The 72,089-nt window shown below is 35.1% G+C and overlaps 1 long non-coding RNA gene across 1 annotated transcript; it reads right to left on the bottom strand.

The window, feature by feature from the left end:
- Positions 1-26,285: 26,285 nt before the first annotated feature.
- Positions 26,286-47,165, bottom strand: LOC122125278. Its single transcript, XR_006150744.1, has 3 exons — positions 47,114-47,165; positions 39,039-39,045; positions 26,286-26,326 (listed from the first exon to the last, which is right to left on the bottom strand). It is a non-coding gene; the product is annotated as an uncharacterized LOC122125278 (long non-coding RNA).
- Positions 47,166-72,089: the final 24,924 nt, after the last annotated feature.

Genomic DNA, 72,089 nt, shown 5'->3' with positions numbered 1-72,089 from the left:
GGGTGCATTTTCCTAACATCACATTATCTAACCTTTTCTGCTTGACTCATACATATACTAGATATTGCAAATAAGGGAAACCATAGGACCTATGTTTCTTTGGCCTTGGCTTACTTCACTTAATATAATTTTTTCCAAGCCTTTCCATTTCCTAACAAATGGGGCAATGTCATTCTTTCTGATGGAGGCATAGAATTCCATTGTGTATATATACCACATTTTCTTGATCCATTCATCTACTGAGGGGCATCTGGGTTGGTTCCATATCTTAGCTATGGTAAATAATGCTGCAATAAACATAGTTGTGCTGGTAGCTTTAGTGTGGTCTTGTTTGTGATCATTTGGGTAAATGCCCAAAAGTGGGATTGCTGGGTCATAGGGGAGCTCTATGTGAAGTCTTTTCAGGAACCTCCATTCTGCTTTCCAAAGTGGTTGAACAAGTTTACACTCCCACCAACAATGAAGTAAGGTTCCCTTCTGTCCACATCCCCTCCAGCATCTGTTGTTGTTAGAGTTCTTGATTATAGCCATTCTAACTGGGGTGAGGTGATATCTCAATGTTGTTTTGATTTGCATTTCTTTTATGGCTAGGGAGGTTGAGCATTTCTTCATGTGTCTACTGGCCATCCTTCTTTCTTCTTCAGAGAAGTTTCTCTTCAAGTCTTTAGCCCACTTATTTATTGGGCAGTTGTTTCTTTGAGGATTTGTTGTTGGGGGATTTAATTTTTTGAGTTCCAAGTATATTTTAGATATGAGACCCTTGTCCGTTGTATGGCTAGTGAAGATCTTCTCCCAATCTGTGGGCTTTCTATTGATCTTGCTAGCTATGTCCTTTGCCATGCAGAAGCTCTGCAACCTTATACAATCCCATTTGTCCAACCTTTCTTTGATTTGTTGTGTTTCCGGGTCTCTATGAAGAAAATTTCGGCCTGACCCAAGGAGACCTAGGGTTTCTCCTATTCCATCCTCTCAGACTTTTTTGACCCAGCTAAGATTTCAGGTTTGAACCTCCAAGCCAGCTAAACTTCTTCAAAAAGCAGTAAAGTTGCATGTATCACATTTACCTTTATTTTTTAATATTAATAAGCTTTTTTATTGTGTAAATATGGTCCAGAGGGGTTACAATTACATGAGCAAGATAATGGGTACATTTCATATCAAGCATTGTTGCCTTCTCCTTTGTTTCCCCTTCCCATCCCTGTCCTCCCATCTCCCCCCGCCCCACCCTCTGCCAAAGTTGTAAAGTTTGTTTTTCAACGTAACATCTTGTACATCTCATTGTTGCAATGGGTCCACCTGTACCCCTATTTAAACAATTTGTTTTTTCCCTTCTCCTCCACAAATTATACCACCATTAAATACAGTGAAAACAGGGGTTACACCATGGGGGAGAACCATACAAAACAACAAACAAATCATCTTTCTTGCAAGAAAAAAAAACCATTTGAGTCCTTATCTTAGAGTTCATTTCACCTAACATCAACTTATCTGACCATTCTTGAATTCTTTCTCACATATTTGATTCATCTTGTTTGCATTCAGATCTTTATTTTTTGGTGGTGAATATTTTTATAGGCACATACAATCTTACAAGATCAATGTCAAATGCTTAGATGAATCATGAAGAACATGATTCAGTCACTACCCAGGCCTAACAAAGCATGAGACTCTAATGAGGATACCCCATCCCTAGATGTGTTCTCTCTCTCTCTCTCTCTCTCTCTCTCTCTCTCTCTCTCTCTCTCTCTCTGTCTCTCTCTGTCCCTCTTTCTCTCCATAGATAGATAGATAGATATCCTCTGCTCCAGATCCCCGAGCTCTACCTTTGTAGAAAGTTGAATGTTCTCTGCTTTAGTACCTGATTATCTTAAATCATTTCTTGGTTCTTCATCTCTTCAGTTAAATTTTGAGAGAAAAAGGATCTTATTGGTTCCACTAGTCCAATATTGAATACTGTTTTATTGGTAGACTCCACATAGGCTGCTTGTCAACTAGGTTGACAAGCACAATTAACATAGGTGTAGAGAGGTGATGAGGTGATATCATATGGAAAACACAGAAAAAATAAACTAGGAGAAATCAATGTAAGGAATCCTTAGGCAGTGAGCTAGCAAATAACAACATAAGTAAAATCTTCTCGAACTAACTACACAGGTCAATGTGGTCTCAATAAGATCTTGATACTTTCCTGAGTACTAAATATTTCCAAAGCTTATCAGGGATGACATTTTCAGGCAAGCACACAGTAAACAAACATGTTGTCAAGAAGACAGTTAAGTGAGAACAGCGAAATGGTCATGGCATAATTAGGAAGTAAAATGAATATTTTACTAGTATTTATATTTTAGAAGATAATAAAAGTTATATAGGCTAGAAAGACATTACTTACTGAAGAAAAGAAATTAGATTCATCTTGAAGTTCCGAGTGGGATTATTAAAGCAATGAAAGAAGAAAGATTGTTGGTGTACAGTATCATCCTATTAGCAAGACAACAAAAGAAGGAATGAACAAATTTAGCTAACTTGTGGAATGCTATAAATAGGTGTTAAGCTGAAGACACATCGAAGTTAAAGGCAGAATAAAAGATAAAGGCCATTCATGTAATTGTTCAGATAATCCACTAAAGAGACTGGATTAAGAAACTGTTTAATACTGGATCCAGATTCATTGAAAACTTTGGGAAGAAAATAATGAGCAAATATGGTTTGAAGATCAGTCTATATTTTGTTGTTTTGCTGCTAGAGTTAATTGAGATATGGATGCTAGCTCAGAAAAATGCAAATTTAAAACTAGAATGGAAAATTTGAAAATTTTGAATTGTGAATATTTTGAATTGTACATATTAGTTTAGAAATGGTGAGTCAAGAAGATGAAGTTGGTCATGTAATTTTGGATGTCTCAGAAAAATATGATGTTATCGTTGGCAGAAAATGCTAAATTCTAAGAAATGGGTATTGGACAAGATGAGACCAACACATATGCATTAAAAAGTCTTATTCCTGATCTCTGAAGGGTAAATCAATGATGAAAACACAGGTTAGCACATGGAACCAAACTGCTTGAGAAACTGACATATGAAACGGACATGAATAAACTGAAGGAAGTTCTCACAGAATTGTGGACTTGGCAGAATGTAGCAGAAAAAGGATGGTAGGGTCGCATGTGATAATGTATTCAGGTGAAAGAGATAAAAACTGCAATTTTAGCCTGATGAATCCTCATAAAACTGTCACTTCTCCTAGACAAATTTGTAGTTTCAATATTCAAGGGGTTAATTATACTAAGTCATTGTTGCTAGCTAAGCAGAAGATGTGGAGATTATTGCGAACTACTTCCTGAAGAACTTAACCTAACATGGAATTGGGCAAAGCAACCTAAAAAATAATAAAGATAATAACAAAAAAACTTACAGAAATACTTAATGTAAACATATGTGTACAGCTATGATAGCTATAAAAGTTTTCTTTTACATTTTGAAAAAGTAATTAAGAAATTGCTTAATCACTAGTTTAAGGCTAACTCTCCTTTCTTGTTGGAATAAGAAAGACTAAGTCACAGTCCTAGTTGCTGAAAAAGATGCTGTTTGATATGAAGAAAAAATATTGGTTATTAAGTCACAATAAACCACACTCATGAAAACTATCAAAGGTACACAGAGATCAGAAGACAATGAGACAGATAAGTTGATGGACAGCTGACTTGGTCCTGGGTAGTCAGAAGTACGTAATCAGAAGTCTGAATATTTTAGTTGAAACACATAGAAACAGGTTGGAATTTTCTGCGTTAAGTTGAAATGCCATGGAAAAAGCATGGCAAGTTTGCTGATGAGCAAATTTTTTATTATTATTCATGGATGGAGTCTGAGAAAGGGAAAGAACAGTTACTTAATGAAGGCCAAGACTGAGAAGGTAATGTGAAGTATTCAGAAAAGTTTGGGTTGTGCTAGGGTAACAAACACTCCAAATTTTAGTAACTTCAAATGTGTTTATATCTTAATCCTACTACTAGGCTATCCCAGGTGGCTTGGAGCTCCATTCCTCAATTTGCTCCCTTAAGGAGTCCAAGAAAATAGTCCCAATGTCTGAATGCTACTGTTCTGGCTCAAGCCATATAACAAAAGTTAATTTTCATATTTTATTGGTCAAATCAGGGTATATTATTAGGGACATCTAATTTCAGAGGGGCAGACAAGTACAATCAAAGCATGTGGACCAAAAGCACAAAATATAGTAAACATCACCACTATTGAGTATTATCTCTGCCTTGTAGAAAATGGTTTATCTCACTGGTAACCAATGCATCTATACATCTGGGAAACAAAAGACTGTGTAAGGAATTACTCAGTCAGCAGAATAGAAATCAACTGAGTCAGTATTCTCATAATGTTCACCAAAAATACCTAAATTTTTGAAATCAAAAACCACTGTAGGTTTCTACAAGTTTCTTGCTTGCTGGCTTTCTTCCCTTCCCTTCCTTCCTTCCTTCCTTCCTTCCTTCCTTCCTTCCTTCCTTCCTTCCTTCCTTCCTTCCTTCCTTCCTTCCTTCCTTCCTTCCTTTGTGCTAGAACTGGGATTTAAATTCATGGCCTGAGCACTGTCACTGAGCTTTTGTGCTCAAGACTAGCATTCTACCACCTGATCCACAGCTCAACTTATGGCTTTTGGTGGCTAATTGAAGATAAGAGTCTCATGGACTTTCCTGCCCAGATTGTATTTGAACTGTGATTCTTAGATCTCAGCATCCTAAGTAGCTAGGATTATAGGAGTGAGCCACTGGTGCTTGGTTCCCAATTTCTTATCCAATAGACCTCACAAAGGCCAGCGACTGTAACAATGGTGTTCCTCTGAGGACAAGCTATTTACCATTGTACTGAAAGAATCGATTCTAGAGTTACTGCAAATGTCACATGGGATTATAATAAGTAGCCTACAGCATCAACAAAGTGGCAGAGAAGAGACAGTACACCCTAAAGTAATTGTTTAGTTTGAGTTGACCTGTCTTCATGACATTGAATTTCAAGAGTGAGGATAACGGCATATGTACTTTGAACAGATAATGGCCCCTTTAACTGGGATGAAGACTAGAGAAGATGAAGCTCATAAAGGTTTGAACAGGGCTGGAGAGAGCAAAGGGCAGAAAAAACTGGTTTATTCAGCTTTCTAAAAGAATATGCATTACATGTAGTGAGTAGGCCATGGAAATGTATCTTTGGGGCACAAAAATGTCCCAAAACAAGGAGATTGAAAATAAAAGCTACCAATGTGATGAAGGTTGAAAGCATTGGACAAAGTGAGAGCAGCCAGAAAAGGGTTCTAATGGAAATGGGAAAAGAATCAAGAGCAGATGTATTTTCCCTGTGCTTCCTACCTGGCTTGTGCAGCAACATGGCTGTACAGTGTAAGCTCAGAGGATTCTAAAGTTATCTCAGATCATCTTCATGCTACCTTTAACCTGCAGACCATTCACACACTTTTTACTACATGACCAGTCCAGGCCTAAACATGCTTCTCCCTTACTCTGATGGAACTATGAGCCACTCTTTCCCACACCATTAAGGCTACCAAATAAAAATTTTAACCCTAAAAATGACAGACACCATAAACAGAGCAAGTTAAATCTCAGTGACTCTGAGTAAGACAAATTATGATACTCACGTGTAGGAAATCTCTATTTTAAATGGAAAAGTATTTTCTCATGGACCTCTGTAAAACAAATCACAAGTTTCGATTATATTGGCCGATATATGAAAAGGGGAAAAGGCAGAAATGATAAGTAAGTGAGAAACCAGACTGTTATCAAATTATTGCAGACTTTTTAACTATTTGTTTTACCAGATATGATGGAGATTTAAGGGAAATAATTTATAAACACATAAAATCAAACACAGGATTTAAGGCTTTATCCATGCATTGCAAGATCCCTTAATTATTTATATATTTTCTTAACACCTACCTGGGAACTCAGGTATAGTCATTGATGTTATTCTTCAACCAAATGATCACTTATATATGATGGACAAATACTTTATGAAAGACATTATACAACTAAGTTTTAGTTCTGTGTCTATGTTATCCTTGCATCACATATTAGAGACTGAATGTGAGCAACACCTGCTCCACAAATAACTCATGATTCATCGGAACAGAAGAAGTTCAGCAGAATCGTCGACTGCTTTCTGATACAGATGGCATCTGTCACTTAAATAAATTAAGTTATTTAAATTGAGTAGTGAAAATATCTGACAATTTTTTTTTTCCTGACAAATACAGCAAAGGAATCTGGAATAACATCTAAGAAATCAAAAGTCGCTTTTCGGGCGTTAAGATTTCTTTTCATTTAGGCAGCACACCATTGTGTCTGCTTTCCCCCTCCCTCTTCCCTCCTCCCTCCTCCCTCTCTTTCTCTGTCTCTGTCTCTGTCTCTGTCTCTCAATCATAAATTCCATCTGCTTCTAAGTGTCATTGCTGGAGCTTGCAAGGAAACACTTTTGATTACCACTCAAAAGGTCTAATGTTTGAGACCTTGAATGCAAAACTTCTGATAAAAATAAACTTCAAGGTCTGAGAATACTCTTATCAGATCAACCGTATGGTCCCAGAGTAGGTTGCTTAAATCTTCTTGGCTGAGCTTGAGAGTGCAAAGCTTAATACCCACAGGCTTGCAATCTTTTTGAATGTGATTATAATTCAGCGCCAGCTTTGCATCCTGGATAAAGGTTCCCCTTGAACACAAAGTATGTTACATGCTTGTGTGCTAGTGATCAAAATACTCTGAGGATTATGGCACTTGCTGTTCTTAAACCTCCAAAATGGTGTTAAAATGCTACATCCAATCAGCTAAGCTGTAAATTAAATTTTTGTAGATTGAAGACATAGTTTTATTTCCTATGCCAGAAACTCATTTCAACCCTAGCATTTCTGTTAGCACATTGCATCTAGCAGCATAACTCAAGAGGTTTAATGAAAGTTTAAAAACAATCTGTTGCAGATTTTGTGCCTAATTTATTTTTAATTGCAAATTGTACAACACATTATTGCCTGTGAAAATAGAAATTTAATTTCCTTCCTGTTATTTTTTCTCTTTTTTCTTTCATTTTTCTTTCCCTTCTTTTTTTAATAACTCTAATAAAGGCTCTTTAATGTGCTGTTTTCTGGATTTTATTTCTTTCTAGTTAGATCCTTGATTGTGCAGTCTTTGGAAAATGTAGCTTATGCCTCTTAGCATTATTCTTCATGCACATTTTCATGCGTAAGAATGTGCTATTCAGAATTCTGTAAAGAGGTTTCATTTAAGCAATTATTCCAAGTGGATAGTATGCACCATTGTTACAGCCCTGATTCATCCCATGTAACATTTCTCATTGCTGTACCTGGCTGTTGATTCCTGCTAACTACCAGTGTTCTTATTCATACTTAGAGTCGTTTTAGATTGTGGAGCTTCCCTTAATGGTAATAGAGGAAAAGCACATGCAAGATAATTTTAATTATAAGAACAGCTGGAGAGTTTATAAAAATTAAATATTCTACTTCATATTTCTATAATAGTAGAACAAAGTACTTTATTAGCATAGAGTTGCTTTTTAATGTGACCTTTAATTTTTTAATTGTTCTTTTCTAAAAATGCATTGAAAGAAAAATCAAACAAAAGTGTTCATTCTGGTCTTTCTGAAAGTTTTGTCACACTCCACTGCATCTGGTAGTTTGACTTAGGATGAGAATCGGAAATGAAGCTTAATGTGAGTGCTATCAACGGATTCGGGGAAAATGTCAAAATACAAGAGAGGGAAACACAGGTCTTTTTGTGCTGCATTTGCATTCCCTTCTGAAATCTTTGGCACTTTACATCAGAGAGTGAGTTGTATTATTTATTTTCCATTTTCTCACTTTTCTGCTTCTCTGTTGTCCTCAGAGAGTAACCATCAGCCCATTCCCTGAAGCCCTCTCCTCTTCTTGCTGGGCATTGTGTCAGCTAAGTCAGCTACCTTCATGGCTAGTGACAAACCAGGGACTGCCTCTTGTTGGAAAGGAATGTGATGAGTGTAATGACCAGGTCTCTCTTTCCTCCTTTGATGGCTTCTTGTTCCTGACTGCTGCTTAGAGCAGGTGCATCACACAATTTTAAGCTTGAAGTTGAATGTATTTCGGCCTTCCCCAGCTAATTTTCAATTATTTGCTAAGGGAGAATAATTTCTTTTCTCTTTGGTTAGGCATAAGTTCAGTGTGAAGTAAGCATACTTTCAAATTATAAGTAAGTGTATGCCCCCATGCTGAACAGTAACGCATCTTTCGCCATTCAATTTTTACGTCATAGTTGTATCTGTACCAGGTCAGATTTAGACATGAATAGAGATGTTCCTCAAGCTATAATTTTACAAGTTTACCTTTGGCTAGAAAGCAGCTTGTAAGTTACACAAATAAATAAGTAAAGGTAAAAATTTATGGTATAGTTAATGCCAAGTGAATGCATTCCAAAATTATTTACTCTGAATAAATAGAGTAATTGCAAATACTAAAAAAAAAAAAAAAAAGCTTTTACACGTAACCATTTGAATATAAAAAGAACTTGTAATGCAGATGTAGCAAATGTTAAGCAGAGATTCTATTCCCACTGTATAAATAGAGTATTGATTTTGGAGTCATTCTTCCTGCATTCAAGTTATAGTGCCAATAAACATGATATGATGGTAGTCAAGGTAACCTAGCTACTTTATGCCTTACTATCTTCACTTATAGAGAAGGGGTAATAATTACTCATAATACCTGTGACATACATTGTTTGGAGAATGAATAATATGTCTGGATCATGGGAAGAGATCAGTGAATTTTAGCTCTGTGTGTGTGTGTATGAGAGAGAGAGAGAGAGAGTGTGTGTGTGCATATACCCATCAGGGGACTTAAACTTAGGCCCTGAGCAATGTCCTTAAGCTTTGTGCCCTAGATAGTGCTCTTACGACTTGATCCACTGCTCCATTTCTAACTTTGTGGTGGTTAATTAAGATGACCCATTGCAACAATGATACCCACAAGGCACTATATTGGAAATGAACTTCACAACGTCAAGGGGGGAGGAGTGAGGGAGGTGGGGGAGGAGAAGGGACAGTGGAAGAACAACAAAGGAAGGGGCAACAATGCTCAACAAGAAATGTGCTCATTGCTTTACTCATGCAACTGTAACCCCCCACCCTGTACAGCATCTTTATAATAAAATAATCTTTTTTAAAAAAAGTCTTACAGATTTTTCCTGCCCAGCCTAACAGGTGTGAGGCACCAGTGCCTGGCTGCAATGATTATGTTTTAGATCTCCACGTACCTTGAAATATTCACATTTGTGAGAGTTAAACAAAGAATTGTAGCCAGAAGAGTTAGAGTAGGAGGGTGCATAGTTCTTGTCCTCGGAGAGGTCGGTCATTGAATGAAGATTCCAGCTAGATTGTAAAAGAGGACTGGAGGTCATCTGAAAGATGTAACCACAATGAAAGCAAAAGGAATACCCGATGGGCTCAGGCAAGACAAGAAAAGCTGTGCAAGATTTAGGAAAGCCAATAATAGAATTTTAGTAGTGAGCAGAAAAGGTGACAAGGCAGTATGTAGACTATATAAATACATGTCGGGACTCATATTTCTCTCTTGAGTTATCTGTCCTGTCTATCTGAAGTAACTCTCTTCCATCAAAATACAGGACATAAAACAGCCACATAACACCTGAGTAGTTCTGTTATTTTAACCCACTGAGACTAGGCCTGAATATCCTTATCATTTGCTGTCATCTCCTTCACTTTTCCTTTACTAAAGCATGTGAATACATCTTTTCTTTACCCATAAAACCTCAGTAGCCAGCCTAGACCAATTACAGTAAAATACCTTTGTGAAAAATGCTATCTCACAGGTTTTTTTTTTCATCTTTAAAATTAGTGCAACAACAAAAATCTAATCTGTAAGGAAATGTGACATGTACAGACATAAAATTTGGACTGCTTAGAGAAAGTGGAAAATAATTTATTTTGGCAAGATCCATGACAAATCTGCCTATTGCAAATAGTGTTAATACTGCCACTGAACACTTGGATAATAGCTTCCTGCTGCACTTGACTTTGTCTAAGACCTTACATTGAAAGAACCCAAATGATGACAATGGATTGACTCATTTCCTTTTTAGATTTTCTAAGCTAGTTAAATATAAGTTGTTGCAGTAATTGCATATTTACTACTTCACTTTTGCATCTTTTCCATTTTTAAATTTTATCCCCCTGTCATGAGTTTGAGATGTTAAACAGTCCTAACTACTGGCAATTCGGTGACCAATGAATGTTAGCAACAAACACTATACTTTGTCTCAGAAGGCTAATTTAGACTGCTGTAAATTAGTAGCATAGAGTCAAGAAACCAATGTGGTTAAAGTAAGATGTGTGAAACTGCCTGCTGTTGGTCTTGCTCTGTGATGTGACACTGTTTGATTAGTGTCTCACAAGATATAAAGCAGATTTTCCTTACTTTCACATCTGTAATTATCATGTAACTATATAAGCTGACCCAAGAGCCATGGTTTTTGAAGAATATTTGAAAACATGGTTTTGTGGTGAGAACTATAAATAGTACTTGTCATAAGAAAACCAGAATGACATACTACTAAATCAAAGATCCATTCTTCCACAAGACATGCATATTCTTTAGTTGATGATTTGTCCTAAAATCTGGTACATATTCTTCAACTATACAATAGATTTTATTTTCTTGTTGGAGGATGTTAGTTGATTTTGTTAGCATCATTTTGAATTTGTTATAGCATATCAATTGTGCAAAATAGAAAGTTTTGTTATGTGCAAATTATTTTATGTTTTAATTTTTGTATTATCTTTCCAAAGGGGCTTCAATTCAATACGTCAGTATTTAAGTTACAATTCATCTTGATCAATGTTACCTCTTTTGACCTTCTATTTTATTGTTGTTTTTGAAACAGGGTCTTACAATGTAACCCAGTCTGGCTCTGAACTCATCATCAGCCTTCTGTCTCAGTTTTCCAAGTATTGGAATTACAAGCATGAGCCCACATGCCAGCTTATATACAACTGATTTTTAAGTGGGAGCTATTGTCAGAGATCGCTGTATACCTAAACATTGTATCCATTAAGAAATCTGTACATGTGGTTTGAACAAATTATTTTCTAAAAGGATTAGGACAGAAAAATCGAGTAACTCTCTAATAAATTATACTCCAATATTCAATTTGTTCTATCTTTTCAAGCAGAATTAGTTTGAGAAGTATTTTAGTTCATTTATTATCGGAAAAGACCTTACTAGATTATTCAAGCACGAAAATTACCCCAAAAGCTTGCAAGATTTATAATACTTGTGAAAAAAAGAAGGCAATTCAAAACCTAATGAGACATTTTAGGCCTCATTTACATCTCTAACCTGACCCATTTTCTGCAAAACGTTTTTGTTGGTAATTTACATACTAAAAGCTAGTTATTTATCCATCCCGAACCAAAAAGTTGATGAGATTACTAATACCATGTGAAGTTAACATTACCCTAAAAGCTAAATGCAACCATTTCTAGAAGGTTGACTGTGGAGTCATTAATTTAGCTATAATCCTCATTACATGCCCGCAAGGCACCCAACTTTGAGTGACATGAAAGTCCAAATATCTCATTGGGAGAATGTGTCATAGGCAAGAGCCTTTCCAACACCTTGGAACTGAACCATATTGGGTTCTCTATGTAGGCACATGCATGCATGTTTTCTCACGAGAATAAGTATGAAATTCATTCTCTAAAACAATTTCACATGGGAGTTTGAATGTTTTCATCACAAAGAAATGGTCAAAATTTGAGGTCATCATTGTGCCATTTAGCCAAACTCTTCATTTTGCACAACTTATACTTTTGTGAGAATACCACAATCTACTATACAAATATTCACAAACTGAAACTATATAAACATATATATACACTAAAATTATATATCCCTGAATAATTTGAGTAACTTGTAACTTTAATAACTTACTCTTTTTTAAAATTTATGTATTGTTATTGTTATTTTTATTGTGAAAATACCGTACTGAGGGGTTACAATTACATGGGCAAGGTAATGAATACATTCCTTATTGTTGCCTCCTCCTTTGTTTCCACTTCCCATCCCTTCCCATCTCCCCCCAACTTCCTCCCTGCCCCACCCCAGCCAAAGTTGTAAAGTTCATTTGTCAACATAACATCTTGTATATCTCATTGTTGCAATGGGTCCACCTGTATCTCTATTTAAACAATTTGTTTCTTCCCTTCCCCTCCACAAATTATACCAACATCAAATACAGTGAAAACAGGGGTTATACCATGGGGGAGGGACATACAAAGCAAAAAATTCATCTTATAAATATGTTAGAAACAATTGCAAGGAACAAAAAACATTTGAATCCTTATCTTGGGGTTCATTTCACCTAACAGGGGTTACGATTACACAAGTCAGATAAAGGGTATGTTTCTTTTTGAACAATGTTATCCCTTCCCTGATAACTTACACTTGATGTACTGAATTTGTAGAAGCTTGACCAATAGTCTTCATAAAATAAACCTCAGTAAAGTAAGAACTATGTGTAGGCATAATTTGTTTGAAACATCTTCGGTTATACCCTAAGACTTTCAAGTCTGTCCTAACTCATATGTACCCTCTCCCTAATGACCTAGAGACTGAGAAATGTGAAATCTATCTACGCAGCTCCTTTTTAAGAAGTATTTTAACCATACTGTCCTTTTGTTAAGTCCTGGTCCTGTCCAGAGATCTCAACCTGATTTTAATCTGTTTGGCATCCATTGCCAGCCTTCTTGCCTAGCTTAGTCTGACATTTCATCATCATGTAAAACAATCTGGCTCCAAATGTGTCAAAATGCAGAGAGCTTTGGCTGTAGGACTGGAAAACTGGAAACAGGGACTGGATCTTCTGAGACAGCTTCATGTCCATGTCTGTAATTGACAGACAGGTCTCTGTTCATTTTCTATTTGATTTTAGTTATTTAGTGACAAATTTCAGATTGCACCTGTTTATAGAAACTGTGTTTACATTTGTCTTCCTGTTAGGATAGTGTTTACAAAAGACTCTACAACTGATTATGAACGAAAGAAACTTCCTGATAAAGGTAATTACTAGAAACTCATAGGCAAATGTGTTATCTTATGACAGGTTAAGAATTGTGCTTGTTCCCTGTTTTCAGGCTGTCAGTCATCATTGGCTTTGCAGCTACGGTCTTCATAGCAGTGGCCACCATCATAGTTATGGCTGCCATAACACCTTTCAAATAGTTTGAAAAGTTAGGTTTGGCCAGGTGCTGAAAGCTCATACTGCTAAGGAGGCTGAGATAGTTCCATTGAGGTTTGAAGCCAGCCAGGACAAAAAAAAATGCCCTAAAAGACTCTTATCTTCCATATAGTAAAAGGTCAGAAATGGAGATAGGGCTGAAATGGTAGAGCACCAGCCTTGAGCTGAATAGCTAAGTGAGAGCCTGAGGCTCTCAACTCAAGCCCTAATACCAGCACAAAAAAAAAAAAAGAAAGAAAGAAAGAGCATTTGGCTATTTACAATATGTGTAGGCTGTCTGCTGTACTAGAATTAAGTGATAATTCTTAAGGAATTCTATATTCTTGGTATAAATGTTTTCTTTGTACAGAACATTCAAAGTACATACTAATAAAGGATAGATCACACCTCTACTTTCTGTATTGCATGAAAACATCATGATACAGCAAACAATTTCTTATTTAGGGCTTATTTTATTTTGTCTTATCTGAGGTGATAGTATCATTTCAAGAGCTCCTATAATCTCATATGAAATGTATTAGGGATAAAGAGACTAATAAAACTCTGTTGTTTCACAAATATTACAGAATTTTGAGAGATTCCATGCCTACTAATGCCTTTTTAATCATTCTAGAAATGTTGATGGAATGTTTACAGTATAGAAATAATGAATGGAAGCACAATGAATCCTCCCTTGGTGGAGCTGACAGTCCCTCAGAGAAGCCAAATGTACAAAATAACCTCAGTGTAAAGAGGTTGTACAAAATGTGAAAGATAGGAATGAACACAGTAGCATAATATTCAATAAGGAAGGTCGAATGAGTATTTAGGTAGGATGTTAAAAAGACTAGCTGTGGTGGAGGCATTCCATTCACAACGAAAAGAAGAAAAAAAAAGAGCCAGATATGTAAAATTTAATGGGAAGGCATTCCAGGAAGGTGACATCAGTACTTATATTCTGGCACATGCAGTATAGGTTGTGAAGTGCTCTAGAAACTGGACAAAGTCCATTCTGATTGGAACATTGTTGTCTATGTTAAGATACCATGTTTATGGGTTCCAAGAGATAGATGAGAGGTGTGAAATTGTGTGTGTAATGTCTAACAGTGGGCCATCACTTACACTGAATTTATACCCCAAATATGACAATCACCCCAACCAACTATCCTGCTATCATTAATAGTACCTGCCTTGAATAAGCTTATGACATAGGAAAGTGAAGGGAACATGTGTTTGCTTGAGCAGATCTGAGGAGGTAGAAAAAGGAAGATCTAGTTTAACACCGCACAGAATTTGGGGGAAACTCATCAAACACATGGCAGAAGAAATCAAAGGGCAGAAGTAGGTTGGATGATGCTACTAATGGAGTACCCATAAAAAATGTAAAGAAATACACAAATAAGGCAGGAACATTCCTCTCCACTTGTGCTATCTTTTGCAAGTAAAAACATATCACTTTTATAAAGGAAAATCATTTACATAATGTTGAATTTTATTCATTTGTATGTGAATCTTTTTGTGTTATTATAAAGTGAACAAGCAAGATATACCCAAATATATTATCACACTAGACTTGAGCACTTCAACTTAAATTTCCTGAAAAAGTTAAATCCAGTGCCAAAAAGCTGAGAACCAAAGAAATGGTGGATCTGCTACTCAAGGACAGCCAACTATATTTTTTTCAGTATTTTATCTACATCTTCAGTGAAGACTGTATACCTATAAAATGAGTAGCTATATCAAATTGAGCTATTTATTCCTTTTTCCTATAAAAAGCCCTATAAACTACATATAGTTATAGATGTGTACACATAAATACCAATAGACACTGGTGATGGAACTTATAATCCTAATTGGAAAGCAAAGGTAAAAGAATCATGATGCAAATTGTCCTGTGCAAAAATGAAAGACTATTTGAAAAACAATGTAAAAGCAAAAGGTCTGAGGATATGGCTTGAGAGACAGAATACTTTCATAGCAAGCTTAAGGCCTAGAGTTCAACCCCTTATAATACATATACATTAAACAAATTGTCAATAAGATGCCAACATATATGTACATTATTCTAGTGAATTCTAATCATTTGTTGAGCCATGTAAACAGAATGCTCTTCTCTCTCCAGGTTAAGAGGAAGAGCTGCTGCCTAAGAAGAGCTCTGTAAACTAGGTGGGCATCATTCTTCACACATACCAGAAGGTCCAGGAGACCTACACACAACATACTGAGTTTGCTGGAGCTCAAGATTGGCCCCCAGTGAGAACCCAGCAATGGTGAGTGTGTACAGAAGACCAGGTGCTTAGATACCCTGGTTTTATGTTATCTACTTAATTCTATCATTCTTGCAAACAAAACTTCCAGGAAACTGTCAAACAATGAGCTCCTTTTGATACATTTTCTACACTTTGCCCAGAGCCATAGTGTTTCTTTCTATAAAACAATGGTAGTTTACTTTCTCTAACTTGGTCCTGTAAGTACCTAATGTCATATATGTAAACACAAGAAATGAGAGACTATTTTATAAGTCTTAAATGTCATTTCAAGATATTAGTTAAAAGCAGCTAATAGAAAATATCCAGTTGCCAATAACTATTGAGATTTAGAAATTCCTAAGGAGAATTTCATTCGGAAGAGGTGGAAAATGTAAAATAGCTTTAGTTCATGAAACAGGAAAGATAAATGTTGCCAGGAAAGAAATCTATATCAAGTGTGTAGTGAACTATGTGAATGAAATCTGTCGTATGCATCTCAGATCGTTAAATGGAAATCGAGGATATTTGCTGTGTTAATGAGCAAGTCCTATCCAACTACATAAAAGCAAGTTTATCTCAGGAGATATGATATGCAAATATAATTTTTATTGTTAGAATATTGTTGGATATAGTAATTCTGAATATATTGTAAAGTAAAAGTTTTATAAAGCTGAAGTTTTTCTTGCTTCCTTTTGCTATAGAGATTTAAAGTTTAGGGATTGAAATTTCTAAGTTTTTTTCAAACAAAATTAGAATTTTATTAACGACTTTATAAAAAGGAATTATAAAAAGTAGAAAAGTATAAAATTTTATGATTTACTGCACCATATACCCTTGGGCTGTTCAACTATTTTGAGGTCTCTGACTATATTTAGAGAGAACTAATTCCAGCATATGATATAGACATTGAAAGCAGAAATTCTATAGAACATCTAAATGTCACAGGTGTTATTGGAATGGAAATGTACTTTTCTATACATTCTGTAGGTATTATATATAGCTGGAGTTTTATGCCAGATTGTTACATTTTATTTTCTGACTTTGTCACCTATCACCTTTTTCCAAATTACTAGAAACTAAAAATACCCTCATGAAATTAAGAACATGAATGCTTTAGGATTAAAAAAAAAGAAAGCAATTTTTCTGTTACTGGTAAGATATATGCTATGTATCATCTCAATAGTATTGCTGAATTTTCTGTTAATATGGAATAGGTTTTACTTTGGAAGAAAAGTAGTCTGGGCAATCTAATTATTTTTTAAAAAAAGGAAGGAGAGAAATGGGCAATAAAGTTATTATGGAAATTTATGTTTAAGTAAAAATAGAGTTGAACATTAGAAAAATCATATACAGTTAAACTACTATATTTTGCTTAGAATTTTTTATCATGAAATCAAGGTTTTAGTGTTCTTGCAGAGAAAATTTATCATGTTTTGCCAAAAGTAAGTAAATTTAAAGAAGATTATTATTTTGGACAGGCGAAATAATATGTACTAAATATATTATATAAAATCATCATCATCAACTTAAACCTGTAATTCTCACTACTCAGGAACCTAAGATCTGAGAATCAGGGTTCAAAGCCAGCCTGGGCAGACAAATCTGAGAAACTCATATCTCCAACTGTATAAATTTGGAAACTCAGGTGTGTTTCAATTGGTAGATTACCAATGTTAAACAGAAAGAAAAACAAGAGTTCAACAGCCTTAATTCAAGCCCTACTACAAGTAGAAAGTACCAAAGCCCTATTGTTTATGCCAGTCTGCATATTTTTAAGACAAGCTGTTCAACATAGAGTTACTCACAAGTATGTGGGAGAAATACTGTCTTTAAACAGTACTCTTGTTTGCTTAGAGAATCCTCTTTTAATGAGTAAATATATATTCAACTTTTTAACGCCAAGTGTGACCCTTGAAAGTTATGAATATCCAAACTCTGCTCTGGTATATACCACTTCTGTCTAATGACATTACTCTAGTCCCACTTATAATCACATATGCCATTTATAAATTAATTAAAATAATAGGTTCTCTTTATGACAGCATTTCTTTGGGGTTAGTTATTTGAACAACTTTTCCTGTAAACACTTTCTGAGAAATTTTGCATATACCTAATAACATTCAAAAAAACACAACTGCTTTCATGCTAGGATGGAAAAGATTTCTTTTAAGCAAATCAAAACAAAAATACCAGCTGCTTTTTCTCCTTCTTTAATAATCATATTGTCTTCTGGAATGTGTAATTTGCTGTAGGGAAAGGAGATGTCTTGTGCAATGTACAATCATTTTGCCTGTCTGGGTATTGGAAAACCAGTTGAGGATATGACCTGACTTATTCAACTGACTCCAATTTCACATAGTCTTTTCCCTCTCCATTATCATTTAAATTCCTGTTCATATTTTGACAACTTTCCACTGCAGAAAGCATAGAAAATATCAAAGTGCACTTCTTGAGTCTTCATTCTGAAGCCAAGATACATGATTCTTCAACTAATATTTCAATACTATGTAGTGTCACACAGAAGAATGGAAATCTCACTTTGAATATGCCACTGCAATAATGTGAAGTCAAAAACTATAATTAGTCTGAATAATTCTAGCAAAAAATATTTAAGAAAGCGTAATTTTAGTATGTAAAGGAGTTTATTGTAAGCCACATCCTCCCCCTTAGCAAATATTTATGTGCCAGGAATTTTGTTGCTAAAGTGCATGAAGACCACATCTAAACTCTAACATCACTACCTCTTGTTCTAAGTGATGTAAGAACTAAAGTACAAAACTTTACTTGAGCTTATAGAAAGCAAGAAATTATGATTATCATTCAGAGGGATAGGAGGTGCATAGAGAACATGATGTTTAAACTGAATTAACATTTTAGTTAGTAGTTTAGAGAGAAGTGGCTGAGATATTCATTATTAGAACAAAAATATGTAGAAGCATAAACAAGTTGGGTTTCCATTTAAAAATCACAGTATTTGTTGATGTGCCAAGAAAGGAGAGAAGACTGGCCGGGCACCAGTGGCTCACGCCTGTAATCCTAGCTACTCAGGAGGCTGAGATCTGAGGATTGCTGTTCAAAGCCAGCCCGGGCAGGAAAGTCCATGAGACTCTTATTTCCAATAAACCACTAGAAAAAAAACTGGAAGTGGTGCTGTGTCTCAAGAGGTAGAGCGCTCAACTTGAGTTGAAAAGCTGAGGGGCAGTGCTCAGGCCCAGAGTTCAAGCCCCGTGACTGACCAAAAAAAAACAAAAAAAAAACAAAAAAAACAATCAACCAACCAAACAAAACAAAACAAAAAAACAGAAAGGAGAGGACTATGGAGAAAAAGAGTGAAAGTAAGGAGAGACAGAGATGAGTACATGGATTCCATTACCTATTCAGGAAGAACATGCATTAAGAGATTGATGATGAGAAAGAAGTATCCCTTAACTTTCCTATGAGGGAGCAGGAAATCATTCTCTCTCTCTTTGAAAAAACTCTATGTCTTCCTACTTTATCCTATTACACTAAAGTAAGCACGTTACATAAAAGAAGGAGATATCTATTATATATGTATGTATGTATATGTATACATATATACATATATGTGTGTGTGTGTGTGTGTGTATATATATATATATATATATATATATATATATATATATGGTCACATATGATGGCTTAAGCCTGTGTTTCTAGACATTGGGGAGGTAGAGATTAAGAATCACAGTTTGATACCAACCAGGGCAAAAATGCCCACAAGAGTCCATCTCAAGCAGTGATGGAATGCAATGGTGAGTGTTCATCATCCCCAGCAACATGAAGAAGCACAAATAGATGGATTTCAGCCTGCAGATAAAGTGGGGCCCTCTCTCAGAAATAGCCAAGGAAGGCTTAAAGGCAATGTAATTGTTTACCAAGCGATAGAAAAACTACCTACCAAACTCAAGGTCAATCCACATACAGCTAAAGGATGAGATAGAAGAAGACCAAAGAATGACTCTACAGAGTTATAGTTATGATCAGTTATGACAGCTTAAATGGCTGAAAAATGTAGTCTGAATGCATTCTGGAGGTTGGAAATCTAGGCTAGCAGTCCAAATTTTGTGTCATTGGCTTTTAGATTGTCATTAGTAGATAAGATTGCTTGAAGAAAACATGGGGATATTATAAAAGCAAAACTTGTCCTGAGCAGAAAACACTGAGAAAACCAAACTTTATTGAGCAGAAGAGCAATTGCCAACTCACTATTATTCCTGAGAAGGAATAGACAGAGAAATAAGAGAAACATGGAAATCAGGCACATGGCTCAAGTTGGCAGAGAAAGGGAACATCTCAACAAGGGGTTAACATCTCAGGAAGATAGAAGTTGGAGGAAGTATTCCCAGAATTAGTCAATGAGATTATCTTTGGTCATTGGTTGCCTTTGTAGGCATGTTTTCTGGTGTTGTTGTTTTGTTTTATCCTTTTTAAAAAAATTGGTCCTGGGACTTGAACTCAAGGCCTGAACCCTGACCTGCACTTTTAGGTATGCTTAAGGCTCTCTACCACTTGAGCTATAGCTCAACTTCTGGCTATTTTGGTGCCTAACCGGAAATAAGAGTCTCACAGACATTTCTTCTCCACCTGACTTTAAATTGTGATTTTCAGACTTCAGCCAACTGTTTGGATAGGATTATAGACCTGAACCACAGGGCCCAGCTTTGTAGTTTTAATTGAGCAATTGGGGAAGATCCACATGGAGAAAACGGTTGTTCTGGTAATACTAGATGAAGGAGTAGGATCAATAAATGTTGTCAACACTAAATTTGAGTGCGAAATTGGAAGATATAGCTTGGAATGGATATGAAGAAAGATGTGAAATAAACAGGTCTTTCTTAATGATAGTGTAAAATTCCTGGAAAAAGAAGTAGACAAAAATAGACCCAGCAATCCAGTATAGATTGTGGTTCCTGAAGGGAAGATGCCTCTTTTGATGTATTAGAAGGAAAAGAGAAAGGAGGCACATTGGATTCTAAAAAGTCTTTTATAGGTGGCAGAGCTTGAAACTATGCTGCACAATAAAAGGTAATGTTGAGCGAGTACACGGCCCTTGAAGTAATCATTGCTTTGAATGGAAGAGAATTATAGCTACAGAACTATAGTGGAATTTTCCACCATTACTGTGAGGTTATTAATAAGTTTGAGGACTAGGCATATTTAGAGGGATGCATTTTTTTTTATCCATAACCTTTCCAGCAGGAAAACCCAGTTGTATTAAACTAGGATGGAAAATTTGCAAGTGGGCAAGTAAAGAGCAAATGGACATGAAACTGTAAGATAGACAAGAAAGTGATTGGCCACAAATTCTAACCATGGTAGGACTCAAGGGAAAGATAGAAAGCGTTTGAGGTAAAGGTGCTGCTGGAGAATAGAATCAGTGAGAGTAACTGGTTTTTTTCCTTGCTTGCTTGCTATTGTTTTTAACATATTTATAAGGTACCATGTGATTTTTTTTTGTTGCTTTGTACATCCCTCCCCCATGGAATAACCCCTGTTTTCGCTGTATTTGATGTCAATATAATTTGGGGAGGGCAAGGGAAAAAACAAAATGTTTAAATAAGGATACAGGTTGACCCATTGTAATAATGAGATGTACAAGATACTGTTGAACAACAAACTTTACAATTTAGGTGTGTGTGGGTTGGGTAGTGTAGTTGTGGAAGTGGGAGGGAAGATGGTAGAGGAAAAACAAAGGAGGAGGTAACAATCCTTGATAAGAAATGTACTCATTACTTTACTGTTATAACTGTAACCTCTCTGTACACTATTTTCACAATAAAAACTTACAACAAATAAATAATCTCAAGTCAAAAAAAAAGAAATAGACTAGTAAGGAAGATTGAAGCAAGATTATAGGATATCCTAATTCAATATTTCGAAGTTGAACTGTATGAACATCTTCTTTTGTGACACTGAGAGTGTTTAATCTGTAATGAAGGAAAACCATGAACAAAATTTGGTTGTGAAGAAACAGAGTTGAAACCATACCACTCAACGGTTACAGTGATCATGGTGAGAGCTAGTTGCCAAAATCTTAAATTGATGACATGTGTAGTAGTTGGTAGCAAGGCGGTGGGGGAGATGCATAGCTAGTTAGCATGAGACTCAAACCAAAATCCCCCAGGAGGTACCATAACCAAATAAAGACATGGTAGACTATAAGGAAGTTGTATGGTACAGCAGAGAAAGGATCTTTCATAATTAGCATTGTCTTGTTCTTACATCATATCAATTTGTCTTATTCTACATAATTAAGAGTCTCAGGCGCCTATGCAGTTCAGCTAACTACTCTTCCAGTCTTGTATCAATGTCTGCATTCATAATGAGGCTCAAATCCACTACTGAATTCTCTGTCAGAACAGGAATGCTCCAAGTCTTACTAATAGCACAGAAGACACTGATGCTCTCTAGCTTCCTAACTAGTGATAAAAGAAATAACCATTATCACCATTGTGCCTCAGATTTCTCATCTATAGAAAGGAATAAAAATACTTGATTCTCATAGGAAACTCTGAGGGTTAATGCGAGTATTGTATATAACACCAGGCTGATGTTATCTGTCACCTAATGATGTATTTGATAAGTAGATTATAATGGAATTACCATCATTAACATTGGGTAACTAATTTTTTATGTCTAAATAGTTCCCAAGGCTTCTTGAAGTAAACCAGGTTCTCCCCAGTCCCTAAAAACCCTCAGGTGCCCTTTGCTCTACCACTGACTGGATCATGCATCTTAAACCTGCCCACATATCTTTTAACCTAAAAGTTATTATCTTTCTGCCTCTCAACAGTGAACAGATAAACCTTATCTGACAACAACCCCAGCACTGTGAACAGAATCTGAATCAATGCAGATGATATTTAATTTTAAGTAGCACCAAAACAACCTATGACATGCCAATTAAGAAAATATGGACTGTCCTCTTGTATATTGAATAGACATTGAAAGACAATGCAACAAAGATAGATTGCAAATCTGAGTTGAGCAAGGATACAAAGTTGGTTAGGAGGATAGATATGAATTACAATAATCAGTCTTAGAAATGAGGTAGATTCTAACATCTCCACATGCTACCTGCTGAGCCAAGGTCTTCATCTGGCAATATTACAAATAGGATTAAAAAAAAAGTTATTTGAGTAATTTTCGGCAAAGGTTTATAAAGCAACAAATCCCATGGTAGCATATTAAAAGACCTAGTATTTCAAAGTTTAGTAATTTGATTATTATTTAAATGAATCACTTTTTAAGATGTCATGCCCAACAGGAAACTGTCCTTGTGAGCCAAAATTCAGCCTTTTTTAAATTTAGAATTAAATCACATGGGTGGCTGGCATGGTATATAGGTGAAGTTGGTGGTAATCTGATAGGAGATGATGATTGTGATTACTTTATCCTTGTAATATATGTTTCCTGCCATTATAAGATCCCAACAGAAAAATAATGCAAAAATCTCAAATCTAGTGAAATATATTAACTACAGATTGCCTTTCAAAGTGTTTAGTTAAAAAAAGAGAGAGAGGAAAAGAAAGAATGGGGGCAGTCCCAAAAATAGAAATCAGATGAAGTGGTGCTAGAAACTACTGCTCATAAATTATCATGGAAAGGGAAAAGCAAGCTGTGTTCCCTGAACACAGATTTTTATGGGAGAAAAAAATCAATATATGCTATATAGCCTTTATGTATCCTACACTAACTATTATCCTAATTTTGATAATGTGAAAGAAAGATACTGAAGCTAGGTGTGGTGGCTAGCTCATGCCTATCATTCTAGGTACTGCCACAGATATAGACAGCAGGAAGAAAGTGGTTTGAAGTGACTCTGGGCAAACTATTTGTAATACCGCATCTCCGTCAATAAAAAGCCAGGAGTGGTGGTATTGCCTTGTCATCTTACAAGGCAGGAAACATAAATAGGAGGATTATAGTCCATGTCAGCCCTAGTATAACATCCTATCTGGAGAAGTAATGAAAGTAAAAAGGAGGTAGAAGGTATGAGTCAAGCAACAAAAGTACATGCCTAGCAAGTTCAAGGCCCTGAGTTCAAACCTCGTCACCACCAAAAGGAAGTAAGAAGTTGACTCTCTAAAAACTACAGACATTAAATGATAGAGCTGAGACTGGATTATGCCAAAGATATTATACTGTTATATGAAATATCAACTCAATCTTATATTGTCTAGAGAGCCCTGGACCATTAATCTATTTGTTCTGAACCTATTAAGTTCTTAACCAATCTGTTCTGATATTGACATAACAGAGATGAGTTAAAAAACAAGAACCAAATGCTTCATGAGATCTGAGAAAATTCAGACTACTATGACAAATTTTGTCAAAATTAGCCGCTTTCTTTAAAGAGTTCTTACACTAACAAATCAAGAGGCAGGATTCTAAGGTGACAGAACTGACCTTCTATTAAAATAAGCTTGTTAGAAGGATGGGGAAAGAGGAGATAGTTGACAGAGAGATACACCTTATTGCGTCTGATTATATATTAAGTAATTGTGTTGATTAAAAAGTTGTAGATATACTTGTATAAATTACAGATTTTTAGAATATGACTTAAAATATATAAAAGGGATTGTTAAAGTTTCTCTTTAAAAGATTTTAGAAAACATTAGGGCAATCAATGTATTAAGATTTTTTGAGATTTCAAAACAAAAAAATCTACATTTTTCAAATTCCCTAATTATAATTAAGAACTATGTTAATAATAAGATAATCATAATTATTATAATTAAATTAAATAAAATAATTAAATTCATAGTGGGTAGACATTTTGAAAAGAATGTGACCTCTATTGGTCACCTCTGGCACTCGGCTAATTTAATTGTGGTATAAATGTTTCATAGTGGGCCTATTTCATATCTGATAGATGAAATCCATACAGGAATATTCTTCCTTTAGAACGAACCTTTTAAAATTACCAAAGATCCTAGACAGAGTTCAAGCCCCACGACTGACAAAAAAAATGTAAATTAAACCTAATAGGCAGAATGGTAATTGCCAAAGGCTCTTTAGGAACTTTAACTTGATGATATAATAACCCTTCCCATTTATTATAAAAGATACAAATTTTTTAAAGGCAGGGTCAATGTAAATATTAATATATTTTACTCAAGTTAAAAATGTTATTTTCTAAGTTTGAGCTAACTTCATTATTCTGTCTCTTCTTGGTAGTCAGTTTATTATTCAGGGCTCTCTCGATTAAACCCTGTCACTTCACGGGAAGTTCAAGAGAACCGTTTGTCATTGATATTATGGAAACAGATGTTACTGATCAATACATTTTGAACCACATAGAGAGTATATCTTTAAGGACATAATTCATCAAAAACAGGCTTGCTGGGTGTCTTCATGCTATTTTCATTGATTTTTCACTCTGTGGGAAGACATGGTAGATATTCTATGTGACACAGCTATATTCATAATGAAAGAAGTTGGTTGTTCAAGAAATGCACATTTATAAAGGAAAAAAATCAAGTATAAGGATTCTAATCTTGGTTTAGTTTTCATTACCACTATATATGTTCTTTTACAATGAATCAGTACACATTGCCAATATTCTATGTACCTATTTGTTAAAGAAAAATTTTAAAGAATAGTGAAGTTCACATTGAAAAACATGCTAAAATAATTCCTATTGAACAATGAACAATTGGATTATAATAATCCCCTGATCTTACACATCATTATCCATATATATGATGTGAATTTACAAAGCAAGACAAAAGATTCCTTTCCATATTTACAAAGAATCTGAGATGAGGATTATAAAATAGAATATTAATGCTCATCAGAAGTGGGAGGAAAATCCTGATCTATGCATGAAATCTTACTTTTTCAGTCTTTTGGAAGTTATATGAAGGAGTTGGTCATTTAACAAAGTAGTTAATGAGTACAATATGTCTTGATCAATCCTTTCAACATTCTCACCCAACTCTATGAGCCCACTCTCCTCCACTCTATTGCTTCACTCTCCTTCATTTTGTAGTCTATACATTGGATTCTTGTCTGCACAGTCCACCTCTTTTCTTCATTCTCCTACCACTTTCTCCTAGACCCCACCCCACCCCTTTCAAGTACATGCTTCTTGGAGTTTCATTTTGCTGAACTTCGTTTGTCTTCTAAGGAATTACACTATTTGAGATCATCCTTGAATCTACTGTATTTCAGGTAACACATTTGTATATATTTGCATATTACCCAATGTATTTATTTGTGAGATTAAAAACTAAATCTAGCTTCCACATATAAGGGAAAACATGCATCTTTTGTCTCTTTGAGCCTAACTTGCTTCACTTAATGTAAGTGGGTTGTAGGCATGGCTTAGTTGTTACAGTGCTACCCAATGAGGGAAAGTGTCAAGTACTAAGTCTGAGTTCTGGTTCCAACTTAAATGAGAAAGGGAAAAAGAGAGAGAGAGAGATGTGGGGAGAGAGAGAGAGAGAGAGAGAGAGAGAGAGAGATTATCAATTTTAAATTGTGCAGTGTGTTGTGTCCTTGTCCTTAATTTATAAGTTATACCACAGATTTACATATTAAATCCAATGCCTGTCCAGATAGTTCATCATTCTAACTTTATTATCAAATTAAAGTTATGACACCACATCACTGTAACTTGTAAGAAATGTGCTCCCCAATTGTCTATTTTAAAAGTCCTATTTGTAAACCAAGGGCAGATGGCTCACACCTGTATTCCTAGCAACTCAGGAGGCCAAATGCTGAGAGTCACAGTTCTAAGACAGCCCAGGCAGGAAAGTCCCTGAGACATTTATCTCCAATTAACCACCAGAAAGCTGGAAGCAAAGTTGTGGCTTAAATAGTAAAGCTCCAGCCTTGAGAATAAAGCTCAGAGATTGTTCTCAGGCCCTGAATTCAAGCCCTAGGCTAGGTTAAGCGGCTCATGTCTTTTATCCTAGCTACACAGGAGGCTGAGATCAAAAGGTTCACAATCCAGGCCAATCTGGACAAAACTGACAGAATTCAATCACCGAAATAACTAAAATAAGAAGAGCTGGTGGTATGGCTCAAGTGGTACAGTGCTAGAAATCGGTACATCTTAGCATACATTCTAGTGATACATCCTGGTATTCAGTGGTACATCCCAGTGATTAGCATGCATGAAGATCAAACCCAGTATTGTCAAAGAACAAATCATTCCTATTTATTAAAAAAACTATTTATATAGTTACATGTAACAATTATTTCCTATCTACTGAATCTACTAATAGGTACTTTACATGTATTTCTCTCCTGGTCCTGTCTTAATTTGTTATCTGAGGACCATAGGATGTATCCCCTCTTTCCATACGCCAGTCTAACTATCTGATATAGTATGATCTTTGAAACAATTGTTCTTTCCTTGTTGTTTGTATACTTACTTCACTACATTGCATTGCTGACTAGTTTTTCATTGAATGGATATATCTAGTTTATTTATTCAACTATAGATGGAACTTTTGTGCTACAAGCCTTCCAGCTTTTAATGCCTAATAGAGTTTTGATAGGAATTGCATAAAAATAAAAATCAGTATGGATAGAATTGCACAGCATTATTAACACATCAAGAAAGTTATGTTTCCATTTTTCTGTCTTCATTAACAATATATTTTTTCAGTTTTTAATAGAAGAATCTTACACACACCTATGCCAATTTATCCCTACATATCTTACAAAATCTAATATTTTATATTGTTTGGGCAGTTTTGGAATTTGAACTCAGGTCTTTATACTTGGTTAGCTTTTTTATCTTACTAGGCAAATATAAGATCACTTGCACTCAAGGCCCTTGTCTTGAATTTTTGGTTCACATTTTATTTTTACTTTCTAGATAAGTACAAAGGCCACTTGAGACATAGCCCAGCACTTTTTGCTTCAGGTTATTTCTCACAAGTTTGTTCTTTTTTCATGAGGCTGGCTTAGTGTTATTTTCCTGTCTATTCCTCCCACATAGCTAGGATTACAGACATATCTCTATGCTAAGCTTGTTTGTTGAGATGGTGTCTCGCATTTATTTTTTTTAACCAGAATGACTTCTTAACTCAGTCCTCATAATCTCTACCTCCCAAGTAGGTGCGAGCCTGCATGCTTGCTTTCAAATTTTGATAATATTTTAATGGTATTTTGTTATAAATGTTACCACAGAATTGTTGTGTGTTAATACATGGAATTGCATTTTAGTTATTTATTGACACTGTATTTTGTAGCTTAAAATATTACTTATTGGTTCTATGAACTGTTTTGTAGATTCCAAAGATATTTGACTAGCTACTCTTACCATCCATAAGAGTTGTGCTTTTTGTTTCCAACTTGAACCTCCAGTTCAAATGTGAATATAGTAATAGAGAGTAGAGAGCACAAAGACGTGTGTGTGTGTGTGTGTGTGTGTGCTGGTCCTGGGACTTGAACTCAGGGCCTAGATGGTTCCTGACCTTTTTCTGATAAATAATGCTCTATCATTTGAGCTAGAGCTCCACTTCTAGCTTTTTCGTTATTAATTGAAGAGGCTCAAAACATTCCTCGCTAAACTCCACCTAGTATGTATGCCTCCATTCCTTGATCTTATCCTTTGGGCTGGAGTTATCGTATATTTTTCTTTTGTATATGTCATAAATTTCATAAAACATCATCACTGCACATTTAAAAAGTTACCATCTAATGAAATTGAAAAAGGAAAAAAGTGAATTTTCTACTTATCCATATACAATTTCTATGGTTCTATACAATAAATTTCTATCTTTTCCATTTTGTTTTTACTTGAATAGTTTCTATGGTTTAGGTCTGCTCACTAGCAGATTTTATTCAGATTTTATTTAGAAATAGAAGACATAGTCAGTATGGTTAAAAATACCTGCATTAAAAACAAGTATTGGAGCCAGGCACCTGTGGCTCATGCCTGTAATCCTAGCTACTCAGGAGGCTGAGATCTGAAGATCACGGTTCAAAGCCAGCTTAGGCAGGAACGTCTGTGAGACTCTTATTTCCAGTAAACCACCAGAAAACCACAAGTGATGCTGTGGCTCAAGTGGTAGAGCTTAGCCTTGAGCCAAAGAGCTGAACGACAGCACCCAGGCCCAGAGTTCATGCCCCATGACCGACAAAAAAAAAATATGTGTGTGTGTGTGTGTGTGTGTGTGTGTGTGTGTATATGTATTAGCTAGCTTTTTTGTTGTTTTCTTTGTTTTTGTTTATGGTGTTCTGTGTAATCTTAAAATGTTAGGTTTTTCTTCTGAATTTCATAGTTTCTGTCACAATGTCTACTGACTTTCTTTACTTTTTTCCACTGTGCTCAATGTTCCTCTCCCCTCTCTAGCTGATTTTCTCTTTAATATTGTGATTCAGCAATTTGAGCACATTATTTTTGGTAGAGTTTCAGTTACTTGTTCTGTTTGAACTTCATTGAATGTTTTGATTGCAGATAGTATAAATTTTTTTGAATTTAGAAAAAAAGTAGCCACAATTTTCACATGCTACCTTTTCTTAGATGTTGGTTATGCCTATGTTAAATAGGTTATTGTAAAAAAAAAATCACTGGTACCCTGTTAAATTTTTCCCATTCTGTTCCCTCTCTTCTTTGAATTCATTCCAGTATCTATTTACAAGGTTATAATAAATTTTTTAATCAGTTATGGGGCTTGAACTCAGGGAGCTTTTTCAATCATTGGGCTATGTGGAATTAGTCTTACTCTTTCTAGATTTGTCCTAAACTCTGCTAAGAAAGATCCACATCAACTTTAATGTAGGGATAATCTAAAATAATACCCAATCCTGGGTGTTTTAACCTATCTTTCCATTCTAGCCTCTGGAAACACAAACTTTTTACAGTCTTGACTTATCTCTGAGAATTACCACTTGTATTATTGCTCTTTTCTAGTACTCCTTGCCCTAATATCTTCTTCTGTACATAACAGATCAAAGTGGCCATGACTCATTTTCATTCTGCCTTGTCTGTAACAGTTGCTTTGAGTTTCCTAAACAACCTCTTCTTGTCTCTCCTTTCAGCAATATGGCTAGGCTCATTTTGTGTTGCTCTTGCTGTGTTGTGGCCCCTACACTGCCTTCAAGCAGGAATTAGGAACAATCTAAGGACTCATTCCTATTGTTTTATTTTCTCATGGATCAGATTTCTGAATTTTCTGTCCTTTTGTCTATCCAGTATTTGAAAACTGTCTTTCAAATATTTTGTCTGATTTTGTGCTTTATGTTTTTTCTGGCTCATGTTATGCAAGTATTCACGGAAGTAAACATTTTTGTTGATTTGTTTATTTTTTTCTTCCTTTTTTCCTTTTGGAGATAAAATTTATGTGTCATTCCTAGCTAGAAGTTATTACTGATTGGAGTCAGAGAAAGATTAACCTGAAGAACTAAAACATTTTAGAATTACAGAAACATATATAATTATTTACATAAATGCTATATTTAGGGATAGGATGTAGCTCAGTGGCAAAGTGCTTGCTTAGAAAATGCAACATCCTGAGTTCAATCCCCAGTACCAAAACAGAATAGACCAAAAAAAAAACAAAAAACTCTATTTATTTCCCAAGAGAATTCTAGACTCCATAAACCACCTATTTTAAAATATTAAGCTTAACAGACATATGTTTAAAAAATTCTACAGAATTTGCCTATGCAATTTGGAAAGCTTCAAAATAGCCATAAAACTGTGCTTTCTTGACCTCTTCAGTATTGGGCTTAACTCCCCTCCTAAAGGGAGAGGAGTTTATTGGAGGAGGATACCAAACACATCTGTCCTGTCCTATCATGTGGCAGAGGGAAAGCTGGGCCACAGGTCTCAAGCCCTCCTGTGATACTGCACCTCTCACATTTCCACAAAGAGTTTGTTTGTTGTCCCCCCCCCCCCCCCCCCCCGCCCTTCTACAATGCCTTATTTAAATCCTCTCAATGGATTCCAAGTTCTATTTCCTCTACCTGGTGATTTACACGCAACCTACGTGCCATGGTGGAGACTAAGAAATAACTAGGAAATTGTGGCATCAGCTTGGACATGTGGGTGGACCACATTTGTGTGGAAGATGCCTATATTGTATAGAATTGAAGGGCAACGTGGGTCTGCTGTGTCTCCATGCCAGAGTTGTGAAAGCATCATGCTATGTGAGCCACCTACCCTGTTCCCTGAGGGAGTGTGTGTCTCTGCACTCTTACTCCTTTAGAAACCATCATTGCAAGGAATTCTTGGGAAGGTGAAAGGAAGAACGTATCACAGTCAGATGGTAATAACTATTTAGACTATTTAAAAATCACTCAGCTTGTTCTGTATGAGAAAAACAAACCCTCAACAGTTATGTAGTGTATCCATTTTACATGGCTTTCTGATTTCACACTTGAGACAGCATGTTAATACTGGTGTTTAGAAAAATAGTTGCTTAAAATGTAAAATAGTTTCTCTGAAACATTTACAAGTTGAAGTAAAATATTCTCCTAAAACTGGCATTAGTGAAAATAGAAAAAAAAATAACATTAGCACAACAGTTTCATTGTTTAACAAAATGAATGCCAAAAAGCCAAAAAATGTTTTGGGGGAAGGGCAATGGTGGGTGAGGGGCATGAATGTAGGGAGGAAGGGGACCAAATGAAGGTATTATAGTCAATGTACATTATGTAAAAATTGAAATATGTAACTTGAGGATAGACACAGGAAGGAGTAAATGGGAAAGAATTAACAAAGGAGTGTATTGGTCAATGTGTGCTGTACTCATAACCTGACTTATGAAATTGTAACCTCTTTGTACAACTACTTAATAATGTATATATTTTTAAACGTTTAATATTGGAAGTGGCGCGGTGGCTTAAGCGGTAGAGCGCTTGACTTGAGCTGAAGAGCACAAGGACAGCGCCCAAGCCCAGAGGTCAAGCCCCATGACCGACCAAAAAAAAAACCCAACATTTAATATTAGCACAATACTTTCAATGTTTTCTATTATTTTAAGATTATTCTCATATGTATACTATTTTCTTGTTAGTAACTTTACTGTAATTTTTATTGCTGCTATGTTATTTTTGTGAAATATAGTAAAGTGTTTATTATTTATTTGTAATTATCTTAATTGGTTTGGGGATCAACTACATATATGTTCAGAATTTTCCCAGAAAAATGTAATTTATGTTAAAGTTCATACATATACGATGTGAGAACTTTGTAATATCCTTGCTACTGTAGATTTAGATCATTATCTCAGATTATATAAATATGACAGATGTCTTATTATTATATGAATATCCTATCACTGTAGATTAAAAAAATCTTAGTAGGATAGAAAAAATAATTAAAGAGTAGAAAAATATAAAGTGCTAGATAACTTTTTATTTTTTGGTGCTTGTATATGAGTGTAGAAATAAGCATTCAGGGGACTTTGAAAGGGTATTAAGTCCAAGGCCTGTATCATCAGGAGCAGTGTAATACAGAAAAACATAAGACCTTTGCAGTACATGTGAATTTTAGAATTACAAATCTTAAGTGATTGATCACTGTATCTTCGAATGACATTAGCATATTTCAGTACTTTTATCAACATGTTTAAGAAAAATAATTGATCCCTCATGGTATAATATGTTTTTAAATTTTAAATCACTATGCTTTTAGTATCTTTTAAGAAGTTGAACAAAGGAATTCCAATTCAACATGTGAATTTAGGCGTACACTACATCTTGAACCATGTCACCCTTTCCATCATACCCTCATCTCTCTCCCCCTAGTTCTACTTTCACATAGATGCATTCAATATTATACAGATATTCTCCCTTTCTCTTCTCTTCTTTTGTCTATTCCCTTCCCCTTGATGTTTCCCCCACACATGTAAAGTATCAGCTTCCTGGTATTTATTTTGTTAAAATAAGTTAGTTCTTCTTTAAGTTATTTTTTTTTTTTTTTGATCCGGTCGTGGGGCCTGAACTCTGGGCCTGGGCCCTGTCCCTCAGCTCTTCAGCTCAAGGCTAGCACTCTACCACTTGAGCCACAGCACCACTTCCAGCTTTTTTTTTTTCTTTTTGCTTATGTGGTGCTGAGGAATCGAATCCAGGGCCTCAGGCATGCAAGGCAAGCGCTCTACCACTGAGCAACCTTCCCAGCCCAAGTTAGTTCTTTTTTGAGCCTGGCTTTCCCTTATCTGCAATAACTAGCATCTGTCTAAGACAAGCAGAAGAGGTCAAAAGCTATATACACATGACCGTATAACCTGATGTTAAGTGAAATGAGCCTCAAGACAGGGACACAAGAGATTTTCTCTTTCTTGTTCTTTTTAATGTACTTATAATGTACTATGTGTGTTTTTCGTTTGTTTGTTTGTTTCTTTGTATGTTCTTCCCCATGGTACAACCCCTGTTGTCACTGTATTTGATTCTGGTGTCCTGTATCTTGTATAAACATTTTTCTAATTTGGGGAGGAGAAGGGAAATTACAAAATGCTGAAATAAGGATACAGGATGACCCATTGTAACAATGAGATGTACAAGACACTATGTTGAAAACAAACTTAACAACTTTGCGGGGGAGGGGAGGTAGGAAGAAGGGCAGGGAGAGAAGGGAGAAGGGGAGGGGGGAGGGGAGAGTTGCAAAGATGGGAAGGAAAGGGATAGTAGAGGAAAAAAATGGAGGGTGTAACAATTCTCAATAGGAAATGGACTCATTACCTTGCATGTATCTGTAACCCCTCTATACAGTATCTTTACAATAAAATATATATATTAAGAACAAAAAAAAGGGGGAAGACTGGGAAGGGACGGGAAGGGGAAACAAAGGAGGAGGCTACAATGCTTGATAAGAAATATACTCATTATCTTGCCCATCTACTTGTAACAGTATTTTCACAATAAAAATAAATAAAAATTTTAAAAAAGAACAAAAAAAAGCAGAGCTGGGAATATGAAAAAATAAGTTAGTTGCTCAAAGTTCTTACACAATTGAAATTCTTCCCTGCATATACGTATATGTATATATTTATATATATGCATACGATCCTGTATATGTTTACACATCTATTTATAAATTAGTTCGAACTTCCACACACAAAAGAAAACATGTGAAGTATTTTCAGAGTAAAACACCTGAAACCTTGCACCCATTATTTGGTTCTACTTAAATCATCGCAGTATTATGAGAAGGTAAAAATAAAGAAATGAAAGGCAAAGTAATCTTTAGTCCCTTCCTTCATTGTTTTTCCCATCTTGTCTCCATTTGTTACCTAGGTGCTTAAATTTCCTGAACTTTATCTTACCTGACATAGGACAAAGGTGTAGAAGTTTCTGTTTCTGTGTGTTATCATCCCCAGAGAGGAATTCCAATCAATTTTAGACACAATTGATCATGCATGTTTGGCCTCCATCTGTATGTAGTACATGATCTCTTCAATGTCTCCATTTTCCCTTCTCAAGCTTCCTTTAGCAACTGCACTTGTGTAGTGTCACACATTAGAGCTGGGTTTTTTTTCTCCCATTCACATGACTAGGAGCAGTAGCAGACAAATGAAGCCTCAGATCTGTTTCTCACTGTACACTGTTGCCAACTGCCTGATGTGCATGCCTATCTTTTTTAAAAAAACTCATTCCAACCTAAATTTCAGCTTTTTATAAGCATTTTATTTGTGCCAGCATTTTGTCTTTGCACTCACAAATTTAACATGCTTTTCACATGGAATCTTCAGCTTTCCTCAGAAATACAGCTCTTGAAAATGTCACTACATTTTTACTAACCTCTTGATTCTAGTGAACCCCTTTTGCTTCTTTGTAAATATGCCTTTTGCTTCCTTTTGGTATATCAGCTTGTAAATGTAAGATGCTAATTTGGATGTCAGAATTTTTTTCAGTAGCTACATAGCCATTATTATTGTAAACATGATAAACGGTTGATATATACATGTTAAATCCAAGGAATCAAGAAGAAATACTTCCCGACAAATAGTTCTATTGTTATTTTCAATTCTCATGCATAAATTCTTGCGTTCATTTGCTATAATTTTGTCATCATCTTTGACTTCCTTTGATACAATGTTGTTCACACTAGTTTAATAATAAAATGTAATCTATCTATATTTTAGCAGTAACAAACAACAAGGCAGATTTGTAAGGCAGAATCAGTTACGATTTTTGTTTTCGTCTATTATTTAGAATCACTTCTATTTTATATGATCATGACAACTAAGAAACAATGGTTGAACTTATGTCTCAGATATCTTATAATATTGCTATTTTAACATAGATGAAGATAATTTGTAAATACTACATTTAACAAACATTTCTGCACTAAAATTTCATCTTTAAACGCACTTGTAGAAATCTGTTCCTAGAAATTGAGCTCATGTATACTGTCTTATACTATTATAATACAGGGTACTAAGTCATGGTTCATGGCCAGGAAAGCAAGCTGACAAGAAACTTGTAAGCTATTTCTAAATGTCAGTAATTTTGTGTGAACATAAGTAAAAAGTAGTTCCAGGAAACTGTTGCAAACAATTAAGGCAAAAGCTAATTATTTTCTGGTTCTTTTCCTGTCCTTTGAACATAACAGTATTTTAGATATTTCCTTTTACTTCTGTTAGTCTCATAGCCATTCAGACTATTAAAAAGTCTACACTATTAAATTGTTTCACCTGAAACTTGTTCTCTTATACCTTTAGAAATCAATTAGTTACAACCTCGGTCATTTAATATGCATACAAAGTATAAGAAAACCACAGAGCTTTTATAATCATTTCATTAATAAATCTGATTATTCTACACAGCCCCATATCACCCCAGTAGAAAATGATTCATCTGAGAACAGTATGTGTATGTGAAGGAGAAAATATTTACCATCCTAACTTGAAATTAGACCTTCATTCTTCCAATTAATTTTACAGATATTCTAATTGAGAAAATGAAAGGTAACTTCAACTATAAAAATCCTAATTATATAAAAAAATACAACTTATTCAGAAGAAACTTTTTGCTTTAATAATATTTTTAAATAACTTATTTCAAGATGAAATCAATTTTATCTTTAAGTTAATTTTTAAGTTGTGTATAAAAATAATATTTACGAATGCTATGTAATGATCTAGATATATATATTCATTGTAAAATATTTAAATCAGAATATACATATCTATCTCCTGACACATGTATTACTTGTTTATGGTGAAAACAGTCATATTCCTTTCTTCTAGCTCTTTGAAATATACAGTACCTTATGGGCAGTAGTATAGCAAATTTTCTTCCATTTATCTAAAAACAATTTAGTACCTATTAAGCTTTCAGCAGTATAATAAGTTAACTTACACCGTGAAGAAATGTTTGTTCATTTTTGTTTCCCTGCGTTTTTTGTAGAGAGTGAATTTTGAGTATTATAAATACCATATTTAGAGTTTTTCCCCCTCCAAAGTTCTCTTTTGAATTTTCTTAGGCTTAATGGCAGATAGATAGATAGATAGATAGATAGATAGATAGATAGATAGATAGATAGATAGATAAAAAGATAGATAGATAGATAGATAGATAGATAGATAGATAGATAGATAGATAGATAGATAGATAGATAGATAGATAGATATAGTATAAAGTCTTACACACAGTATTTAATATAAGGTGGTTTACTATTCAAGTACATTTCTTGTCACCATGGAAGAGAAATCTATACACTGGAATGGACCTTATAATGTTGTTCTGAGAGTCCACAGCAAACGTCCCCTCAAAATCTGTTTCTTTTCATGGCTAGAGCAGTCCAACTTACATGCACCCCTGATGCTGGAGGTCTAATGAAGCAATTCTAAATCAGGATTTCTTTGAGGATTTGTTGTTTGGGGATTTAATTTTTTGAGTTCCAGGTATATTTTAGATATGTTAGATATGAGACCCTTGTCTGTTGTATGGCTACTGAAGATCTTCTCCCAATTCGTGGGCTTTCTATTGATCTTGCTAGCTATGTCCTTTGCCATGCAGAAGCTCTGCAATTTCATGCAATTCCATTTGTCTAACCTTTCTTTGATTTGTTGTGTTTTTTCTGGGTCTCTATTAAGAAAATTTCTGCCTGTGCCAAGGAGACCTAGGATTTCTCCTATTCCGTCCTGTAATGTTTTCAGGGTGTCCCCTTTGAGTCTGAGGTCTTTGATCCATTTGGGGTTGATTCTGGTGCAGGGTAATATATAAGGATCTACTTTAGTTTTCTTCAAGTGATTAACCAATTTTGCCAGCACCATTTAGTGAAGAGGCTGTCTTTCTTCCATTCTATTGTTTTAGCTCCCTTATTGAAGATTAGATGGCTATAGGTCTGTAGGTTCATTTCCGGGTTTTCAATTCTATTCCATTGGTCTTGAGGTCTGTCGAGTAAATAAGTGGGCTAAAGACTTAAAGAGAAACTTCTCTGAAGAGGAAAGAAGAATGGCCAATAGACACATGGAGAAATGCCCAACATCCCTAGCCATAAAAGAAATGCAAATCAAAACAACACTAAGATACCACCTCACCCCAGTTAGAATGGCTATAATCAAGAACTCTAATAACAATAGATGCTGGAGGGAATGTGGCCAGAAGGGAACCCCACTGCTTTGTTCAACCACTTTAGAAAGTAGTATGGAGGTTCCTCAAAAGACTCCACATAGAGCTCCCCTATGACCCAGCAATCCCACTTTTGGGCGTTTACCCAAATGATCACAAACAAGACCACACTAAAGCTACCAGCACAACTATGTTTCTTGCAGCATTATTTACCGTAGCTAAGATATGGAACCAACCCAGATGCCCCTCAGTAGATGAATGGATCAAGAAAAGGTGGTATATATACACAATGGAAAAGAATGACATTGCCCCATTTGTTAGGAAATGGAAAGACTTGGAAAAAATTATATTTAGTGAAGTAAGCCAGGCCCAAAGAAACATAGGTCCCATGGTTTCCCTTATTTGCAATAACTATTATATGTCTGAGACAGCAGAAATGGTCAGATAACTTAATGTTAGGTGAAATGAACCCCAAGATAAGGATTCAAATGTTTTTTCTTCCTTGCAATTGTTTCTAACATATTTATAAGATGCTTTTTTTGTTACTTTGTATGTCCCTCCCCCATAGTATAAACCCTGTTTTCACTGTATTTGATGTTGGTATAATTTGGGGATGGGAAGGGAAAAAACAAATTGTTTAAATAGGGATACAGGTGTACCTATTGCAACAATGAGATATACAAGACATTACATTGAAAAACGAACTTTACAACTTTGGTGGTGGGGGAGGTCTGGGAGGACAGGGATGGGGAGGGGTAATAAGGAGGAGGCAACAATGCTTGATAAGAAATGTAGTCATTACCTTGCTCATGTAATTGTAACCCCTCTGTATAGTATTTTCTCAATAAAATAACCATATTAATAATATTAAAAAATCAAGATTTCATTTTGAAGATGATGTATCAGTTCTGCTTTGTCAGAGATCTTGGATTTATAGTTTTTAACCTTGTTCTCTTTGGAAGTATGTAAAATTTTCTTAACCCATAGTAACATGATTTGCTAAAGTTCCCTGCTGAAACTACTTTTTGTTCTTCTTCAGTTCTATAAAAATTGGGCTTAGGAAATCACTTAACACTAGCATATCTACAGTAGCAAAATCACTGTCAATACCAGTATTTTCATCTCCTTCATATGATGTAACTAATTTATTTCCCTGAGTTATTATTAAAATTTGTGACTTTTTCATTTTTCTGTTCTTTTTTGTTGTTGTTGTTTTTGCTTGTTTTTACAAGAAGATAGTCAAATGAGAAATGTCTCAGCTACACCACGACAAAGAGGCATTGCAAGCTGTTATTTTTTCAGGGCCTTGACTGACATGGAAAAACTGGCTTTACTACCTCCCATACATTTTTCATTATAAAAATGCTTTTCCTAAGGATTAATAAAAATGCTATCTTAAAATAAACAAAGAAAGAAAAATAAGTAATAAACAAATAGTAAGGGAAATTAGATGAAGACTTAGCAGCATTAATTGAAATACCTAACCTCAAGCAAAACAGACAGCTAATATGGATAGAGCTGGATGGTTAGATATTGCATAGATAATTGAAACCTCAGGTATGCTATTTACTTTGTTAGAGATTGTCATGGTTTTTTAGATTCTACTTTTTGTACTTCCTGTATTACATTATTTTGAAGCTGTTAGAAAAGTCCAGAATTGAATTTGTTCACTCTTCCCATCAGCTACAGATTAACTAGTCATATAGGTTATTGAAGACAGATATTTTAAGAGAAGATGGTGAAGTTAAGGCTAATAATAAGATTTTAAATTTGGTTTATAGAAACTTCATTTTGTCTTGAATTCCTGCATTTCTTTAAGTGCTATAACCTCACCCTACTTTCTGCATTTGCAAAGAGAAATGCCTTCAAGGCCTATAAGAATTCTGGGTAAATGTGACTATGAATAGAAAAAGCTCTGTGTGTGTGTGTGTGTGTGTGTGTGTGTGTGTGTGTGTGTGTGTGTGTGTGCGCGCGCGCGCATGCGCACGCACACTAGACCTAAGGCTTGAACTCACAGCCTGGTACTGTCCCTCAGCTCTTGTGCTCAAGGCGCTTGGACTGTACCTCTTGAGTCATACCTCCACTTCCTGCTTTTTGCTGATAGATTCACGGTAAGAATCTCACAGATATTTTTTCCCCTGGCTAGTCTCAAACCATGATCCCCAGATCTTAGTCTCTTAAGGAGCTAGGATTATAGTCATGAACCACCCAGCAAAAAGTATTGTCTTCCTTTGTCCATGAAGATGTTCATGAGTGATACCTGATAACCAAAGACAGTGTAACAAGATAAGAGCATAACAAATTTATTTAACCAATGTTGTCTGTAGTATAGAAGATTTCAGAAATGAAAAGCCAAATACCTAAGGAAAATTGATATATTTATAAATAGCCATGCACAAGTGTGATTGGAGATGGAAGAGTCAGATCTAATGGCAATGAACTGCAGGGACTATAGCAAAATCTGTTGGTTCAGATGCTTCTTTACACTGTGGAGTGGGCTTTATTCTCTCTGAGGATAAGGAAGGACACCTCTGTGTGAGTGTCTTTATGGGAGAAATGCTAGAGAGGTCATAGGATGACCTCCCTGTTTTGACAGTTTTCTCCGTTTCCAAGGGACCGTATTTTTGAGGTATTCCTTTGTAAGTTAATGGAAGGCCTTCAGCCACCTGTCTAGGCATCTGTCCAGAAAATTTTACTCCTACAAGTCTGGTTTATTTACCTACCTAGTCATTCATTTACAAGAGGATTGAGAGAGGTGAGATTTAGGGTAAAAGTACTGTGGTGAGGGGGTGCTTGCAACTAGACAGGTAAATGGTTGAAGAACTCAGGGTCTATAAGCAAAGGAGGATATCCCATTGAGCAAAGGGGTATTAGGCTTACCTGCACACAGAACAGTCAGTTTAATGGAGGGCAGAAAACAATACCAACCCTAGTGCCTGCTGCCAAGTTTCTCATTGGATGAGGAAGCCAGAGTGGATTCTTACGAGGAGAGATTACCTTGAGGGCCAGGAAAAGGTGCAGAGAACCTTCCAGATATAGATGCAGACAATGTAAGCATGTTATAAAGCCCTTTAAAGGAAAATAAAAAGTTATGGTACTGTTCCATTTTATTTACTTTCATAATACAGCATAATCATCAAAACATAAGTCCCAAAGCTACCCCTGTCTGGGTGAATCTGAGCCATTCCACCTGCTAATTATGTCCACTCTAGGAAGACACTCACATCTCTGTGCCTCAGTTTCTTTGCAATGAAATGTAAGTCCTGAGAATTTGTTGAGACAATATATTTTAGAAAAATCACTTGAACAAATTCTGGTTTTATCATAGAGAGTTTTAGATTTGGCTTCTCTAGACATAATTTTGTTTAATCCTGCTTTTAACTGAGGCACTTGCATGAAATGCAAACTGAAAACACAAAAGGCAATACTTTAAGAATCGAAGCAAACCGTATTTAAATGAAACTGTTGTAAAAATCACAATGAATCCAAAAAGCTACAGTGAACAAAATACAGAGATTTTAAACAAAGACAAGTGCCAAAGACAATTTTTAAACAAGGGCAACAGTGTTTTCATAGCCACATGCGAGGCTGAAATAATTGTTTCATGAGGAAACAGTCCTTTTCAAATTGGTCTTTGTGGATTCTCTCGGCTAAGATTCACTAGGAGAAGACATGTCTGCTGGCTTCCCATTTGCTAACAGCAATGGTTAGGTTGATACTATTTAGCCATTATCACAATTCCCATCACAATTATGCATCTGCATATTCATAAATAGGCGTGTACACATATGGAAATAAGCACCATCATTGAATGTTGTAATGGATTCTGTCTTTAAAATCAGAGCACTAACAGCCTTTTGCCAGTTAATACGGAAATGTGATAGAAACTAGAAAATAATTCTAAGAGACAGAATGACTATACCATCTCATTTTATTCATCCACTTAATGATTATATATTGAGTGGGAACTCCATAACACATACCACATGTATATTGTATGCTCATGTGCGCTGCCTGGTCATTTTCAGCTATTCTTCCTTATTATAATAGGGATGAAGACCCTAACTCCATTCCTATATTTCCACACCTACAATTTTAGGTAGACATTGAAGAAACTCTGGAGTCTGAAGAGATGGAAAACAAAACAAAAACAAAACAAAACAAATGATAGCTGGTCACCAGTGGCTCATGCCTGTAATCTTAGCTACTCAGGAACTGATATCTGAAGATTGCAGTTCAAAGCCAGCCAGAGCAGAAAAGTCCTTGAAACTCTTATCTCCAATTAACCACCAGAAGACCGGAAGTATCGCTGTGGCTCAAGTAGTAGAGGACTTGCCTTGAGCTGAAGAGCTCAGGGACAGCACCCAGACCCAGAGTTCAAGCCCCATAACCACCAACAACAACAATAACAACAACAACAACAACTAATAATGAGATCAAAGTCCTATCTTTCAATGAATAATGATGAGGTCCTGAAAAGACTAGGGAAAAAACACACCTACTTAACATATATGGTGTGTGAAAAATTCAGGATTTTAAAGAATTATATAATTTGCCTGCGTACCAAAGCATGACCTTTTCCCTGAATGTCTTTCCTAAAATAGGCATGTGTGCATCTTGAAATAATCTCTAACATGAGAGAACTGCAGGCTATATTTTTCTTTGCCAGAGAGTCAGAAGTTTTATGTGGTACCTTGATTTATTTGGGACCCTATTGACTAGGGAGGACCTGACACAACAAAGTCATGCAAATAAATCTACTGTCTCTTTATCTATTAGCTGGTGTCCTTCCACATGGAAATTCTATGAAGACAAAAGGAGCTCTTGGACGTTTTATTGAGCAATTGCCATTGAGTAATAATTGATGGAAAGCGTGAAAATCAAGAATTCCTAAACCTGTCCCTGTCCTCTCTGGAGACAGTGGGAATGTCTATAGAATATTTTTTGCCTCTGTGGCATATTTGAGATGTGAGACACATTAACAATGAGAGGGGTTTTAGGTCAGAATCACTCTGCATCATACATGCCATTATCTGCTGATTTAGCTCGGCTGAAAACTGCTGAAAAAAAATAATCCTTTTTGTGCCCTTGTCACTGGCTTCAGCCTAGAGTTATAGAAAATCAGCTCTACCTGAGTCAGATAATCATTACAAAATGAATTTATCTCCTGAATCCATGGAAGTAATTGGGGGAAAATATCTGATAGCTATGATGAAGATTCTCTTAGTTAAAGTTTTCTAGCCCTCAAAAAGAGTACTAAGTGCTTCTAATAACTGAGTCAGAGGAAGCATCAGCAAATTATCCTTCACACTGATTGTAGGTGATCACTTAAAATGTGTTTCTGCACCCCCACCCTCCCACCAAGCTGATGCTCTCCTTTTCCTTGGCTCTCGAAAGGGGCATTGGGTTCATCCCAAAGAGGTCTCTCCTTGCAGAGCCAGAGCTGATTACCCAGCAGGCAGTGTGGTTCAGAATGGTGCTGTCTGTTCCCTGGGGAGGGGTATCCTGTAAAAACACCAAGGTTGAAAACTGTCATATTCACAGCAGTAGGTGCCTTTTCCTCAGAAATTAATGGAGCAAGCTGGGCAAAAATGTTTTTAAGCTACATCTTCCCTAGAGTAAGATGCAAATTCAAAGCTCTTTTGAAGCCCTGGAATGAAAGTTAAAGATAAGACTTTTGAGTTTGTTTTTTTTTTTTTTTTGACATTGATAATATAGCAACCTTAGCACAACGAATACGAAATTGCAATGCCAGATAAGTTGATAGATGTTATTCTGGCTGGCTCACAATGAAGCAACAACTTGCTCTGTTTATCCAAGTGGCTTTTAATATATGATTATTGGGGCTTTATTGTCTGTTTCTTCCTCATATGAGTTGTGGACAAGTGAACCACTCAAATTATGACTGATGTGTTCTTAGGGTATGATAAATATATTCATCAAGTGGTTTCGACCCTCACAACAACATCCAGAACAAAAGTAGCAGCAGTCTTTGGAAATTCTCTGTTTAGTGTTCTGTAGAGCTAAAGTGAAAATAACATTACTTTTACCCCACATAGCATGCAATAATCTTAAATTATACATCCCATTCAAGAGGGGAAAGAGAGCATTATGTGCTAAGTATAAAAGAATGTACTGCCCATTTTGGAGAACTATTTATTACACTTTCTGAAAGAATGTGCCCATAAATAGGTTTTGGAATGACTTGGTGATGACCACACAAAAGGTTTCAGAGGCTTCAGAATTACCTTTTGTGATCACATAGTTATGTAGAGAAAAAAAATTGAATACAGAAGTCTTTTTCTTCCTCAGAAGTATGTACAGAAAGACAGTCTCTAAATGAGATGTTGCTCACATCTCCAAAAAAAGATGGACGGTAATAACATCACATGTATGCAACATTTTCCAGAAAGCACATACCTCCCAAATCTGAAAAGCCAGTCATTTCCATGCAATCGTCTCCAAAAACTGCTCACAGAGGTGAAGTTATTTTCCTTAAAGAAGATTTAATTAATTTGTTTATGCATCTGTTCATCCATTTAAAGACTTATTTAAAGACTATTTATCAAGTTCCTATTCCGAATTCCTTACTTTGATTCTTCCCCTGCTGGCAAATTCTATGGTTCTTGTCAAACTCCAAAACCCTTCTGTGATCTAGTTACTTCAGAAAAAAGAAATGAGAAAAGAGAATTTTGTAAGGTAGTTAGCTCAATACCTATATGTCCATTTTTTTAAACTTCTCTCTTTCTACTAACTTAGTGAGGGAATTCTTTACAGGGTCTGTTTCTCAATGTGTCTATTTTGCAGGAGAACCTTAAAGAGAAGATAAAATCGAATTGCGTCTCACTTTATTGGTGCTTATTTAAAAATGATAAAATATGTGAACACTTACATATTTAACTATCTCGCTGTTTCCCACTGCTCTATGTAACATGACTGAAATGTGATCTGGATTTTACTCTCAACTGGAGTATTGGTTTTTAAAAAGAATTGTCTTATGTCCATAAAAGATTTTTTTTAAGCTGGTCTTGAAATATTCAGTCACAGAATTGCTGCCAGGGACAATGAAAAATTCAGATCCAGCTAATTGGAAAGCAGTGTGGCATGAGCATCTGGGTGTGACTCATTGTCACTGACAAGGGTTCCAATTACGCACATGCATTTATACATCCTGAATCCTGTGAACACTTCAAGGAGGAAAAAACAAGAGTCCATAATTTCAGTATTTCTATTCGGGGTGTACGTCAAGAAACTTGTAAATGCTTTATTCATTCCTCTCCTCTTTTCAGGAAGATAGGGTAGCATTCTCAAGTCACTAAGAATAGAAAATGTGTGTTTATTTGTAAAACAGATTGGATTCTACGAAAAGGTATCCTTATGAAAATTATAATCACATCAATTAAAAGCTACTGGCAAATATTTCAATTATTCTTAATGGGACAGAACTTATAAAATGAGCCTGTCGAGAGACCACTTTTACTTTATGGGTGGTCAATTCTCTTCAAAAAGCAACAATGATAGTTTTCCTTGTGAAAATCAGTCTATAAAATGCAAATGCGCTACAAGCTTAGAGTTTATTTTAATGTAACATTATCATATAGTATTATAATAATCTTGCTATTTCCTTGAGCAAAGCTATAAAAATAATCATTTCAAGGCATGCATTAGAGTAGTCTTGCATTGAAATGTCATCTTTAGTGTGGACTCTGATTTTTTTTAAATTTTATTACCATCTTTAAGTACTTGTACAAAGGAGTTTCAATGCATCGTATTAGTTGGTGAATACAATGGACCTTGATCAATGTCACTCCTTTCATCGTTCGCTCTTACCTCTCCCAATCCTACACATTCCCATCCCTTCAATGTTCCTACATATATATAAAGACTGCTTTTTTTTTGCAATTTTACTTCCTCTCCTCACTGCCGCAATCATTCAGCAGTTTGATCTAGTGTCTAACCAACAAAGGATCACAATGGATGTCCTGAATGTCCTACTGTCCACTCATATTTTGAAGTTTATATTTATAATCACCTTTCGGTTTAGCCTGTGCGAATATATATACACAGATGAAATTTAATCCTTCACTTTCATGCAAGACAGGTACTTAGAAAAATTTGTTAATTTTCTCTGTAAACGAGCATTATTTTGGTTTGACATACTTTCTTTAAATATATGAAGTGATTTAAATTTAGATATCTGCAGCTCCCACTAGATGACACATTATTAAAACATCTGCCTTTCCAGAAGCCATCCTGTTTCTCGCCATTCCCCATGTCCTTTTCTACTTCACCAGGCAAAATTGCCCAATCTAAATTTCAGCTCAAGTGTTTGATGGTTTTCACGCTGAGCTCAAACTGTTAATGCTTCCCTGAGAGAATAGAATTGAATTGGGATTTAATCTAAAATAACAAAATAGAATAAAGGTTTTACATATAAATAAGTAATGCTCTGAACATTCTCATGCAAGTTTATCTTTTCTAAATTTTACACATAGTTGAGAAAAAGGACAAATTGAAAAGATTCAGAATTTGTGCGGACCACAAAGAACATTCTGAGCAAATAAATAATTGGTGTTGTGTGCCATCCAATTAATGTACTTTGTGAAGCCAAATTCAAAATTAAGCTATAATAGCTTTAAACATTAAGATTTTCCTAATGTTAAATGTTAATTTCATATGGCTATTTTAAGCAATGAAATTTTCAGACATCATGGTAGATAAGCATTAAGAATGTCTTGGAAAATATTAAATGGAACAAGAGATAATACCTTTCTTGGTATAAGTGCCATAAAAGTCTCAGACTTGCAACTGTGCATTCTTTTCTAGAACCCCACATTTCAATACATTATATATCACAAAGCAAATAACAAATTACCTGTACATAGCATGTCTTGAAACAAGGAGAGGGAATTTACAGAAAAACCCCTGCTATTTTGTTGATAAAAAAATGTGAAAATGCGCGCACGCACGCACGCACGCGCGCGCGCACACACACACACAGCGTATTGGACCTGTTTTCTATTCTTTTCTCTTTCTCTTCCTCTCCTCTCCCCTTCCCCTTTTCTACTCTCTCCTTCCCTTCCCTCCTCTTCTCTTTTTTCTTCCTTCCTTTCTTCCTTCTTATGCCAGTCTGAAACTTGAACTCAGGGCCTAGGTGCTGTCCCTGAGCTTTTGTGCTCAAAGCCAGAACTTTATTACCGGAGCCACAGCTCCACTTTGAGCTTTTTGATGGTTACTTGAAAGTAAGAGGTTCGAGGACTTTTCTTGCCCAGACTGACCTCAAGCCATGATCCTCAGATCTGTTTTCTGAATAGATAGGATTATAGGCATAACCTATCCTTCCTCTTCTCCCAACTATATATGTTTACAGGTAGGTTTTTTAAATATTTTATTATCATATATTGATTATACAAGTGATATTTTATTTTTATATTTTATACATATATGCATTGTATCCCAATCAAACTCACTCCTTCCATCTTTTTCCCTCCTCCCTCAGGCCCATTAAAAAAATTTCAACAGTCTTCATACATGCTTATGGGTAGATTAAAATATATACTTCAGGATGTAAATTCAGTTCCTGCAGCTATAATACTAAGATCACTAAAGTGACACTAAGAAAAAGGATGAATAGGGAAGAGATCTTAAGGTCTATGCCACAGTGTGTTTGTAATTATTACCCAGCAATTACAATGACAAATATCATATGTCTATATTTTGTTAACACTATTTTATGATCAAACAAATGAGATTAGTTTATAGTTAATTTCGAGATTTCTGTAGGGCTACCTATAAATATATGTTCATAGTATCTCACACATACACTTAAAGCTATTCACTAACTTGCTAGGAGCCTGTCAAATTTATTTTGAAACGTTTTGTTTTTTTAACTATTCTTTGCTGACTTCCACATTAATAGAAACTTTGTTTATTTATTATGATTAACACCTGGAAATTGTGGTTCATGCTGGGGCTGGTGGCTCACGCCTGTCATCCTAACTGCTCAGGAGGTCGAGGTCTGAGGATGGTGGTTCAAAGCCAGCCAATGCAGGAAAGTTTGTGAGACTCTTATCTCCAATTCACCACCAGAAAACCGGAAGTGGCACTGTGGCTCAAAGTGGTAGAATGCTTGCCTTGCCATGAGCTGAAGAGTGCATGGACAGCACCCAAGGCCAGAGTTCAAGCCCCATGACCGACCAAAAAAAAAGAAAAAGAAAAAGAGAATAGAAATTGTAGTTCATGCAGAAAATCAAAAGTATGAGAATGGAGCAATGAGTTTGAAATTTTGTGTCAAATTATGGACAGTGGGAAAGATGTGTTTTTAACAAACAACACTGAAGTTGCACATGGTTAAACCTAAGCAGTGAAATGGTGTCACATTTTATTGACATTTGTTATCATAGGTTTGATGTTAACCAAACACAAGATTCAGCATTGATTTGGATGCTAATTATAAGTTGATGTTATAGCCTAGAATACAAAACACTGTTAATGAGCCAGGTGCCAATAACTCACCTCTTTAATCCTAGGAGACTGAGATCTGAGGATCACGGTTTGAAGCCAGACTGGACAGGAAAATCTGTAGGACTGTTATCTCCAATTTACCACCAAGAAACCAGAAATGATACTGTGGATCAAAAGTGCCCAGTCCCTAATTTCAAGTCCCAGGACTGGCAATAATAAATAAATAAATAAGAAAACAATTATTTAGATGGATGGTTTTTTTATTCCTTTCTGCTTAAATCAACATATGTATAAAAAAGCCCCCAACAATTTCAGTATGTTTAAAAATCAAATATCAGCTTTATGTAGGTAGAGATACAAAGTTTTAAGACTATGTATGTGTATACACACATATATATTATACACATATATCATATAAATGCTATAGTTATATTCAGTATAGATACATAAACCTATGGAACCTATTATATACCTATATATGATTTAACTTTTATTCCATATACTTTCCCGTATATAGTTTATCAAGTAAATGTTATATATTATGAATATGTAGTGTAATATTTGACAGTTATAAATATTATAAGCTCTTTATATATACATATATATAAAACTATGCATGCTATTCATATCTATGCATATTCACATGTGTATAGATGCACAAGGTTTAGGGTTGTCAGCAACATTATCGCTATGTTAAAAGGTAAAGGAAACAACTATGATTCAAAATAAATAATGAATCCTCAAATTGTCATATAGTACCTTTATTTACCCTGAAAATCCTAGCCTTAAAAAATTCCCCATGAGAAGTCAAAATTAAATAACTAAATGAAAGCATGAAATAGTTTAGGGTAAGGCTTTGTGAATGTTGTGAATGGAATTTTATGAGAAAATCTGAGAAGAATTCCTTAGTGTAATTTTCTTTTCCCCTGCATTCTGTTTTGGTAAGCTTTATTGTTGTCTACATACTAGAAGGAGTACAATCTTCCTAATCACATCCATACAGTACCAAAATTATACCAAATAAAAACCCAAACTTCTCACCACTACCATCTCCCTCCTCAAAAGTACCACATGGAGAGTCAGGTGCTCTTCTGTGGCTCTCATCCTGTTACTATCTGATTTGATATCATTGAAAATATATAGAGTTGTTTTATAAGGTGTCACCATTTCCATTTGTATAGCTTTCATAAAAAAGAGTATTTCTATGATTTGTGATCTTTTACATACTCATGTTTTTAAGATATATAACAGGAGGCTGCCTTGCATGCATGAGGCCCTGGGTTCGATTCCTCAGCACCACATAAGCAAAAAGAAAAAAGCCGGAAGTGGCGCTGTGGTTCAAGTGGTAGAGTGCTAGCCTTGAGCTGAAGAGCTGAGGGACAGCACCCAGGCCCAGAGTTCAGGCCCCACGACCAGACCCCCCCCCCAAAAAAAAGATCTATAACAGATTTAAGAATGGAAGAGGTGTTGCCGTTTTTTGTGACCTCTTCATATGAAGTATTATATCAAATATTACGGTGATGAAACTAAGGCACAATGTAGTTTAAAAACTGGAGTATAAGTATAGCCAGGAAGTGGCACATCTAGCCAGTCTGGTGCTGGAATCTGTAGTTTCAGTAAATGCCCTTTTCTGGCTATGGTTATATTTTTCTATTTTTTTATTAATTTCCTATTGTGCCCATTTATTTATTCAGTCAGTCGTTTATTTCTTTTTATTCTGCTCCTGGGGCTTGAATTAAGGGCCTGGGCATTGTCCCTGGCCTTCTCCCTGCCCCCTTTTTTTTCCTCAAAGCTAGCACTCTACCACTTGAACCACAGCTTCATTTCTGTTTTTTTGTTTGTTTGTTTTTTATTTTTGGTAGTTAATTGGAGATAAGAATATCACAGCCTTTCTGGCTTTGAACGATGAACCTTAGATTTCAGCCTCTTGAGTAGCTATGATTATATAGTTTTGAGCCACTGGTGCTTCGTTATTGTGCCAGGCACAATATAATGAATATAATTATATTATAGGTAGCATGGGAAATACACTTTATCAAGAGTTTATAATTTAGCCCAGGTTTCAGGCAACTATTAGATCTCTTAGAATATATTCCTCATATATAAAAAAGGACTATAGTATTCTTAATTTTTAAAAAAAATATCTAGAAAGCAGATTCCTAGATTTTATATAGCTTAAGGCTCAGTGTTCCAAATTTAGTACTTTATTATGATGTAAATTAACAAAGAATGAAGATGATACCCACCTAATGAACACCATAGCATTTAGAACATATTGATTTTTAATCAGTGCTTGCAGGGAAAAATATGTTGTGAAGACTTTAAAAAAAACACCTTTCTACATATAGGCTGAAATACTTTGTACAGATTTATTCAGCTATCCTTACTTAATTCGCTGACACCAAATACTGTTTCCCTTAAATTTCGTATCCATAAATATTTCCACTCACACAGAGAGATTAATAGTGGTTGAAAGTTACAGATGCAGAAGTATGGGCTGTTCATTTGCAGTAGAAATGTGTGGCATTGTTTCAGATTATGAACTGCTAAATGTATGCTTGTGATTGGTGTGGTGTAGTCTTTCTTTACCCCCAAAGATTTAAATAGACACCTTAATAACTGCAAAGAAGAAAAAAGAAAAAAAAAAAGAAATCTCTCTAATAAGGTTTTCTCTCTAATGTGAAAGCTACTCCCACTTTTTTCTTTGTCACTTTACCATGAACTTTCTAAAGATCCATTGTGTGTCTTCAATGTCTTTTATTTGAATGGTCCTTTATATAATTTACCATTCTCTAATTTTATTCTCATCCTTTGAAAACCTGAAGACACAGACATTAATATAAATGTAATGAAGACAAGATAATTTTCTTTTCTAATATGATATTCAAATATCTGATGTATAAACAGTCCACCTTCTATGACAGCAAAGCAGAGATATCCTACTTGCTACAAATTACAATTATTCTTTGTGTATATCATTGATCTCCTCAGGTAAAAGTAGAAAAAAATCTTGTGAAAATATAAACATACAGCCATACAAGAAACAAATCTGACTTCCTTCTTTGTACACAGTGTAAAAATGATATTTGGCTTTATGCTCAAAAGGCCTATTATCTATTGGACAGTTTTGCTTCAGTATTTGTGAGCTAAAATTGTCAAGAATCTGTAACATTCTTGCCAGTTAATACTGCTTTTGAGGTAAAGTATTTTTTAATTGCTATTTTTACAGCTTATGACTGCTGTGATATTTCTCTATGATGAAAAGTACAATTTTGACTTTCATGGCCATAAATAGTAGATTCACAACATGAAGCTAATTGAGTGAACCTCATCAAAAAGAAAGACAAGCAATTAAAAAAATCACACTTGTTTTGTGCTTCAAATCCATACCTTTCATAAGGCAGTACTCTTTCAAACCCTCTAACAGGTTTTAAAAATCATTTTCAAGAGAAACTTTCACTAAAATATATGCAAGGGAAAAAATAAGACTTAAAATATCCTTCTTGTGTCAATACTAGAGGTACATTTTAATGGACTGATTTAAAATTCATTTATATGCTAATTGCTCTTTTAGTTGTAGATTTTTTTTAAATTTTCTTAAGTGTATTTTTTACTATATATACAATGTTGACATTTGGCCCTTGTTCAGCCCTAATCAAAATTCCAGGGCAGATAACTTAAGAAAGATGTCAATATAAATTGCATCATGGTATTCATTTCATTATTTAAAAAAAATCTTTCAAACTTCCCTTTCAAAGAAAAAATAGTTACCAGCATTTCCTTATCAACAAACGTAACCCTGCCAAAACACATTCAGCAAGGAGTATTTCCTATATTTTATAGTCAAAGATTACACTGATCGTTTGAATTCTTTTTTTTAAGTCAGTGGGTAAAAATATGTCAAGAAAGATGAAAAAATTGTAAACCTTTCACTATTTTCAATTTTATGCCATTGTTAATCACAAGATTTGTTTGCGTACATTTTCAGTTTAGAGTTATTTATTTATTTATTTATTTTAAACTTTAAAATGATCTGATTTGTGCTTAGAATGTGGCTTGTTATTCTTTTTTTTTTTTTTTTTTTTTTTATATTTCTCAGCCCTGGTGTGAGTGCTGCTTGCTTGTGTGTTTTATCCCAGCTAGTTATAACCTGATAACCCGATTTCATACTGTGCCTTAGTACAACAATACAGTCATCAAACTAAAACAACACAGTAAGTGGCCACATTAACCATCATTTTGTTTGATCACTCGGGAGAGATTAAATTTATTCATTTTTACTATAGATAATCAAATATTAAAACATGCTAAAGTAAAGGGAGGCGGAACTATTGAGCTGTGACATGCTCATTGCCAAAACAATATCTTACATGTGATGTGAAACGCTTGTTGGCAAGATGTTTGGAGGAAATTTCATCAGATCATTTTATCTTTTCCTTCTCATTTGCATTTGGTTTATCTAAAGTGAAATCCATTCAATTTTATTGAACTGTAATTCTAGTAATTTACAATATTTACATGCTGCGGTTAGATTGAAATCAGTCCTTAATTCAAATTCAATCTAAATTTACTGCATAGTAATTAGGGCTTTGTAACTGACACTAGGGGCCTATTGATTTAATGAAAAACTTAACCTTACAGTAAGTGTTTAATTAGTTGTTGCAGTAGATTTTGTTCTGTCCTAAATTGTGGACTTTAGAGAATCAGGTACTAATTTAAATTACACAACTATATAAAGATCAGAACTAATTTTTTTTTACATGTAGCCTAACAGATGAATTAATTTCTTCCTCTTTGAAACGATAAGTAAAAGAGGCAGTAATGAAAGTAATTTCCTACTCTGCCTAATTTCATAGAAGGCTGGGCTAGCAAGGATGAAACTGATTGCCTGGCCATGTTAAATATTGATATAAGGAGTTATGAAAATTAAAAGCCAAAGAGATTTCTGCAAAAATTATTTTGTATATGGGAAACTGAAACAATATACAGATGTACTTTCACCAACACATACTTACACAGCGCTGCACAAAGATTCTGTAGAGAAAGGAAAAACAGTTTATACAAAATATAAACAAAGATGATTTTCTTTAATATCTTAATTGGCAGACCAATACTTCATTTTTCATAATGGTATTAGTTTGTTTCTAAATGAGAGTTTAAAACACAAATTTAAATCAGTGGTGGTAGTTTTAAAAGGCATCTTCGTTAATGCAATTCTAAATCAGAACAAACTATTTTAATTTTAGTCCATTTTTTGGTAATCTATTTTAGGAATTAAAGAAAGCATTAAAATAAGGATACTTTTTAAGCTGAGTTTTATGCTGTCTCTGTTCTGTCAGTTCTGTAACTCATCTCTCTTAGTATACATTTGTGTTCTTGAAGCTGGGAATTGTGATGTTTCTATATAAAACTGAGAGATTAATGCCAAAGGAAAGAACATTTCTGCCAGCACATTATTCATCACTGTCTAATTTTAATTAGATGTAGTCAAGGTACAATGAAAGGAAGTTTTTTTTTTTTTAATTTCACATTTATTTTCCATTTATTGTGAAAAATATACAGAATTACCTGGTGGCAAACATAAAGTGGGATTTAAAATATTCTTGTGTATTTTCCAATAGCAAAGTCACTCTTACAACAGGGATAATATCATTCATTTGACACTGGCATGGAGAAATAATGAATGCAGGGACTACATTATCACTTCATTGATGCCTAACATAACAGTGGGAAAACCAAGCATTTCAATGTTGTTCAACATTGAGTCACTTTAGCAAAAAGTAAGTAATAACTATAAATAAGTAATATAAGAGATTAAATCTAATTTATGCTGCCTAATGATAGGAACATCTGTTTCAAATGAAACAGTTCTCATTAGAAATATCGATCATCTGCCTATCTATCATCTATCATCTATCTATCTATCCATCTATCTTCTATCTATGATTTAAAAATTTCTCATTTAATTTTTACCCAGAACCATAAGTGAAGTATTCTAAGATTTAAACAACTATGGTGAAGAGATATTAAAATGTCATTTAAAAGCCTAGAAGAAAATGTAATATGTGCATGAAGTCATCTCAGAGTTTATTATCTGAAAAGACTTTGTAAAAAAAAAAACAAAAACAGATTCAGATCTTGCTCCCCAACACACCTCAGCATGAAGGCAATCCATACCAGGTACAGAAGGTCGAAAACCACACACTCGTCTCCTTTTAATGCTTGCTCTGATGAATGGCACACACAAAAGCCATATTGCCCATCTCTCCGAGTGGCCTTCGCTGCCAGCACAGCTGAAATCTGGAAGCTTGCCGCATTCACATTGTCAGCTTAAATACCCAGTAAGGACTCAAACTGGGAATAAGACAAAGTACCGTAGCATGTTGATCCACTTCACTGGTCCCACCAATTAGCTGTGAAGAATATGGCTCATTTAGAAGTGTATATGATAATACTGAAGCATAACTGAAAATTAGATATATAAAAAAGGAGGTCATTAGCTTGCACTTGTCTTATGTTCAGCTAAATGAATCGCAGATAAAATCAAATAGGGTAAGTTCAGTCCTCTTAAGCCTCTGAGTCTTTTCCTGTGTACTTATATTAGATGGATCACTATAAAGGAAGTTTATAGTGCTACTATTTACAAAACCACAGTTAATGTTGTGTTGCAGTTTTCATTACCAACCTCTGTTTATGGAGGTATATTGGTTTAACACAAAAAAATTTGTTTTAGGTTAAAAAGGAAAGCAATGTGGTAGATTCTATCTAGAAAATAGATCTGAAGACAATACCCATGCAATTTTCAAAGTGTAAGAATTTCAAGACAAGGCACAATGGTATTGATAACTGATATGTTAATGATTTCTCATAAATTAGGTATATAGTCTTCCAAGAGAAAAATTGAATTACTTTTCTAAACCATGGACATCTGAGATAGTTTTACTTGGAGCAAAAATGGTAAATACAACTCATTATAAGTGAAATTTAGCCAAAGGAAATTGTGAAGTTTGCAAATTATAAATTACCTCAAGTTCGTGAATTATGCACTTCTTATATTAAAACATAATAAAGAATATAAAGATGTATATTGTCTTAGTACTAAAAATAATCTTTCAGCCATTTTGAGGCTGTAAAACAACCAGAAGATAAGCTATACCAGCATTGTAATAGGATATATATATATATATATATATATATATATATATATATACATATATATGTATATGTGTGTATATGTGCTTGGTTTAAAATTGTTCAAATAAATGTCTTATTTGACCATCTATTCTTTTTTATGTTAATGCTGATTATGTTGGGAATGTGTCTGACAAACACACTTCTCTTAATCCATTTAGATCATTACAATGAAATACCAAAAACTACATGGTTTATAGGCAAGAGACTTTCTTCCTCATAGTTTTGCACTCTGGCAAGCCCATAATCAAGGTTCAGTTAACGTCTTGTTTAATAGATAGTACTTATTTTCCTCATTTTTTCACATGGTAGAGGGGATAAAGTAGTTTTTTGGTGCTTTTTAAAATAATAGTATTTATATCAGTTGTGAACTCTCTGCTTTCAATACATAATCACATTCCAGAGGCCTCACCTCCTAATATTATCTATGTTGGTCAGAGCAGAGCATTGCACTCTAAAATTTAGGAGGCATACAAGTATTCATTCACAAAGCATACCTGAAACATCTCAAGATGTCCACAGCTCTCCAGATCTATCCATTGAAGGCACATGGTCCAGAAAAATCAAATCAGGGAGCTTTCTCTCAATACAGTCTATTTAAGTTGGCACTGACCCTTTGAATACAGCAGATATAGCCTCCAGAAACTGTTGCAGTATCTCAGGCTGGGTGCTTGCTTTCAGGAAGCAATATAGTTCTTAGATTTCCCCATTCTTCTACTAAACTCTTGTAACTCTAGAGTAGTACTGACTTTTGAAAATTAAGACTCATTAGGATTGCATACTAGTCTGGCAGACTGCCTGCTGGATGGGGCTTCAGGATCAGAGTCCATGGTCTTAGAGCTATGGGGGGAAGGCTCAGGAGCAATAAAGCTTGTTGACCAGGCAGCTAGTTGAGTTCTTAACTTTCACAATGAATTACTATATAACTTCTTTGAGAAGTGTTTCTTCTAAATGGGAACGATAGTACTCTGCTTAATGGACGAATGCTCTTTTTATGTCCTACTAAATACTATAGGCACTCTGGATGTAAAAAATAGTAATTCTCCTTGTTACCCTTTTTAATATAACTGGCAGGTAATCTTAACATTTGGCAGCAACCTTTTATATTTACCTTGGGTCAGTTCTTATCTTTGGTCCTCTTTAATTCTCACCTGTAGGAATTTGGAAATTATTAGACAGCAAAATCAAGACAAGCCCCAAGATGGACATCCTCTCTTCCTCTTTGAGAGATTCATATTGTAAATTAAGCAGTCAGCAATACTGAAAAACTTGATTGTAGACTAGGAAAAAAATATTAATCTGTACTTCATGTCAGTAGTACCATCATTTTCACTAATCTCCAAAATGTTCTGTATGCTGGATACTATTTAACCACCCAGGTTCTCATTTAAAAATAACCGATACTTTAATCAGTATAATAGATTAAATTGAATTGAGGCAAGTTTACACTAGAATCCATTCATTGTGCTGGCTTGTCCATTGTTTGATTTTTCTTAATACATGGTCTTCTTTACATCATAACCAATTTAAAAAAAAAATCAAAGCATCATTTCTTATCCTGCAAGTTAAGCGTACATAATATAAGGTTTCTGAGCCACCAAATCACCCCATCAGTAAATTTTGTCACGATGAAGTATTTGCCAAAGTCATCATAGTAGCCTCATCAGAAACCTGGCTGAGCTGCCTTCCTAAGCATTCTGTACTAAGCCATGTTCACCCAGCAGCATCGCCTTCACACCCAGGCTGCCAACATGGAGATCAAAGTCCTCAGAGCCTGGAAGTAATATCCTCTTGAGAACTCTGCTAGACCCATTGGCAAGTGACCAGAGGGGACCTTGCTCAACATTGCAGGGTGCTGAGAACACAATTCCTTTATCTGTAGCATTGGCCCTGCAATTTTGAAAATGTTCCCTGTCTCTTTCCAAAGCAGCCTCTGGCTTGAAAACTTTTTTTGCTCGATGCACAATATTGAGTTTTAGGAGAGAACCACTCATTCCACGAAACTAGGCACTGACTATTAAAAGTTCCAAGAGAGCTACTGAAACTATTTGAAGGATACCGAGAGAAAACAGGTTGGACTTTTTAAAAAAATTTAAGTAGTTATATGTGTGTTTATGCTCGTGTATGTGTATGTGTGTATATGTGTATGTGATGGTCAATTGAGATACAGATGTGACTGAATTTTAAATTACAGTCATATTGGCTCTTCAAGTTTGTTCACCCTAGTGGGGCTTGAACTCATGTCCTGGGCTCTGCCCCTGCTATTTTTCTTAAGACTCTGCTCTATGCCTTGAGTCACAAGGCCACAGTTTGTGCATGACCATCCTAGGGCTTGAACTAGGGCCTAGACATTTTCTCTGAGCTTTTGTGCTCAAAGCTAGTGCTCTGCAACATTAGCCACAGCTCCACTAATGGAATTTTTAGGTAATAATTAGAGATAAAAGTCTCACGAAAGCTGGTTTTGAACCCCGATCCTAGGATCTCAGCCTCCTGAGTAACTAGGATTGTAGACTGAGTCACGAATGCTTGAGTGTCTCCCTCTCTCTCTTTATTGCTGCTGCTGTTGCTGTTGCTCTTGCACTCTTCTCTCTCTCTCTCTCTCCTTCTCTCTTCCTCTCTGTTACTCTGCGTCTCTCTTTCTCTCTCTGGTTAGTTAGAGATAAGAGTCTCACAAACTTTTCTACCTGGATGTCTTCAAAATATGATCCTTAGATCTCAGCCTCTGAGTAACTATGGTAACAGGCATAAGTCAGCCCAATGCCCACGTGGTTGTTTATTTTTAATAATTTTTTTGCAATCACATTCCTAGTTCAGGAATTTTGACATTGGATGTGGGCTCTGTTTAAGTCATCTGGAAACTTTATTATTTATTCTAAGAAGTAATACAAAATGTTTGACTCCACAGGTAAAATAGTAACTTAATAGTAGATATGTATGTGTGTGTGTATATATATATATATATGTATATATATATATATATGTTTGTGTGTATCTATATCCATAGGTATATATATAAATATATGCATGTACATGTATAAATTCAAAATTCCATATGTATAAAATGATAATCATTCATTATTACAATAATAACCAATTTTACTCCTTTTAATACTAGGTTTTAATTTAATAGTGAAGCAAACTTCTGAAACATTTCATTTTCTGTTTTACATAGTACAGAATTCAGGGCATATTATTTTCCTTTTGGGTAGTGTCCAACCAAAGCACTGGTGGTTCAGCTATGACTTTCTTGTATTATTTTTCAATTATTTGATGTGAGCATTTGTTAACTAAAATTCATCATCATTTGGTAGTTTATGCAGTGTTGAGATGACATTTTTATATTCTGAGAAGCTAGCTTTTGTTTGCACTTTGATACAGTCTGCAGTTTGATACTTTTAATGTACCTAGGGACAACTCAGTGCCACCAGATGGTATTTTGCCATCCACAGGTTCCACTTTGCCTGTTTTGCAAGTTTGTGTCAGCCCACAGGGAGGTGCTGAGACATCCATCCAGTCAATAATACATGTGGACAGTTCTAACACTGCAAAGATATTTATGAATTTAAACAGTATTCTTTAAATTCCTACGCCGACAAAACTGCACACGGTGAAGCATGGACTCCCATTTGCAGAGGATGCACTGCTAATTGCCCTAATCTGGTACAAAAAAGATAGAATTAATTAGTCATTTTTATGGAGTTTTCTGAAGGACCCGTAGATATATTTCTTGTGCTATAATAATTTTCATTCCGACTTTAGAAAAATCATTTCAGTAGGAATACCCTGAATATTGGAAAGAATGGCAGTAATAACAGTAGTTGTTATTATAATCACCAAACCCAGTCATGTGATTTAAAAAAATGAGAATCTATAATGGGTTGTGTGCTGTACAGAACTTTTACCCTTTGATGAGTCTCCAGAGCCTTGTGCTATGGAGCAAATAATTTTCCATCTGTCTTCAGGTTTTACAAGTATCATGCTCTCTGGTGACTTGAAATTTTCTAGCATGTCTCCCTGTGTGCCTCCCCTATGTAATTTTACATTGTGTTCATTAGGAAAAAAACTAGATATTTAACATATTTTAAAGTTAAAATTGCTTTCCATTGCAAATTAATTTTCACTCTATAAGTTTGTTCTTTGAAATAACTTCTGAGACTCCATCGTTTAGTAACATAATTTATAATCTACCCTAAAAAAATTCTTTCTGTATTTTACAGTAAGTCTAGAACTTGTATGTTTATTCTAATAGAAGGAATAAAACTTATAGGTACAATCTAGGGCAGTATTATATTGAAATTCAGGTTTAAATCTTTGTTTATTAACTATAGTCTTTATATGAAATGGACATAAGAGTTAAATTCCCTTTGTAAGAATATTGAGAGATTATTCATCTTATGAAGTAGAAGAGACCTCAGGGAAAATAAAGAAGTAGGTTGATATTTCAAAATGAAGTGAAATTTTGATATAATATTTTCTCGTATATATTATACCTTATACTCTGTCTGCTTTGATAACCCCAGATCTAAAAATAAATCATGAAAAATGAGTTACACGTCACAATCCTGAACTATGTATAGTATATATCAACATATATATACATATTTATATTATGCTTTGAAAAAGTAGAATTTTTTCCCAGTTTAGCACTTTTTAAAAGGATAGATAGTCCTGCCAATTAATCATTTTTGAAGGAGATTGAAGAGTGCTAAGTAATGATTCCCTTGAATTCATTTTTGAAAGTTCATAGAGATGAGTGCTATTAAAATGTATTATTCTATGTATGATTTTGCATTAAACCAGAAAAATGGACATTAATTTTTAGTTTTTTTGTATTGGTAATTTATCTACTTATGTCATTCCATTCCCTTAACATAGCATGATAGTTTGGTCTCAAGTCTGATAAAAAAATGAATACCACTTCCTGAACATCTGACGCAAATTTCTAAAAGTTAGAAATCCTATGAAAGCTGGGCGCAGGTGGCTCACGCTTGTCATCCTAGCTACTCAGAAGGCTGAGATCTGAGGATCCCTGCTGAAAGCCTGCCTTGGCAGAAAAGTCTGTGAGAATCTTATCTCCAATAAACACCACTAGAAAGCTGGAAGTGGCTCTGTGGCTCAAGTCTTAGAGTGCTCGCCTTAAACTGAAGAGCACAGGGACTGCACTCTTATAAAAACATTAACTTCCTCATTTCTCCTGTACTAATTAATGGCATTCTAACAGAAGCAGAACATTTGGCTGAATAAACCTAAATTATCTGTGTTCTTAAGCAGTATTAGGTAATCTTTGTCTCTATTTTACTATTTTCCTTCACTGTCCTATAAACACCATTTTGTTTTATATTTGTTGTGTCTAGACAGTAATAATAACATTTCAGTGACTGAAATTTGAACATCACTATGTGTCTATGCACAAAGGCTGCAGTTCTCGAGACATAATTTTTAATTATATTTTAAACAGTGATAGAACTGAATTAAAGGTAAATACTACTTTCCCTTTTCTCAAAAAAGCACATAGTTCAGCCCATTTTAGCCAAACAGCCTATAGAAAATCAGTTCAACCCTTTTTAACAAATAGTGACATGGTAGAATTAATACACGTAGATAGTATTGATAATCAAAAAAAACCCACAAATGCAAATTACTAATTGTTTTAATGATATTTTGTAAGAACCAAAGTAAAATTAGGCTGAATGATTAGAATCTAGTTCTATAAATTTAATATTTGCTTGTTTACCCTGAGTATAAAAGTGCTGTCCAAATATTAGTAAATGAATGTCCTTGCCTGTCATAAAATCTATCACTTCTATTTTCAGGGTTGTTTTCCACAATTAGACACAGATTCTATATTTGTACCACAGATAGTAAATCAAAGGTAATCTGTGTCATAAAATGCAATTTGCAAACAATTCTAGTTTTATCAGAGGCAAGTCGCCTTCTCTTTTCTGTGTTCCTTGCTCTCGTTTGTAATATGAGAGAACTAGATCAGAAAATCTTTACTTCTGAAACCATACTTTTCCATGCATATCAATCGAATACTGTTTAATTGGGCCAAGTAGAGAGATATCTATGTGTTCATATGTGTGCATATATATGTGTTAAAGAACCCAAAATAAGGGAGTATTGTTTTCTGATAGGTAGCTATTTGAAGTCTGAACTGTTCAATTTTATACAGCTAGTAACATAAGCTTAATAAAGTTAATATATATTGTTTGTATACATTATAACAGTTTACCTCTTCTATACCTAAAGCTTTAATGCATATATTAATTCAGCAATGCTTTAAATCTTTTAGATTTTAAAAGATTTATTTTTAGAGTTCTTTTTATATAGTGTTTAATTCATCTATATAGCAACAGTACTGCCAACAGTAACACCTGTCATATCATAACACTAGCAAATAGTTATAAAGAACTTCCTAGGCAGTATTGAGTAGAGAATATACAAGATACATTAACTCATTCAATCCACATAATACCCTGTGAATTGGGTTTCTTTTTTCATTTTATAGATGAAAAAATTGGGACACAAACAGTGAATTAATTCACCTGTGTTTACACCCATTTTTAAGTGATAGGAAGCATATTTGTTAGTAGTGACTACTGATTGTATCTACTTAACTGTCACATACATAACAAAAAACTTCAGAGCTGAAAATCTAAATCTTCCAACATCTGCTTTATCTTCTTTTTAATCTTATCACAACATCCTTTGTTGTTGTCCTGTATATAAACATGTTTTCTTTCCTTTTCTCTATCCTCAATACCTAAGAGATCCCTGTAGAATAATTTCATTATCTCCCTTCTCTTCTCCTTCTTCATTAAGGGTTTGATCATTTCTTATATGAACTAATACATTTCTAACTTGTCAGTGTCCGTGTGCCTTCTTTACATCTTTCTAATGCCATTCTCAGAAACTTCATGTGGCTCCAGGATATTCATTCAATTAAAATTCTCCAACAATGACTCAATATTCAAGATATTTCATCAGGAGTTCCTGCTTGTCCTTTCAAGATCTTCCTTCCTGATTACCTCCCAACTTCCTCCTTCTTCAACCTCCCACACTACCTTGTTCCAACCAGTTGTCTTTCCTTGTCTCTTGGTGTTTGACAACTCCAATAACTTCTCTATAGTCATTAAGCTATTCAAAGTGAAATATGGAGAATGTTCTACGTTTAATCACAGTGTTAAATGATTGGCCAAAGAAAAATCTATATAAACCTATGGATTTTATTCCTTGAGTATGCAGTCTAGTTAATTATACAGACAAGCAAAACTGGTTATAGAAGAACTATGTTATTTTTTTAACAATTTTTTAAATTTTTGTATTGTTAAGATGTTATCCGCAGGGGTTGCAGTTACATGAGTGAGGCAATGAGTACATTATTTACTGTTAAGGTGTTGCACGGAGGGGTTACAGTTACATGAGTAAGGCAATGAGTACATTATTTACTGTTAAGGTGTTGCACGGAGGGGTTGCAGTTACATGAGTGAGGCAATGAGTACATTATTTACTGTTAAGGTGTTGCACGGAGGGGTTGCAGTTACATGAGTGAGGCAATGAGTACATTACTTGTCGATCATTGCTAACCCTTCCCTTCCTTGTTGTTGTCCCCCTATCCCTTCCCTCTCCACCTCCCACACTCCTAACCTTCCCTCCCCCCTCCCTCGCTGCCCAAAGTTGTAGTTGGTTTCCAATATACTGTCTTGTGGGTCTCTTTGTTGCAATGGGTCATCCTGTGTCCTTATTTCAGCGTTTTGTTATTCCCTTTCCCCTCCCCAAATTAGACAAATGTATATACAAGATGCAGGGTATCAAATTGTGTACAGTGACAACAGGGAATATGCCATAGGGGAAAGAACATACAAAGGAAACAACAACAACAAAATAAAAGCACATGTTTCTTTTAAAACAATAACAATACAGACAAACCTCTTGTGTTCATATCTTGGGATCATTTCACTTAGCATCATCTTATTTGTACATGGTTTGTGAGCTTTTCAGCTCATCTGATACGATTATCCTATATGTATACTAATTATTGCAAATAAGGGAAAGCATGGGACATAAATTTCTTTGGGACTGGATAACTTCACTTAATATGATTTTTTTCCAAGTCTTTCAATTTCTTAAGAAATGGGGCAGTGTTATCCTTTCTGATGGAAACATAGAATCCCACTGTGTATATATGTACCACATTTTCTTGATACGCTTATCTACTGAGGGGCATCTGGGTTGGTTCCATATCTTAGCTGTGGTAAATAATGCTGCAATAAACATAGTTGTGCTGGCAGCTTTAGTATGGTCTTGTTTGTGATCATTTGGGTAAATGCCCAGAGTGGGATTGCTGGGTCATAGGGGAGCTCTATGTAGAGTCTTTTGAGGAAACTCCATAGTGCTTTCTAGAGTGGTTGAACAAGTTTACACTCCCACCAACAATGCAGTAGGGTTCCCTTTTGGCTACATCCTCTCCTCTGTCATTATTAGATTTTTTTTTATTATAGCCATTCTAACTGGGGTGAGGTGGAATCTCAATGTTGTTTTGATTTGCATTTCTTTTATGACCAGAGAAGTTGAACATTTCTTTTTTTATGTTTTTATTGTAAAAATAGTGTACAGAGAGGTTACAATTACATGAGTAAGGTAATGAGTACAATTCCTATCAAGTATTGTTACCTCCTCCTTTGTTTTTCCCCTACCATCCCTTCCCACCCCACTTCCCCAACAACCCCCGCCCCCTTCAAGTTGTAAAGTTTGTTTCCTACATAGTGTCTTGTACGTCTCAGTGTTGCAATGGGTCATCCTGTATCCTTGTTTCAGCATTTTGTTATTTTCCTTCCCCTCTCCAAATTAGAAAAATGTATATACAAGATGCAGAGCACTGAGCATTTCTTCATGTGTCTACTGGCCATTCTTATTTCCTTTGCAGAGAAGTCTCTCTTTAAGTCTTTAGCCCACTTACTAATGAGGTGGTTGTTTCTTTAAGGATTTCATTTTGGGTGACTTAATTCTTTTTTGAGTTCTAAGTATATTTTGGTTATGAGGCCTTTGTCTGTTGTAGAGCTAGTGAAGATCTTCTTCTAGTCTGTGGGCTTTCTATTGATCTTGCTTGCTATGTCCTTTGCCATGCAGAAGCTCTGCAGTTTCATGCAATCCCATTTGTCCAATCTTTCTTTGATTTGTTGAGTTTCTGGGGTCTCTATTAAGAAAATTTCAGCTTGTGCCAAGGATCCCAAGAGTTTCTCCTATTCCTTCCAGTAATATTTTCAGGGTGTCTGCTTTAACTTTGAAATCTTTGATCCATTTGGAGTTGATTCTGGTGCAGGGTGATATATAAGGATCTAATGTTGGTTTTCTACAGGTGTTAACCAGTTTTTCCAACACCATTTACTGAAGAGACTATCTTTCTTCCATTCTATTTTTTTGGCCCCCTTATCAAAGCTTATATGGCTATAGGTCTGTGGGTTCGTTTTAGTTCTGCTCCATTGGTCTTCAGATCTATTCTTGTGCCAGTACCAAGCTGTTTTGATTACTATGGCTTTGTAGTAGAGTTTGAAGTCTGGTATTGTTATTCCTGTAGCACTGTTCTTTCTGCTAAGGATTATTTTTGCTATTTTGTTGTTTCATATGAATTTTTGGATTGCTTCTTCTATTTCATTGAAGAATGGTGATGGGATATTGATGAGTATTGCATTGAATTTGTAGATAGCCTTTGGCTGTATTGCCATTTTCACCTTGTTAATCCTTCCTATTCAGGAACATGGGAGGTTTTTCCACTTCCTTAGTTCTGCTTTAATTTCCTTTTTCAGGTTTTTAATGTTTTCATCATAGAGGTCCTTCACTTCTTTGTTTTTTATTTTTTATTCCTAGATTTAGAGGAGAAATTGGAGACTTCTAGAAGTAAGTTAAAACTTGGTTACAAATAAAAGATAATTAGAATCCATAAACAACATGAGAAAACAGTTTGTCACATCTTAGGGAAAATGACTACAAAATTCTGAAGGGTCTCGGTATTTCAGAGAAAAGATGTTTACACAAGTAAAAATCCTTAGGAAAACTTAATATTCCTCACTTCCATGTTTAGTGAGATTCTAAAGCACCCTTTGTTTCTCTCCTTCATGCAAAGTAACATTGAATTGCAATTGCTTATATTTACATGGAAGTTTTTTGAGGGTCAGGTCCTGTGCCAACACTTAATATATACTAAAGAAAGAGATACAGAGATATATTATAAAATACATTGAAATCTTAGCAATGCTGTATGAGGGAAAGTCTCTCTGTGTAAAGATAATGGGGAAGAAGATAAAACTAGAGTAAAGGGCATGGGAGGGTGCAGTAGATCCTGTGTATGTGACCATGTGTGCACATAAAATAAAATCAAGAGAAGGTCAGCAATGAAAAACAAAGGTTTCTTAGCAAAGTGGAGGTCTTTGACAGATTTCTCAATGAAAAATATGTACAGAAAGAAAGCATGAAGCCAATATTCTAGGCACAAAAGAAGGGTAGGGAAAGAAAAATCGAACAAATAAAAAAATAACTCCCATAAAATGTTGTTCATCTAGTTTACTTGAACCACTTCCTGTTTGCTTTAGGATATAAAATGTCTCCAGTGAACAGAGAGGGGCTACCGGCACTATCAGCATTTGCCCACTCCAGAGCAAATGATTAGAAAATGACAAGCATAAATTCTAAGTCTAATGAACAGCTATTGAATATATTTAGTGATCATTTGGAGCTGTAAAACAAAACAAACAAAAAAGAAGTTGAACCCTCAGAGAAATCTCAGCAGATCCAAGGGGCTGAAAAAGCAGAGACTACAAGAAATCAATGTGGAGGGCAAAAAAAAAAAATATGTCTCAGGCTTGCAGGTATGGGACTATTTTTTATTTTATAAACAATCAAGGTAGCTATGTGACTTTTGAAAACTACTCAATAGTTCCATTTTTGTCATGTTTGATCGTTTCTTATTAAAATTCCTTATCCATGCATTACTTTCTTTCTTCAATATGTACATATGTGTGTAGATATATTCATGAAGCAATATTCTAGGTCCAAAAGAAGGATAAAGAAAGAAAAGGTAAACAAACAAAAGTCTCTAAAAACATTGCTCACGTAGTCTACCTGAAGCACTTCTTGTTGGCTTCTATGTCACATGAATTAAAATTATTTTAAAAAATAGATTTTTACACAATGTTGTTTTAGAAAAACAGACTCTTGGGATGAAATAAAATTATTTGCTGCCTTGGATCGAGTCTGATACTTGCCACTGTATTAAAATGTCAGTCTGTTACTTTTCCATGTATACTTTGAAATGCTCCTTGAAAACAAAAGACATAGTTTAGAGTGCCACACATTTGTTAGCACTGATTTATAGTGAAAGTACAAGAAACATGCACATGCCAAACAAATTCATTAAGACCAGTGTGATTACAGTAAATGTCAAATGAATTAATAATAATGGAACTTCTAAGGGTTACCATTATTTTCACAGTATGTGACTCTTTTAATACTTATGAGGCCTGAGCATAAATGACCCTCACATATTACCCTTGTAAATAAATTGTATCTGGATGATCACAGGTTGATCTGGTAAGCTGTAGGCAGTAAAACTTGCTAGCCCTCTGAACACAGGCAAATAACTATTGTTTGTAGGTGCCATTGAAGAGTGATTAAATATTTTAGATTCCAAGTATAAATGGCATTTATAGTAGGACTTCTATACCTTCGAGGGAGCGTTGTAGTCTTTAGACATACTTTTCCATGACCAGTATTTTGAATGACATATTTAAATTATGAGAGACTTTTTTCTAGGAGCTCATATTCTTTACTTGAGAATTGACAGCATAATAAGTAGACAGATAATAAGTATAAAGATGCATATTTATACCCATTCAATCTTTATTTTAATAGATAAGCATATACATATGTCACCATATACATATTATTTGTTTAATTTTTAAAAATTATTGTAAAGATCATGAACAGGGGGATTACAGTTAAATAAATAAGATATTGAGTACATTACTTTTTAAACACTGTTACCCTCTCCCTCATTTTTTCTGCTTACCACTCCCCACTCCTCTACCCCTCAAGATGTAAAGTTCATTTCTAACATAGTATCCAGTGAGTATCATTGTTACATTAGCTCATCCTTTGTGACTTAGTCACTTGACTGTGAAAGAACTTACATCTTTGATAACAGCTCTCTTGTTAGCAAAATTATAATGAAACTTTCTTTCCCAGTTTTTATCATCTTTGAAACACTCTGGCCACTAGCATGTATATAACATTGTCATATTTCTCTTTCTTCCATTTCTAACAGTGTGTTCTTAGCACATCAGTGGTATTTGACTGAATATAGAGGGATAGATAAAGAAGAAAGGTTTAAAATAAACCTAAGTTGGTTGTAAATATACCAATGTATCATCTATGGATCTTATTTAATACTTAAGCAAATTAATCATGAGGCTCAGACCTTCAAGTATTGAAGTTTTTTTTTAATTAGGTTTTTTTGTTGTGAAAATACTGTACAGAGGGGTTAGAGTTACATGAGCAAGGTAATGAATACATTTCTTACCCAGCATTGTTGCCTCCTCCTTTGTTTTTCCCCTACCATCCCTTCCCTCCCACCTCCTCAGCTACCCACCCCACCTAAATTCTAAAGTTTGTTTTTAGACATAGCATCTTGTACATTTCATTGTTACAATGGGTCGATCTGTATCCCTATTTAAACAATTTGTTTTTTTTCCTTCCCCTCCTCAATTTTTTTTTAATTCAGGAAGAGCTTTCAGAGAAGATACTGAGAGGTCAGAGAACTACCACCTCCTTTTATACTAAAGCACTAGTGATTCATGTTCTTTAGACTTCAATGATCAGCAGCAGATGTGTGTGTTTATTTTAATGATCAAATTTAACCTGTCATGTCACTCCTACTTTTTACACTTTCATATAGCTTATTACTAGCCAAGAAAAAAAACACAAGTAGGAACTTCACCATCTCAAAACTAGATGATGTACACACCCAACATCATTTATAATCATTTTTTATTAAGGGGAATATTTTGAGTTTCACACGGCCAACTCACAATCCTTCTTTTGAAATACAGCAATTCAAAAATGGATATTGTGGTCCTTGTTCAAAATTTTAATCAGTGTCCCAAATATCATAGGGGGTAGGCTGCTCAATTTCCAGAGAATATAAAACTGTGACAAATAATTGATAAGATGGCAGGATCTAGATGTGAAAAAATCCACTCAGGCTTAAATGAAAGGGTACCCTCCAATAAAGAAAAGTTATAGTTCTCAATCCACATTTGCACTTTAAAAAAAAAAAGGTAATAAGCTAGGCATGGAGAATCACTCCTGTAATCCTTCTACTCAGAAGTGTAGACTTAGAGAATTACAGCTCAAGGCTAACGTGGGCAAAACTTCATCAAGGCTGCCATTTCAACAAACAGTTCAGGCCTGGTGATACTCCTCTTTGATCTTAGATATGCTGGAGACTGTGAGTAGATGTATTGTAACCTAAGATTGGTCTCAGAACAAAATCATGAGCCGCTATCTGAAAAATAAGTGAACATCCATTTTACTTTATTATAAATTTAGTAATAGGCAACTGCATGATAAATTCAAAAGTACTAGTATAATTGGAGATCACACTGACAGAAACATGTCCTGCCTGGGCAGATCTAGCAGGAAGGCCTGGATGTGTTTTTCATCATCTCGCCTTGAGCAAGCATCTACTCAACTTGCTTCTAAGCAAAAGCAGAGATATGCATACAGGGCTCATAAAAGCCATGCAGGAGAATTTGCTTAAGATAATAAAATTCAGTGGGAAAATTGTCAAATAATTGCAGGGATGTCATGTAGAAAATTGTAGTCTGTGGTACTCAGAAAAAATAGAGTCACATCTAATGGTAGATAGATACAAAGTTTTGGCTGAAAATAGATTGACTATATCATGAGTAGGCAAACTCACCACTGCTGATAGTGTTGAAGCAGATGTTTAAATTACTACCCTATCAGAGCGAGGAAGGCAGGAGATATTATCTAGTATTAACTAGTAAGCCCTAATTAGTAAAGCAATAACTAGAAGGGAGGGTTGAGAGATTGCTTTCTTGTTCTGTTTTTTTTTTCACTGTGACTCACAAGAAAGAAATTTTGCATGATGAGTATTCACACTCAGAGATATAGATACATGAAATATGAAGGTTAGAAAATAATACTTAGGATCACCCAGCTGCTCTATTTTAGTCCAGTTTAATGGATTTGGGTCTCAAATACTGTTATGCTTCTCTAGATTATTGTCATATCCCAAAGTTGAGATGCTTCACGGAATGACCACTTCCAAAATCAGGACACTTACCACTCTAGTCAAAATACTGGCAATGTATCACTTGGTTAACAACAAGTCTTCTCAAGGTGACTGGAAATCATAAACAACTAGAGACCAATGGTATGAAGTTCCTGGGGTTCCTCTCACTAGTTTGATTTCATTTCACATTTAGAACTATAAACATAGATACGATAAATTGAGATACTTTATGTTAACATTTACATATCATATTTCCAGTCAGTGTTCAACAGTATAGCCTGGCTGCTAAGAAAAAGACATGCCACGGAGGTTCTTAGCAACTTCTTGATAATTCTGAGAATTAACTATTATCATTAACAAGGGGACTATGGCTCTGGTGGATTTGAAGGGGTACAATGGGTAGAAATAACTGACCCTTACTTTTGTAACATGTTGGCTCTTCATACTAGAATGAGGGCTTGAGGAGAGAATTAAAAATCTACCTATGTATAGGAATACATCAAGTATGAACTGGATATTCACATGTTTATTCCACTATTCACACTTCCTTAGAAGAATAGTTTGGCAGAAGGATGAGATAAGCCCAGAAATGCAACCAGAACTTGGTGAATTATTACAAGAGTATTACTAATAAAAATATAGACTTGTGTGGGTCTCTCAGAGGCCTCATATTTCTACTCTTGAGTTGTAGAATATGTAACTTCTCAGATGGGATGGTTTTCCAGGAAAGAAAGAGGTAAAGAAAAGTGTTGGAAATTATGTACTGTAGAGACATTACAACATTATAAGAATTGAACATACTTTCCCAAATGCTTACTATGTTTGCTGGTACTGATTTTAAATTGTGTCCCTAGTAATGGGCCATTTTTCACTGAAAGTTTTGGAGAAACCAAACCCATTCCTTAAAGAAAAAAGTTTTTTGGGGTTTTTTGTTGTTGTGTTTACATTCTCTGAGGCAGATACTTCTTTAAAAAAAAATCAAACTCCCTCCCAAGTCACCTTGTGGATTGTGGCTATGGTTGAAAAGACTGAATCTAGACAGGTTGCTCTCCCTGACTCATCAATCAGATGTTCATACACTTGAGATGTTTACACTCTATAAATTTCAGTTGCTTCCATTTTGAAAATCAAATGTCTATGGTATATTGCTGAGAAATATAGGTAGAAAGGAGACATAAAGCAGTCATTCTCTCTGGTTTACTTAGTACAATCAAATTTTCTCTCCACAAGAGCATACGCATGTGTTTCCATCTTCCGTTTGTTCCCATTTGTATTTATGTTTATGGATAGTGGTAGACAGACAGTGCCTCTACTCAGAAATGCATTTTCTGTTCTTCTAGCAAAGCTTAGACTGAATTGCTCTGGGAACCTCTTTCATCACCGCTGGGTCTTCTTTCCAGCTCATCCCACCCTGGTGGGGTCTGACCTTTCCTTACGCTTTAAGGATAGATTTATTTTCAGAGACAAACGTAAATGTCTAGGGGGAACCTGACAATTTGATAACAGGAGCTTACTGTCTCACCTTTTGACACACCCATGTCTCTCGTTCATGCTTTTTTTTAAAAAACCTGGAAGCCTGGCAGCTAATGACCTGAGTGTCCACCTGCGCACACCTGGCTTCCTGCCCACATCACAGAACCACCAGCTGCCCTCCCTGGGCCAATCAAAGAAAAGAAATTACCACAGCAGTAAACAACTTGGGGACTTGGCTGCAAGTGGCAACTTAAAGGGTTGGCACCAAGTTTTAGCCTTGCTGGTAGTGGCAGGTGGTAAGAGGAGGCAGCTGTTTCAGACCTCCATCCAAAATGACTTTAGGACTCAAAGGCAGTAGGATCTGAGACAGGTCTCAACCACTTGAATGTAGATTTTGTCACCCTACTTCCAAATCTCAAAGATCATACAGGAACCACTCATCCTGTGTCTGCACAGTTATGAAAAGTTGATACCATGGAGTCTGAGGACATAAATATCAGTCCCAGGGTTTACAGCTGGAATCCAATGGAGAAGAGGAAGAAACTAAGAACATGGTAAGTCTACCTGCAGAATGAGTCCACAAAACAGTCTTTACTCTGCTTCTTTGAAGGGTTCGGAATCCACAAATTCAACCAATCACAGTTGGGAACTATTTCAAAAACATTGCACCCATGTTAAACTTGCTCAGACTTCTTGCCTTTATTTCTAAACAGCATAGTAGAACAAGTTTTCATGTAGCATTGAAGTATATGAAAGGATTGGCATAACTTATAGAATATACTACTTTGTATTCTATAAAAGGAACTCAACCTCTGTGGATTTTTGACATCCTAAAGAGAAGGAAGGTATTCTGTAGAAACCAGGAGACAGTAAATTTATAAGCACCCAAAATAACAGGCCCATACTTGTTCCAGAACACTGGAGTATATTCACAGCATGTCAAGACATCATTAATTCTGAGTTAATATTCTGGGAACTTAGTTTGAAGCAAAACATCATTATTTTTTAGCTAGAAAACAGGCTTTTTATGCTAGTGAGACTCTTCTATATGATATTATAGAGGAGGGAACATGTCATTAAGTACGTATATCATATATATGCATTTATATATTCTGTCTGTACTCACACATATATATGTATATGTTTGTAGAATGTCCAACATCAAAATGAGCATTAATGTAGAATGTGGATACTGGGTGATATTAGATGATCATGTCTATATGTCAATGTTGTGTAGTCTAATCTTACAAATGTAAGACATAGTGCAGAATGGGAGGCCATGGATAATAGATAGCCAAGATGGGTATTCAGGAACTCTGCATTTTTCACTCAATTTATTTTTTCTTTTAAAACTAGTCTTAACAAATGAAGCCTTTCAAAGAAGAGCCAAAAAAACACTAAGTATCTAGTCCTGGAGAAAGGAAGTGGACTGAACTCTGTATGGGTTCTAACTCAGGCAGGTATTCCTTCTTTAATTGAAGGACTGGGAGTTAAATGAGAAACATCAAGAGAGCTAGAGAATTTGTTATGCAGATTTTCCACAGTAAAAAAGATGATAGATGATGTATCTCATCATCAAGAAGAGCATACCCCGTGGCCACCT

Source organism: Dipodomys spectabilis, unplaced genomic scaffold (genome assembly GCF_019054845.1).
Source record: "Dipodomys spectabilis isolate Male_0828 unplaced genomic scaffold, ASM1905484v1 ptg000009l, whole genome shotgun sequence".
NCBI classification, from domain to species: Eukaryota; Metazoa; Chordata; class Mammalia; order Rodentia; family Heteromyidae; genus Dipodomys; species Dipodomys spectabilis.
Note: the sequence above shows the minus strand (reverse complement) of the source record. Positions and strands in the feature narration are given on the sequence as shown.